Genomic DNA, 72089 nt, shown 5'->3' on the forward strand with positions numbered 1-72089 from the left:
AATACCATTTCCCCCCCTTTATACTTCTCTCAGGCATAAAGTCATACATATATATATTCTAATCGATGTATACTCCATTTCCCAGAAGTGCAATTAAAATGGGTTAGTGAATTCCCAATTTTGGAAGAATCCCCATGTAACCCACAGGATTAGATAGAATGTAAATCTTAGATAACATCACAACTGCCTTTAAGCTAATTTAGTTTATACACGTTCTTGAACTTTTCCTCAAATTGATGATAGCCTTCCTTTACTTTCATCGCAACACCTTCCCCAAATATACAGCTTAACTAAAGAAGCCTGTGGTGTGGCAACTATAAAAAAGGGATAAGATAGTGCCATTATAAACCATCAGAATTTAACATCAAATTTTGATCCTATCAATTTGTATTCTGACAGAAAAAAAAATTACAGGTTTATTTTTACACTAGATAAAATATACAAAAGTTGCAATTTAAAAGAGACAAAGCTAAACTTTCCCTTGGATTATCAATGAATATTTACTAGTTAAAGCTTTCAGGAATTTGTGTCACAGTATTGATCTTAAAATGTAGAGGCATGTAGCATCATCTGAAATGGAGGAACTAGGCTAAAAATAACCTAGAGAGAAATGTGGCCACTTCAAAATATATTAAATGTTTGGGATAATTTATAATTATAATAAGGATAGTAAAGCTAAACTAAAAACTCAGGGTGGGTGTCAGTTCTGATATTTGCTGTCCAATTTTTCCTGTGGCTAAAAATATTTTCATCTTGCAAAAGCTTACTGTGTTCATTTAATTTTGCAAAATGATGTGGGTATATTTGGGGCTTGATGCAGATAGGTCATCTTTCACAAAACAAATTGCCAAATACTTTTTATACAACACTGAGGACTGGCTAATTGAAAAGAACTTGCTACTCAAAGAACAAACTGGATTTAGGTTTGGTCACTCTACCTTTCATAATTGTTCTGTTTTGTCATCTAACAGAAAAATATATTGCTGAAGAGATGCAACATAGTGCAGCATTTAATTCAATAAATTGGGAGCTTTGTATCTATTGTACTTCTGTATTTGCTTTATCGATATGGTTAAAGTTCTATTCACAAAACAAATGGCCAAAATGAAATGGATATGGATATATGAAATTTACAACTGAATTGTAGAAAAGGAGTTTTGTATTTACAAAGACGCCTTTGTGCAGACCAATCATGACTTCCTCCTATAAAAAAATGGTACCTGCAAGTAAATTATCTGACTTAACTGTTGCTCCTATCACTGATTGATGGTAAATTAAAAAGTTTCTCAATAGAAAGTGAGCGAAACAGGGCCTCTAAAACAGCAGTATTTGAACTATTATATTACTTAAAGCTGGAAAATAAATTGTGGACCTGGCAGATTCCTCAAAGAACGGATCCCATGGAAGTAAAGCCTTTTCTAAATTGAGCAATTAAAGTTAATTCTTGCTTATTATTAGTAACTAGAACTTATCAGTAAGCCATACTGTAAAGCACAATGTCAGATGACTGCACTGCATAGTGATAATTCCTGGTTGTCATTAAGCGAATCCTCTGAAGTTTAGTATGACACGGTCATCATTTGTATGTAGCCTTCTACCGGATTCCCAACTGATCTTGTCAGAAGCCGGCAATGAAGGTAGCAAATGGTGATGTGACCATAGGAACCTTGCAATAGTTACACTTCTTCAATGCATTGTAAGTTTGAATCACTAGGACTTACAATCTTGTCTAAAAAATTTCCATGCCATTACATATATTACATTTTCAGTCTAATTATGAATCAAATATACTAGAATTCCAAAATATGGAACACACAAATCAGTGGAAGCCACATCTGCTGATACGTAAAAATGTAAAATGGCTAATGAAATTCCATTGGATATGTGGTTTATAGCACCCTTTTTACTCACCCCAGTATTCTACCACAAGCAATTGGGTAGCAGGAATAGAGTAGGAATTCACTAGGACTCTTGCTCCTCAAAACTATACACATTTTAACCACAACTGAGTCATTAACATTAAAAACAACTGCTGGAGATGGGCATTTATTTATGAACCTCTTTGCGGAGGTTTTGATAGTAATTTGTATGACCTTTTTTGTTAAACCATCCTGTACAGAAAACAGCTAAAGAACATAAAATTGGAAACATGCCAGCATTTGGTATGTTAATAAGTTATATTTGAACCAAAATCCACAGTGAAAAACACAAGAGTCTCTTTCTATGACATCAGATGTATTTGCTTTGAAATATTACACCCAAAAGATGGCCGTATCAGGCACAAAAATTGGTACTCTAACACTGCTTTTAGGCAGTAAATGTTATATAAAGAGTATCATTTTTTTACTCCTTAACCACTGGAATGAGCATTATATTTTAAAACCTGATTTTTTTTATGTAACAAAAGTTTTCACTGTTCTAAATCAATGAACTTTTCAATTAATCATCCAAGAAAAAGTAATTTCCACTTTTCTTCTGTTCCACGTCCTGGGGAAAGAAAAACACTATTAATGAATTTACTTAACAGTCGTAACTACAGAAAACCCCTCCACTACCACCACCCAACATTTTGTAGATGCGGTAAGTGTAGTATGAGAAGAATTTTTTTTTCTCATGGCTATTCCTACCTTGATTGAATTGACTTTATTTATTCTTGGTCTATAGTTATTTGGATCTCTTCTGAAAGTAATTTCCAGCTGAGACAAAAACTTATTCATACCAGCCAGAAGAGTTTGAGGGCTGTAAAGAAATTTGGCAACAATTATTACATTTTAGACAATGAACTTTTCTAATTAAATGAAAGCCATCTACAGTTTGCCACTTACATTAAATATCATTTATGTACAACAAAGCACACATAATTGGATTCATCAGACATTTTGGTACAATCTAGTAGAAATCTATTATGCTGGCAGCTATTTAGGAGCAATGTATAGCTGTGATATGAACTAAAGGGAAAAGGCACACAACAACCTGCAGCCAACTCAATTTTGCCTAGGCTTGTAAAAGTTATGTTTTGAAGTGAAAAGGACTTTGGAAATCTTTCCTGTCCCTAGACATAATATAGGAAGCAACCCTCCCCTTCCTTAATTGTGACTACTGGAGGCAAAAATAAAATAAAAATGATCCAAGTGCAAAGATGTGAAATCAATTGCAGGGCTGGCAGAGAGGCCTGTGAAATGTAATAGAATTCAGATATTTCTTACACAAAGATTAGAAAATAACTACCTCCCAAACCTTGAAAGGAAGGAGTGGGAAAGAATTTTCCATAGTTCCAATTAGTGTTAAGTACTGACATGAAAGCCCTTTCAACATCTAGCCAGCCTCTTCCACTTTGTGGAAATACTAAATCAGCCTCCTTCCAATTTGTGCCCAAACATACCCAAACAATGTAACAGTTTAATTTGCAAACTACAAAGGCTATATCTGTTTCCCAGCAACAAATTACTTAAGCGTACCAAACTTCCTTTGTGGTGCTCAGCTCTGTTCTTATAAAGATACATCTGCATTAGAATCCATTTAGTCTAAATTGCTAAGAAATATGCTCTGTGCTCTTCCATCAAAGGCAACTATATTTCTTTTCCTGCAGTTAGGGAATGAGAATCTGCTAACTGAACATAAATTAAAACAACTCCTATCCTAGTCAAATTTTCCTTCTTTTGAGAGAGGCAAATAGCTGCTGATTTGGCTTACTGTCAATTCTCCTCCTACACAGTTTATGATGGAACCACAAAAAAACATGGTTGAGATCAAACTGAGCACTTCACTCTAATCTACACAATGGCAGCCAAATATCCATCTAGTACAATAATTTTAGCATTCCTAACCTTTGCCTGATACAGAAGCGTTCACCTTATCTGATTTGACTATTAACTTCAAAGGTAATGGACAAAAGGTTTAACATCCCTTTTCAAGAATGTCTATGGAGATTCTCAGTCATCCAGGTCATGGTTGTCCCAGAAGTGCTTTTTCAAGAGGCAACTGGACTTTGGTTTTCCTTGAAGACATTTCACTTCTCACCCCAGAAACTTCTTGGATGAGAAGCAAAACTTGAAAAAGCACTTTGGGGCCTTTTCAATGTCTTTCTTCAAATGCAGACTCAAATCCAGAGATACATCCTCTTCAGTATCCCCATATCAGACCTGACAATCTTTCTTCTGAGCAGCAGATCCCTAGCTTGACCTCAATCTAAAATCGTGTCGTTTCAACGTAGAGTTCAGCCAGTGTAACACTACAGTGTAACTCTAGAGAATGTAACGCTACATTCTACCTTCTGCAACTATAATTAGAAGATGGGCATGGTTTTGACTTCAACACTACTGAGAGTCCTCGATTCAGACCTATAATGGAACTTGCCCATTTTGGTCGGAAGTTGTGAAAGCTGTTAACTGAATGGCCCACATGATTGCCTCACGACGATCCTGATCTCCTGGAAGCAACTGTTAAATGAACATGCATTATGCAGAGCATGGGATGCCTCAGGGAGTCCCAGGGTAGGCCCTGGGAGGCCAAATGTTGGCACTGCCCCAAGCTTTCCAAGGTGTTATGACTCCCCTTCGAAATTCAAACGAACAAAACAGAAAGCAGCCGTTTCACAATTAAATCAAACGGAAAGAAGTCTTACAAGATAACGGCTGGCAGAAACCACAGCATAAATCTTTACTCTGTCCGGCAAACCAGTCCTGGTAATAAATCTTCAGCCTCAGAGCTCTTTGCTGTAATGTCTTCACTCAAATAGTTATTTTGTTCCTGGCGAAATGTACCAGCCCAGCTGTGTCCTTTTGTACTCATTAAGGCAACCGTGCTAATTTACTGACTTGCCCTTCTCATTCGCTCCAGCTGATTTTGCCTTTTCAACCGTCTTCTATTTTTTACATTTAACCACAAATTTTCCAAGTTCTCATCTCCACTAGAAGACTCTCTCAAAACTTCCCTGTCAGCCATTCCCGGCTGTTGATCAGATAAGGAACCAGAGGAGGTCAAAGGTCCTGACAATTCTAATACATCAGGTCTGTCGTCCTTTGTCACGTCCATCTCCTCATCCTGGTTATCAGTCCAATCAGTAAGCCAGGCTGGTTCATATTGTTCTGACATAACCTCTTCACTTGAACTCATATCAATCACAGGAGCTGAATCGAAGCCCGGAGCCACAACACCAAGGTATATCTCACATTGAGGAATACATGCACCCTGTTCCCTTCACCTTGTATTTGCATATAAATATATTACACACAAACTGTTTATCCCCTTGTAACCAGTGGTGGGATTCAAATATTTTTACTACTGGTTTGGTGGGTGTGGCTTGGTGGGCACACGTGCACACGTTTTGCATGCGTGTGCACGCCACTTTGTGCAAGCGCAGAGGTGTTCTAACTCACCTCCTGCAAGCCTGCATGATCCCGATCGCTTCAGCAGCTGCCGCGTGGCACTCTTCTGTGCTGTGCAAAGCAGGTGCGCTTCAAATTCAGAGGATAAAGTTGAGTATGGGAGGCCGGCTGGGCAGTTGGGCCCAACAGCAGAGCGGTGGAGAGAACCAATTCGGCCTCCGCTGCTCATTGCTGCTACCAGCTTGGCAGAACCAGCAGAATACCACCACTGCTTGTAACTCATTATAAACAGCTTTTATGTAAACTATAGGAGAGTTAATCCATATATTCCTTAAAAATATCCAATCCACGCATAGAATCACTGATATCAGAATGTGTTAATTTCATAGCCAGAAAACCATAGAAATATGTTGTTCTTTACTTTCATTTTTCCTCATCAATGCAGCCTTTTGTTGACGTTACAATGAATATAGTTAATTATCATATCCCATTTTAGCACTCCATCTGTATAATTTCAATATTCCCTCCTCCGTTCCCTTTACTGTCCTTTATATCCTATGCTACATTTGCAAGACATTGTCACTAAGTAAGATTCTTGATTAAATTTGTAGCATTTGTAGTATATGCACAGTAGAGTCAGCACTGACTCCTGGTGACTGCATCTAAAACACCCTGCAGTTTTCTTGGCAAGATTTTAAACGTGATTTACCACTGCCTGCTTCCTGGGGCTAAGAGAGTGACTGCCTAAAAGTAAGGGGTTTTTGTGCCTAAAATGGGACTAGAACTCAGTTTCCTAGCTTCTCGCCTGATACCTTACCAAACTGGCTCAACTCTATAGTACCTTAATCTTCATTATTCTAAACTAGTGCTCAACTGCAAAGTCATCTCTGATATAATATACAGAAAATATATCACAAGTGTTTATTGTTTTTGGAGTTGTCAATATTAATTTTCATTTACTTCTACTTTTATTTATTAGAAGAGCTGCCTGTACTCTAAAGGGTTTTTTTTGTGTGTGTGTGTAAAATACAAAATGGCTTGGTTGAAAAATGTGAGTAAGACAAGAATGGAGAAATAATTCATTGTAGCATGTGGTTCTCATTTTTTCTACCCATCCTGCTTACCTGTTTGCCACTGTGCACTTGGATGGTATTCCATCAAAGACAATGACACGATCTGCTAGGTAGGTGGCCATTATAAAGTCATGCTCTACCACAAAAGCAGTTTTTTTAGCGTGAAGAATGAAACTGAAATAGAAGAGAGTTTATTCATTCTTTGCAATCAGATTTTTCATAAATTACAATTACCTTCGGATACTAGATATTTCTCCCTGCCTACGATAGTGCCAGCTTACCGTTTGATAACTCTAGCAGCCATCAGACGTTGCTCTGAGTCCAGGTAGGCGGAAGGTTCATCAATTAGGTAGACATCAGCGGGCTTTCCAAGACAAAGAGCAAGAGCAACTCTCTGCAACTCACCACCAGATAAAGTTTGCACCTAATGCAAAATCATGTTTTTAAAAGTTTAGCTGGTAAATCAGGGAAGTTTTACAGAAACTAACCATAGTAACACAAGAAGAATACCTCTTGATCAATGATATTTTCAATCTGCAAAGGCTTCATTACATCAGTCACAAACTGTGGATGTGTGTAAGCATCTCTGATCTTCTCATGAAGTAGCTGACGAACACTTCCCTATTCAAATTAAGTCATATTTAGAATTAGGCACACTGAATTGAGTTTACTGTATTACTCCTACTACTTTTGTTAGGGTACACAGTCCATAACCATCTAACGCCTAATTAGTGACTATTAGAATAGGAGGAGACAAACTACTATAGACAAGTCATCTCAAAAATGTGGAATGCCAGTCATTTTAGCTATGAAAAATTCTGAAATAAAGACAGGACTGGTTCATCTTCCAGAGGACTTCTGCCCCTATCCTTACATTCAACATTCTAAAAAAAATTAAAAACCCAAACATATATGCAGAAGTCATTTCCAGGACTTCCACCAAAGGTTGGCAGATTGGGTGGTAGAACCAAAGCTATGTAAGTGAAAATGGTCCTAAAGTTGTTCCATGTTACCTTCAGACCATGCTGACTGATTCATTTCTCCAGTGATGCAAACATTTTTTTAAGAGTCAGTGTTCCAAAATATTTAAATATTCATGGTCCTTGGAATGTGGTTTAGGTTTCCTGAAATGTTCCATTCATTGACATAAATTTGTGCATATATCTACTCCCATATCAAATATCTACTGTTTCCATGAAACTAAGACCCAACCAGAAAATAAGCCTTAGCATGATTTTTCAGGATGCTTGTAAGCCTTATCCCCAAAATAATCCCCAGTTAAGCTGGGTGCGACCAGCATGACATTGCTTGTGTCAGGGGCACCTGTGGGGGCCTGGGTGGGCAGACTCCCAGCTGCCTCTTGGGGAAGGGGTTCCCCACCCGTTCCGTTTGCCGGAGCTGTCGTGGGTGGGGCAGCAGGCGGGAAGCTTGTCCCGCATATGCAGCAGAGCTGGAGGACAAGATTAGATGGCGGGGGCCTCACTTCATGTCGGCACCAGCAGCAAGGGGAGGCAGAAATGGGGGAGGCACATGATCGTCTGTTGGATGTGCCACGTGGCCACCTGTCCTGTCACAGCCACAGGAAAGCAAATATAGACAGTAGGATGGAGCAGGTGGCCAGTCACGTGGTGCATCCAGTGGGCCAGATCACGTGCCTCCCTCTGCGCCTCTGCAAGCTGCTTGGAGGGCTGACCCCTTGGCCAGCACACTCTGAGGCTGCGCAGTCCTCACACCACAGGTGAACCAAAATGCACACCTGCTGGGCCAGTCCTCCAAACAGAGGTGCGGGGGGAGGTACAATCCAGCCCACCGCATGTACTGCATGGCTGGCTGACCATTTTGTTCCACTGTCTGTATTTGCCCATGGCCATGATGGGGCAGGTAGCCAACGTGGCGTGTCCAGATTGCATGTGTCTTTGTTGCTGGTGTTGCCGCAGCGAGGTGAGGCAGGTGGAAGGGCACAGATGGTGCCACACTGCGGTCCCTGCGAGCTCAGCCCCTACTGTCCAATCTCAAGGAAATAATCTAAAAATAAGCCCTAATGCATCTTTTGGAGACAACAATTGGCAACTAACCTCTGATTAATGGATAGCACAATTTTTAAAAAATGAAGCAGCACTTACGGTAGATTTTGGACTGATCTTCTGCGGCTTATAGCTTACATTTAAAACAGGTACTTCACCTGAAAGAGATATACTATATGTAATCTAAGTTATGGAAAATTATGTTTAAATTTTTTAAATGTAAGCCGAATCAATAAACATTACTTTTATCATCTGGAGTAAGTCGCCCTGCAAGCATCCGAATGAATGTTGTTTTTCCAGTTCCTAAAAAATAGAAAGCAGTAGTGTTGGTAATGTCCATCTTAAAAACAAAGCACACATAGTCTGTTATAGTCTGCTGTTCCCTTGCCAGAATTGCACTGTCTTCAGACAGAAGATACACAGTCCTGAACTGATAGAACCCTATCCACTTACTCATACATATACTAAAACATGAGGGACGAAAGCATCACACCTTGAAGCATCTTATATATCAGATGTCTCAAACTCAACTTCTGCCTCACTGTCCACACTGACTGGACTGACCATGGAGAAACAATTACCATGACACAGGCCCAACACTCCTAATTTCTAAAAGAAACATGAAGGAAACCATGGGCAATGGTATTGAAAACCACTGAATAATCAAGAACCACCTCTTGTACTACCTTTATCCCAGCTCCTCCAGAAATCATCAACAAACAGAACCAACAGTTCTGTCTCAGGACTGTGGGATCCAGTGACAGCTTCCTGAGGAGAGGGTATACCATTGCCTCCTTCAAGGTAGGTGGAACCTCAAGTCCTCCCAATAAAGCAGATACTACTGTACAGATTCCAGCCACATCACCTCAGGGGCAGCCCTCGCCAGCCAGAGGCATGAATCTAATAAGTAGGAACCTGGGTTAGCAATCACAAGGACTGTGTCAAATTCTTCAGGAGCTGCATGATCAAAGTCACCTCAGGTAATCTTAAGATTTTGCTTCAGTCACCTTGACATGATTTGTCCAGTCAGAGTCCAATTGAAGCAATCTAGATGTCTATTCTTCAAATGGGTTACTTTACATATGGTTCTATTACACACCTCCCAACAGTAAGGAAATAATCACTTTAAAGAGCTACTGGAAGTACTACACAACACTAAATATCATTTAAATAAGATCAGAAGCACGCAGGGGTGTTTCATGAAAGCTCAAGACATTTGTTATTTTTTAACTGAAACTCACCATTTTCTCCTAACATCACCATTATCTCAGAGTCAGTGAATTCTCCAGCTACAATAGACAGCTCAAACTCTCCCATCTTTTTTCTCATTCCAGGATATTTATACATACACATCTTTTTAACTTCTTCTTCATTAGCTGTCTCTGCCACTTTAAAAACTAACGATGCATCTCGAAACCTTAAGTTTTCCGTTGGAACATAACCATCTAAGAAAATATTTATGCCTGTAAGAAAAAAAGCTTTAGTTAATATTGTGAAATTGTCACAACGGGTTTAAAAAATGCCCCCCAAATTCTCAGTGTCTTAAATGAATCTGGCTTCCCCAATGACTTTTCTTGTCAGGAGGTCACAAAAGATGATCACATGACCATGGGACACTGCAACCACCATAACTATGAAATAGTCGCTAAGAACCTGAATTTTGATCACATGACCATAGGGATACTGCAACAGTCCCAAGTGTGGAAAAAATGGTCATAAGTCACTTTTTTCAGTGCCGTTGTAACTTTGAATGGTCACTAAATGAATTGTTGTAAGTTGAGGATTACCTGTATACATTAAAGTTCTGCTGTTTTGGAAATAAGATGATCTTGTAATACAAGGTTTTTATAGGTAAACAGCAAATATTTGGATACATGAAGATAGGGCAAAATCTATCCTAAGAGCATTTTTGGGATATTTTCAACATGGTGCAGCAAGCTCTTCATTTTGAAGTGCACAAATCATGTATCCTTTTACTGAAACAATGAAGAAAGGAAAAATTGAACTATACAATTATAGTACCATATCATAAGTATGGTAAGGGCAATAGACAATAAATTGATTTTCACAATTGCTCTAATTACTATATCAGGTTTTTTTCCCCTAATCTGTGTTCTCAATTCAGCCAGAAGTAATCCAAAGCAGCAGGCTGATAGTATGTGTGAGAAGTATTTTACAGTATGTGTGAGAAGTATTTTATCTTTCAATTATAAGAACACACTTCTTAGGATACAGGCATACACTGCTTACATGTTTTATGTATAGGTGTCAATGTATTTATTGCATCAGGATTTTTGTAAAAATATCCAGGACAGATGAAAAAAATAGTCTGAATAACGATTACCTTCTCTTACACTGAAAGGCATTGTGACGACACCATAAGCACTTGGCACACCATACAAGCAGCAGATAAAATCGGAGAGATAATCTAAGACACTCAGGTCATGCTCTACAACAATAATATATCTAGAACATAAAAAGATAAAGAATCAAAAGTTCAGAGATTTCAATTAAGCTTTTCTTCACGTTTCAGTAAAATAACAGCAAGGTACAATATTCGTGCAAAATAAATGTGTGAATATCATTTTCTATCCTACAGGGTTTTATCAACAGCATTTTACAAACAGTAATTCTCAGTTTGAGAATTCCTTACTTCCCTGTTTGTAAAAAGAAAGAAATAATGCTCACCAAGGTAAAGTTACAGATAATTTCAAAGAAACAAAAAGGAGCAAAAATAGTTCAAGCAGTTTTATTCTGAAAGGGTTTTTTTTTTTAAAAAAAAGTATGCAACTCACATCATTTTAGGAGTCCATTTATAAATGTCTTACCTGTCTGGATTGATTAGAGATCGAATAGTAACAGCAGCCTTCAGACGCTGCTTAACATCTAGGTAGCTGGAAGGTTCATCAAACATGAAGCTACTCACCACAAAAAAGAAGAGATGCTTTCATCAGTGTTAAAAAAAACATTTTTCCCCCCCAAAAAAGTACACCATTAATTCCAGTAAGCAATAAAAGGAAAAAAGTCAACCAAGACAGATCTGAGCATGGTAAGGTAAAATGTAAACAGAAGACAGGACAAAAATACTCCACACAATTCAGTCAAAGGTGTTCTGAGCATATGCATAGGCTTAACAAGTTACAAATTTTAAAACATAACTACTTTGATTGATTAGACCAATCTTAATGTAATATTTTGATTCTTAAAACGGTTGGTTCCTTTGAAAATTAAGGAGACGGATGTATATCCCTCTCTATTATTCTCTTGGAACTTTTTTTTTAAATATAATTTTTATTAATCTTTTTCACTTGCAATTTAAAATACCTACAGAAACATAAAAAGGAAAGGTAGGAAAAAAACAAGAAAGAAAAAGTGACAGACTGCAGAAGAAAAGAGAGAAGAAAGATATCTAAAGAAGTGAGTTCCAATATTCTTCGTAGCAGTTAAAACATATTAATATTTCCACACTCCCAATATAACTATTGGGTTCCCTTCTTTCCATAAACAAACCTTTTATAGCTATAAATCCCAAAATCACCAATTCATTTTCAGCAAAATGAGTGGGGTTGGATAGGAGAGGGAGTGCTGCAGCCCAAGTGTATGCTATGAAGTACAAGATCTTGGATTTTGTACTTCATAGTGGAGCTCCTCAGGATAAAAAAAGGCAAGGGCAGCCTGCAGTTTGCCTGCCAGCTTCCCAATTGACTTTGCTAATGGAAAGATGGCAGAGAAAAGCTGCAAATGATGATCACGTGACCATAAGACACTACAACCATAGCTAGTTGCCAAGTACTTAGATTATAATAACATGACTGCAAGGGTGCTGGAATTGTAAGTACCACTCATTTAATGCAGTTGTTTGTTTACGTCTCTTCTGTCATAATTCCCATCATATGCTAAATAAATAATAAAGTACAGCTGTAAATTCAAATGGTTCCTGAATGACTGGTCTTTAACTGAGACTACCTGTATACCAGCAATATTGAAGAAGCTGCCATAATTCTTATTCAATTGATATCATAATCACAGGACACAGCTATTCATTCTAACAATAATGAAAATATTCTGACAAAATACTTGATTGAAAATACGTACATATCAGCTTTCTGAATGCAAACAACAGCACAAGCAAATCTCTGAAGTTCTCCTCCGGATAGATCTTCAACATTTCGTTCTCTTAGATGAGATAAATCTATAAAAGTAGGGTTTTAAATAGCAAAATATATATATCACCATGTGCTAAATATGAAGACAATTTAAAAATATTAATTTATAAGAAATTCCCTAAAATAACTGTTGTTCATACCTACACATTTTCCCATCTATGTAAGTGCTTCACTATTAGGTCCGTTGCATTTTTTAACATATAGAAAACACTGAATCCTAAATAACAATTCTTGCTGGTAAACAAATATTTTTCTTGATTTATTTTTACTTTCTATTCTTTCTCCTTCAAGTTCCCACAATTTCAGAAAGTCTCATTCAAACCTCAATTTTGTGAAATATGAGATGTTTTAATTGGATATTTTAATGTAATTTTCAACTCTGATATGAAGTGGTTCCTGGAAATTTAAGAATGGCTAGACATGGGTTAGTAAATGAAAGGTAGGCAAAACAGAGTTAATTCCTCTGGGTAGAGTTATAAGGAGCAATTGTAGTTCAATCTGAAGATTGGTGCTAAATAAACAAATGGCAACTTTGACCAACAGTTGTTGTCCAACCTAAGTTGGCATTGACATATTTACACACAAACAATTCAGACTCAGACTGGTCTACAGGTGATCCTTGTTTAGTGACTGCCTCTTTTTAGCACTTTTTTTGAAGTTACATTGGTAATGAAAAAGTAATTTTGCAACTAATGTTCGTATTTACAACTTTTGCAGGTCTGTAAAACAAAGGAGAGCTATAATAAAATCATAAGCACACTTGCAGTTTCACTTAGCTACTAAATTTCCAGACTCAATTATAATCACTAAACGAGGACTACCGTTATGTCACTGAAATGTGTTGAAAATCATGCTGAAAATCTTCAATTGGTAAAGAGTGAAAAGCTAGTTTGCTGAAGGCAGCCAAGACTTCTGGGACATCTAATGCTGATTTTGTGTACAATTCAAAACTATGGCATTAATACTTTAAAGCAATAATACTTGGAAATGGGACTACCAACATGACTCTTTCATTCAAGTCAAAAAGCACTGATATTCTGTGTCTGAAAATTACATTATAAACTAGAACCTTTGAGGAGGCATATAAGTAGGTTAAATATAACGGTATGTTGGAAAGACTTGGGGGATGAAGTGAAGAAATGTTGCTGATATGTCAGATAAGACAACAATCTGCAGCTGCATAGCGGGCTGAGCAAGAGGCTCTGTAAATTCTCGGGCTGTAAAAGTGATGGCAGGAAAATTGCACTTTCACACTTGCAAGATTCTGTTAATGTCACTTTAAAATAAAGCAGAATAAGCTTACTTGGTCACGTTTCCTGTGTGGTCTACCTGGTAAAGCTAATAGTATAGGTGGTAAAAGATTGCTGGAGAAGTTTGTTTTGTAGTATGTCTCTATTTAGAATTCCTGCTTTCAATTTTTTTACTCCATTAAAAATATTTTATAAAATTTATTTTCATCGTTGTTCATTGTTTTAAATAATTTTAATTCAATAGGATTTAGTCATGTTTTAGTCCCACTGAAGTCAACCCAATTAGGTCTTCCTGTTTTCAGCCTATTTCATATTTAATTTTGTTTAGTACTCTCATTTCTGGACAGGATTTCACTGTGAATAAAGCAGCGAATGTACTTTATTTTAAACAGAAATATAATGTTTTTAAAATATTAAATGATTATGTAAACTTTCCCAAAATAATATGTGATGAAACTACCACCTACCAAGCTGTTGACATACAATGGTCTGGGTACCGGTTTCATCCTTCCTGTCCAATATTGAGCCCACTGTTCCCTGTCACAAGACAACAACCAAATTGTTGTTTTTTTTTAAACCATAGGAGAAACTATACAAAACTGAAGCCTGCTACAAATGTACGTGAGGTTAAATCTTTCATGAAGCTTTGAAAAACTCTCTCATTCCCATAACTGATGAATTAGCCCTTTCTTCCCCAAGCCAAGCACTGCATATCAGATATGCAATGCTCTTTTTACTCACTTTGGCAGCTTTGGGGATCTGGTCCACATATTGAGGTTTAATGATGGCCTTGAGATCATCTTCCAGAATTTTTGTGAAGTAGTTCTGCAACTCAGACCCTCGAAAATATGTCAGGATTTCTTGCCAATCAGGTGGGTCCTAAACAAAATATTTAAATAAATGCTTATCGGAACAAAGCCATGGTTCAGAAAATAAAACCTCAGATGATTATTTTGATTATATACTTCATGTTCTGAAAAAATGGTAATAGCTTCAATATTGCAGGTTCCAAAAAACAGGAGTTATAGCAATTGGCCACTCCCATAGTATATTTTAGATTGCAGAAGTGACTAGCTGTTTTTTCAACCTTTAGCAATTGTTCAGAAAGAATTAGTCTACAAGACATGTAAGTCAACCTATCTTTTGCATATGGACCTCAGGTAGAAAGATCATATATTCCTAACAGTTAACTTCTTAAAAATATGTATTATGATATCAAAGCAGATAAGAATATTAACCTCCTGAATACTTAAAAATTATATCACAGAAAATTGAGTTTCTAAATTCTGCAGACAGATGCAGATGCAAGAATTTATCTCATTTTGAAAGCATGGGGTAACATTAATTAAAATATTAGAAGTACAAGTCTGAATCCATTTTATCTTCATGAATGCAACACAAGCATGTTGTCAATGCAAGCAAACTACATGTAATCCTTGACTTACAATCATTCATTTAGCAACCATTTGAAATTTCAACAGTGCTGAACAAATGGCGGTTGTGATTAGTCCTCCAAGTTTTGGCCATCACAGCACTCCCATGGTCATGTTATAGTGATCTGGGCACTTGATGACTGATGTTTGATCTTTGCACTTATGACCAGTTACAATGCACCACAATCATGTGATTGCCATTTGTGACTTTCCTTATTGGCTTCCCCAGAAAGTCACTGGGAAAGCAGACAAGAAAGGTTGCCAGTTACTAGAGCAAGTCTCCTCCACCTGTGCACCCTCTTCCAGCCTCTGCAATTGTGCCGCATTGGCCACTTTCATGCCCCAGAGCATCAGTTTTGCCATTTCTGTACCCTTGCACACTATGTGAGTCTCCTGCACCACCTTACACAAAGCCTAGACTTATCACGCCTCCTTCACTCCCTCATGCACCTTCTGGGGCAGGAGTTACAAGCCACTTGGGACTTGCAACTTCCTGGCAGCTTATCCACTAACTTGGGGCTACAGGAATTGCCACCGCTAAGCGATGCGATCATACTTTACAACTGCATCATGCAGCAATGGAAATTTTGGTCCAATTGCTGTTGTAAATCAAGAACTACATGTACAAATTAAGTTGTCATAAAAGGCAGTCTTTGCTAAACGAGCCTAACTCGGACTGGAAAATCAGTTGCTAAATGACGCAGTCATGGGATGAAACATTTCATCATTGCACTGCTTCACAATGGCAGTTCCAGTAATCCCAGTTAAAATAGGCTGGTGAGGCCCTCACACTTTTTCTGCCCTGCCAATTGTTGTCTCCAACTTCTTTTATCTCCCCCACTCCCATGTCTGACCTTTTGGTTGCCCTTCCCCGCCCCATTATCTTCCTCCCCCTCCAGATGATGAGGCAGACCTGTTCAAGTCAGCTGCTAGCACCTGGGAAAAGTCATGGTGGGGGCAGTGGAGTTCAAAGCAGCCAAAGGATAGACATGGGACTGTCAAGGCTCAAATTTTGATAGTGTGACTGTGGGGATGTTGTAACAGACATAACCTTGAGGAACCAACTAACATTTGTTCAGCACCACTGTAACTTTGAAGGGTTGCTGAATGAACTGTTGTTAAGAGAGGATTACCTTTAAACTGCATAGGCAGGGTAACAAATGGGAGCTATAAAATGCTAGCAAAGAATTGCAAAACTGATTTGGAAATAACATGGAAGAGAAAAAAAGACAAAAATAAAGTGCAAAAGTTTGTCGCACAATGAAGCACATGTTTTTAAAAAATAGTTGCTTTCCAATTTTGTATTTGTTATATTTCATACATGGATGAAATTATGATATAAGCATTTAAAGTCATAATAAAACTAACATGATGAAAGCACAAAATCACCGTGAATATTTAAAAAATCAAATATAAAGTCAATTTGATAAAATAATGGACAAAATTGAAAAGCCAAGCCCAACTGCATTAATAAAGATCAAAGACTTGGGAGAACAATTATAACGACACAGATCTTAATTAAAGGGTACGCTAACCAGCAAACTTTCAAGCTCTACTAGTTTCCACACACACATTCAAAAGGGCATCATGGTCTGCCCTATAAGATAGACCAGATTAAGAAACCAATAGCATGTAGATCGATACTACTTTTATTGTAAAGCTATAACAACAGAATCTTTCAAGTCTGGATTTGCTTCTTTCCTTCTCTCCCTTTATCTTAATGTTAACTAGGAGGGGCATCCCTGAGATATTTCCTCAAATTAGATTCTTAAATGGGCAAACCCTGCTTATCTGACTGTTGTTTTGGTAATGGTTTTTCTCCTTCAAGGCCTTTCCAATTCTTTGAAGCAATTATTAGATCATTATATACTTGCTATACATACATCATATTTCCCAAGATTTGGTTTCTGCTTTCCTGCTAAGATTTTCAAGGCAGTTGACTTTCCAATACCATTTGTTCCAACCAAACCCAGCACTTCTCCAGGACGAGGAATAGGCAACCTTCATAAAGTAATTAAAATGCAGACAATATTATAAAAACAAGGTATTTTATATTTCTTTATTTTCCAGTTCCATTGCCTTTAGAAATAAGTATGAACTTATAATGAAAGTTACAACATTTAGGTTAAGCTCAAATAACAATACATGCTAGTCTAGAAGAAACGGAGAATTAGCAAAAGTTTTAACAAAACTTCATGCAACTTCACTGCAAACTAGTGTTCTTGAAAATATTGTTTAATAAGCATTACAATCTAAATCTGAATATATTGGGTTGTGACAAAGTGTAGTCTGACCCTGTTTGTCTATAACAAGATAATCCTACAAGAGAAAACAAACAACTTCCTTTGTAATGGGCTGAACTATTTGCCAGTGATAGCCTTTCAAAAAACCACAAAGTAGTTAAAATTCTGCTGATTATATGAAAATTGGTAACCTGAAGAACAATTAGGTTTAATTCTTCTCACAATATTTCTTTGACGGAATAATTCTTTCATATAAAGAACGTGTGCATACTGGCTCCAAAAATCATACTGATCTTACGAATATGACAATACTACATGGAATCATTAACATCCAATTAATTAATTCAATCCAAGTAGCTATCTTATAAGGCTACTGATATATTATCCTAAAGTTGTACTTATGCTATAAAGCAATTTTTATAGCAGAATGACACAAATGACATAAATAAAACACATCCATATCACTTCATATTCACAATTATTTTTTAAGAAATGTAGTGAGAGATACCTGTGAAGTTTGAAGGCATTGGCACAATATCTGTGAGTTGTTTCTTTCTCCAGGTTACTAGGTAAGTTAACAATTGACAAGGCTGCAAAAGGACATTTCTGTAAAATAACATGAGTTTATACATTTAAAAGATTATAATTAATACAGCAAATCATTTTACCTGCAGTTCTCTTTTTAAACAATAATTAATATAATTTTATACTTTATAATAGACTGAGATAGGTGACTATAGAAATTGAATAAATAAGTTTTATTTAAGACTATAATAGGCCACAAGGAGAAATTAAATGAAATTTATTTTGAAGTTGCTTGCAATGGAAAGCTTATTTTTCATTTTCGAAGCAGAATACCAAAAAAATACAGAATTTAATGTATAAAATAATTGTCATAATTTGGACATTACATCAACCATAATTGGGGAGAGCAAAGAAGCAAGAATTAAAAACTCAAATTTTACAACAAAGCAAAAAATTACAATACATCTTCTTCAAAAAGCAGGAATCTATATTAAATAGCAATTCCACTTTTCAGCCCAAACTGATCCACACATAGTGCCAAACTTTATTGGAGTTTGGCTTAGCGTGTTGTTTCTCACTGAGGTACTTTATTGTTTTGTAAATCATGTTTTATTGCAGGGCTGTCAAACTCCACAGAGAGGCTGCATCACACGCTGGCTACACACGTCTGGTTTAGCAAAGGGGAAAAAAGTCTGATACGTCACATGATGCCATCGTGACACCGTGAATTTGACACCCCTGTCTTATTGGCTCAATACAATATATAATGAATAGTGGCCAATTTAGTAAATCATTGTTGTTTGGCAAGTTGTGTGAACACATGCCAATTTACATGATACATTTACATGATACATAGCTTACTGTTAACATTAAAAATGCTTACAGATTATTCTTAATTTATAACCAATTGCTTAGCAATCATTCAAATTTACAATGTCCCCTCAAAAGCTACTTTTGATTCTATTTTGAAGTTACGACAACTTCACCAAGTTAGTTACATGATTCTATTTTGAAATTTGGCAACTGGTTCACCTTTACCACTATTTGCAGCACTGTGAGCATGATTTTTGACAAACTTTTTTGATTTCAGGTGTTGACTTCTGGTTTCCAGCCCCTCCCCCAAAAGCCCATTGGGTAAAAGCAGTTCACTTAACAACCATGGAATTTGCTTAACCACCACAAAAAGGTCATAAAATCAGGTCCAGTCATGTGGTGACCTGCTTAACAACTTGCAACTGTACATTTGGGCTCATTATGGTTCTAAGTCGAGGACTACCTATATTTAATAAATAAATAGGCTATGCCAATGCTGTGGTTTACTATGAAAATAACCCACAAAAAGAACCCACTTCTTTTTGAGTGAACTCCCAGTTAACAGTCAAGGTGGCTGGCTAGCTGATATTTCTGGTTATTTAATTTTGTATTATCATTATTATAACCTTTGACAACAATAAGTTTAAAGTGGACCACCAAGCATAGAGTGAGAAAAAGACAGCTGCTTTGGTTTCAGAATGAAGATATTCTGTACCCACATAAAAGGTAAAAAAACAAAAACGCAACTGTAGAAACTGCTCTTCATTTAACTTCATTTCCCTGGAAAGCTAATGACTGCTTATTTAAATTCTCTACTATTTAATCCTAACCCACAGCTACTTAATCAAGGACAAATCAATCAATTTTCCTAATTGTTAAATCACCTGTTACCTATTCACAAATGTAAAAGAGCACAATGTAACATCAAACTGTGGTTTACATTTATGCAGAATGCAAGCCTTTCACCAGTCTTTTGAACGTCTGGGAGGAGCAATGAAGCAGCACAAAAAATAAGACCTCTTATCCAATAATGGGGGAAAAATTAAAGAAAAGCATCCATACTTGGAACTGTCCTGTTTGAAAGATATAGAGGTATTTTTCAATTATTAATGATCCATACCTTAATACAAATACCGCAACCAATACATAATGTTTCAGAAATCCATGCTATTTTGCATTGTGATGTTACTTCTATGCACAATTTTCCTGAATAAAAAAAATTAAAAAGAACAAAAATTATTCAGAGCAGTATTATCTCTGGCCAGAATAATGTTTTGTAAATGGTCTCAAATAATCTTGAATGTAAGTACCTTAGGCACATATTTCTTAACTTTAAAATAAAAATTAGTAAACATACTAGGATACACATCAGATATTTACAAATATAACTTTATAGTTGAAAAATATGATTTTAAATGTTTTTTTCCTGTTCTGATTTTACATTTTAAAAAAATCAGTTATAAGTGACCTTGCATTTCTTACCCATTCGAACCACAGGGCAACTCTTCTTGCATTCCTGGCGACATTTCTTTGGCTTACATTTATCATGGTTCACAATAGCAATTCTTGTTAGTTTATCAGCCATAGTAAGGATTTACAGATTATTCACATATACTAAGTAAGGATTCCCAAATGATGATTCTAGAATAAAAGAACGAACAGAGATAAATATCCAGAAAACACTGAAGAACAGCAGATATCAATGATAGTGAAGTCGAAGAACAAGCATGCTTGGTAGAAGGGAGGTATTTCATCTCAGTCTTGCATTGATTTTTGTGGGTAAAGCCAAAATCAGTCTTAATCCTTCCATGCCAGTGCCTTTTGTGGTAAACTACTTAAAACCAAACTCTGCAGAATACAAATCTGATTCCTTATCAACAACACAAGCAATATATGGACTATGATATAAGAGGCTTAAAAAAAAGAAAACTTCAGTTCTTAAATTGTGACTTTCAATAGCTTATGTCCTGACTGCTTAAAGCTGAAAAGTACCTCTTATCCACATTTTTTTTCTCATATCACTAAATGTGACAGATTTGGAATGAGATCTGTAGTCGTATTAGCTTTTATAGAGAGAGTAAACATAATATACACAATAAAAAGGGAAAAAAAGGCAGTCATGATTTCATTGCTGTATTCCAAGTATAGGACTTAATTAAATAATTAAAGATTTTTGTAACACTTTCGTAAAACATAAAATTCTGGAGCCTTGATGTTCTCTGAACTTGGTTATATTTCATTATCCAATTAGATGACATCATCAGTGTACTCTAGGTTATTCTCTGGTAATCTAGTTGCACTAATGTTGTCTTTTTGGATGATGAAATGTCTTCAAGCAAACTGAGCTCAGAGAGCAACAGGGACTGTACAGTTCAAGCCTGAAATTACATAAAACTCAAAACTTTATTTACTCATTTGCTGAATTTATAGGCCACTTTTCTGCAAAAATATGGTGCTCAAACAGCACTTAAATGTATCCAATATCAAAGTCTAAATCAAAAACAAACTCGTACTATTTGATCAAGTATACTAAACTGCAGACTGTGTATATGCTTCTAATAGCCCAGTTGAACTTTACATTTTTCATCACAGTACATCAAACTTTAATAATACAATAATTTTACTGATACTTTTAAGTCAGTTTTTTACCTTTTGTAGATAATCAATGGACTGTAGCACTAAGTAACAATGGTATTAAGCGAAGTACTGAGCACTGCTTTGTATTTGAAAGGAAAACAGAGCTTCAGAGCACTTACAGGGTATCTGCATAAAGGAACATAAACTTTTTTGGGGTTCATGTGGCCACTATTTGCAGCTGTGGCACAATCTCAAAAAAAACAAAAACAAAATCTGAATGTGTTTAAAAGTAGCTCCTGTCAGGAGGTGCTATCTTACATTACATACACCCAAACTCCAAAGCAGTTTTTCTCTAAAAATTCAAATGTTGCTGAATCCCAATTGACATTATCTCCAGAGAGCCAAAATTTTATCTTTTATCTCATTCTTTCCATCCATATTAAACTACTGAAAATGTGGGAATCCTTCACATACAACAGTTTACATCCATGTTGTAGATGGTTAGCACAATACAAGACTCACACAGCAGTTTTGTAATGGTGACTCAGTTAATCTAAGAAAAATTATTTAAATATTCAGGGATTATATTACCAACAATCATCTCTGCTACCTAAATAACACTGACAACTATGCTGTGTTTTATCGCATTTCTAATACAAACGCTCCAAATTATCCAGTGAACAAACGTAAGTTTAATATTTGCCATGATCATCTTTTTTATAGCAACAAACCATCCTTATTTTTTACTTCACTGATATAACATGGGTTCCAGCACAGGAGACATTTAAAGCTTAAACAAATATCCAAAAGCAGAGGTAAAAATAGCCATCTTGATGGTCAAATCAAAAGGGTTTCATAGGGATCAGAAGAGTCAACAGATAAGTGGAAAAAAGGACATTTTCTAAGCACGGTGCCACCGCTGGAGGCGGGGGGGGGAAAACCTTCTGATTAAAAGTATCTTAAATCAAGCCGGTTCTTGAAAAAGAGCGTCGTCGAAAATAAATTCAACCGAGAGGCTTTTGCGGCCGTCCTTTTTTTCCTTGCCCAACTGGGGTGAAGATCAAGGGCTGTTAGGGACGACCAGGGCCCCGTTACATCGAGCCACTCGGAAAGCGGAATAGACATGTTAAGGGCTAAGAAAGAGACGAAGAAGGGCTGTCAATGGAACCGCGGCGGTACCAATTAGGGATTGTTCGGGCTTCTCACCGGCTAGGCTGCCTCTCTTTCACCGCGACGGGAAAGAAGCCTCGAGGCAGCTGGACAGCCGCGGCCCAAACCAACTCCACCTGATTGGAGAAGGAGCAGACCGGGCCCAACTACCACTAGTTCCACTTACCAGGAAAAAAAAATTAAGAGGCGGGAAGAACGAGAAGGGTGAGCTACGAATGAAAAAACTCCCCAGGCCTCCGTGGCTCGCAGGTGGACGCGGAGACAATGTGCCCCGACTGCCACCCGTTCAAAATGGCCGCCACCCTTAAAGGAGGAGCCGGCGGCTCACACCGTAGACATGGAAGTCTGTGATGAGGTAAGTACAGCGACATAGACAAGACGAAACGCCGGAAGTGCAAACGTGAGAGTCTCTCTCTCTCGCTCGCTCGCTCTCGCTCTCGCTTTCTCTCTGACATCATCACTTGGCGACGGGCTGTCTGGAAACTCAATGGTCTCGGAGAATTAAAGGAGTCGGGCGATCAGTAAACGGAGAGGGGAAGGGCGTGGCCAGAAAGCAGGTAGCGCTGTTACCTTAGCGGGGCGAGTAAGTAAGTGTTTTACCGCGTGTGCTAACTATTGGACGTTAGAGAGCAGCGGTCTCCAACCTTGAAGTCCTCCCGACTTAAAGTGGCCAAGGTTGGAGACCCCTGCGTTAGAGAGCGTTGATCTTCGTTTTGGCTTGCTGTTAACAGGCGTTCGTTTGTTTCACACCATATATAATTATTGATTATGATTTCAAGGGGTCTCTGAAATGGCCCTCGGTATTATTCTTATTTTTTTAAAGACAGCATTAAAAAGCCTAGAATGAAGAAAAAAAAGCCTACGCTTCCATGTTGGAGAAAGCTGCTGTATAGAACGTAGGGTATTCCGCATCTGAGCGGACTATCCTTGATGCTTTGACTGAAGTGACAAGCAACATTAGGAGAAGGAAGGTAAAATAGGTTAGGGTAGAAGGCTCAGTTGTAGTTTTGCTATATGTGTGCTTTTCTCTCTCTACTTGGCCTGTACTATCGTAGTATTCATATGGATGTCTATGGAGATTCTCAGTCATCCAGGTCATGGTTGTCCCAAATATGTTTTTTCAAGAGGCAACAACTCCTAAATGGCCAGCTATCTGCAGGGAGTGTAAATCCTTCCATTTCCCATCATCCAGTCAGAGCTGAAGAAACTTGCATGAGAAGCGAAACATCTTCAAAGAAAAACCAGAAAATCCAGTTGCCTCTTGAAAAAGCACCTTTGGGATATTCATATGGATTTGTGAACACGGGTGAAGAGCGAGCAACATAAATAAGGTGTCTTAAATATATAATGTATCTATATGAAGATTATCAGTCATGTAGAGTTGTCTGGACTTTTTTTCTTTTGGTCTTGAAATGTTTTGCTGCTTATTCAAGTAGCTTCTTTAGGTGTGTGGGTGTAGACACACATACACACACACACACAAACACACACACACACACGCATATATATATATATATATACACACACACACACACACACACACACACACACACACATGTATGTATAAATGTGGGTTTTTAGAAATTATACAGAGGGAACATAGAAATTGTGGCCATGCAAGTAAGGAAGCAGAGTAAGAAATAAGGTAAGAAAGCAGAATAAGAAATAAAAGAAGATTGTATCTGAACTTATTTGAAAACAGGCATTTTTAAAAATGTTTCTGTCCCATGATTTGCAATAGCTCCTGTCATAAACGGGTCATATTTTAATTTCAGGTATAAATGTAATCTGTTTAAGCCATGGGGCCAGTTCATTCTTAGCTATCAAATTCTACCATTATCTTAGCAGGAAAATTGTTTGAACAATGGTTATGCTTCAAGATAGTGATTTTATGGGGATTATTATGCCTCTTATCATATACAACATCTCAAATGTACTTGAAATAGGGAAGCCAAATTTTCTTTTAAGGTCAAATCTCACTTGACTAGGATAAATAATTTAGATATTAGATATCCCAAAGTATCTTCAGTCAAATTATGGAAACACATCCACATTAGATGTGATTTTAAATAACTGCATTAAAATACATTAATTAGAATTTGGATATTCTGTAGATTTTTGCCAACCTTGGGCATATTCAAATTCTGGACCTCAGAGAAAGCATGGTGCTCCAATTGCTCCTTGTACTTCGCTCTTTGAATCTGATACTTAAAAGTATGCAAAGAAGTGCTTTGCAGCACCTGGGAGGATGTAGAAGCTCTATTTTCTAACTTTTAAATCTGTTGTGTTAATTGTATAACTACTTGTTTTATTGGGTGAAAAAGTAAAATTTCAGTGTATATGTAGACAACTGGGAATAACTTCTGAAGTAGCTGCATAAGCCTTGCAAATGATGCATATAGTTATTGACTGGTCTAAGTTCGGATTTCTGGGTAATTTTTCCTCCCAAACACTGTCTAGATCTATTCTAGTCTATATACTACCCTAGGATTAAGACAGAAACACTTATGATCATTATGTTACTAGATGATGGAACTATTCAGTAACTGTTCCTTGAATTTGTCCTTATAGTGACTCTTGATAACATGGAACATGATATTCTCCCACTTTCCTTCTTTTCTCTTCTTTTTTGTAAATTTTATTTGAGTTTTCACAAAAAAAAAATACAAATAAAACATCTTTTTTGAAAGTAGCGTGATCCCGGGTTACATTTCTTCATACAGACACAAATTCAATTTCATGCTCATTTTTATGTTCTATTCCATATCTTATTACTGTTTTACATTTTCTGCATACTTCTCCCCTCTTTTAATTTTCTCAATTTTATTTTAATTATTTAATTATTTCAATTCAAATCATTATTATATTTTTTGTCTGTCCTGTTTCAATTATCTATTATCTTTTCTCATTAAACAAAGTTTCTCCTGTAGTTACTGATTGGAGTATGACGCCTTTATATCTTTTAAGTTTATCCATTTAACTCTTATTTAGGCTTCAATATATACCCTAAAGTTATAACATTCAATATAATACATAACTTCCATTCGGATTCTGCTTGGTACATTCTTAAAATACACACTATATTCTTAAAAAAAGAAAAAATTATAAATATATGTAATTAAAACAACACATTCCATTCCAATTCAATTCTATCATTAATGTTAATATTCATTAAAATCTTAACATCTTTAACATTACTTTTCAATTAAATATCATACTTCTATGGGAACAATTATATGCTTTCCATAATTAATTCCCCCCTTCAATTATATTTTATAAAACATTAACTAATTAAAATGTTCCCGTTCCTTCCAAATTCAATTTTCTCCTTTATTTTATTTCACTTATTTTATTCACAAACATTTCACTAAATTACACTAACTATTTTATCCCTCATTTTAATCATACATTGTTTCCAATTTTCTAAGGTTATTTCTATTACTAATATAACAATACAATCTTATGTACCTTTACAGAATCCTTTTTTCAGTTAAATTTTCACCCATTATCTCTAAATAGGTCCTGTTTCCCTATATCATGTTCTGGGCCTTTGTAACTTCTTTTCCTTTACTTCTTCCCTCTCTTATTCTCTCTCCCCTTTTTACCCCCTTGTCTTTCTACCTCTATTTCTCTCTTCTGTATTCCCCTCTTCTGTTGCTTTCCAGTATTATACTTATTTTTCAAATTATTTTTCTTTTCTTTGGTTGTTTTTTAAGTTTTAAATTCTCCATTCCCTTTCCCCCCTTTCCTTTTTCTTCCCCACATAGAATTACTTGTTCATTAAAGATGGCTTCTTCTTTGTCCCAGTCTTCTTGTTTTGCAGATGTTTCTTGTTGTTTCTCATAGCTCCAAATCTCCATTTCTAAGATTTCTAAAAATCTCCATTTCCTTCGCTGCTTTCGACTCTTCTTTGGAAGCGATGTTATTTTGTTGTAAATTTAAATTCCAGGGTACCTTAGTTGTTGCTTTTACAATTTAACCCGGTCAGCCAAAACTTTCACTTCTTATCTTCCTCCTGCACATTCTTTTCTGGTCGAGTTCTTCTTTGAGGTGGCCATTTCTGACCACCGCTGCAACTGCCTTTGGGAAAGGGAGTAATGGCCAGCTGAGGAGGAGAGATGCGGCTCTTCTCAACCCTGCTGGCAGTCTCCCCCCTCTTCACCACTTCTACGGAGTGGCTTAGCCCTGAAACCAGCCGGCTCGGGCGCTCCAGCGGCGAGCCCAGACCGAAACCGAGCACAATCGCATATTTCTGTCTTTCGCAGAAGGAACTCAAACCAGAAGGGCCCGTTTTCCTTCTTTAGCCTCAGTATTACATCTAAACTTTTGAGAAAGTTTCCAAAAGCAATATTCTTATGTTATTTCTATTCTGCCACATAATTTTGGCTTACCCTTATTTTTTATACTGTAAAAAATATATCTGCCACATTCTGTCTTCAGGAGACACTATCCAGAGTTTGGACATTATTGTCTTCAAATTCTCAGGTCTCCCTGCAGTTCTACAAAAAGACTGTGGACCTCTTGAACAAATCTAGATAATGATCTAAATAATATTGTACAATTGTCAGATGAGATGGTATTCTCCCTGTAGAACTAAATACAAAACTTGATGATGCTGTTTCTTTATTTTCAGGGAAAAATAGGTAGTAATAGAAAAATAGAGTAGAATATTCTTTATTGGCCAAGTGTGATTGGACACACAAGGAATTTGTGTCTGGTGCATAAGCTGCCAGTGTACATACAAGTAACAAAAGTAATAAGTCATAGACCATAAATTATAGTTACAATCATAAATCATAAGATACAAACAATGTTGCCTTCGTTGCTTTTTCTAGGGTAATTGGATCTGAGCTATGCTTTGTACTATTCCAAAACAGATTTCTCTAATGTTTACATCAGGGGGTCTCCAACCTTGGCAACTTTAAGCCTGGTGGACTTCAACTCCCAGAATTCCCCAGCCAGCTTGGCTTCTGGGAGTTAAAGTTGCCAAGGTTGGAGACCCCTAGTTTACATAATGACTGTCCCTGATTGTGGCCTGATAGCTTCAGTTGATGTAAATGCAGCTATCCAGATGCTAATTTAGCTAACATCTGAAGTTATTGCAGTTTTGTGTCAGTTGCATATGGTTACAAGCATACAGGTAGTCCTCCACTTACAGCAGATTACTTAGTGGGCGTTCAAGGTTACAACAGCACTGAAAAAAGTGACTTTCAACCTTTTTTTCACAGTTATGACCATTGTAGCATTCCCATGGTCATGTGATTTACATCCGGATGCTTGACAACTGACTCACATTTATGACTGTTGCAGTGTCCCGTGGTCATATGACCACTTTTTGCAAACTTCTGACAAACAGTCAATGGGGAAGCCAGATTCACTGATTTGCTTAACAAATATGGAAAAGAAAAGTTGTAAAAATGGGGCAAAACTCGCTTAACAAATTTTTCACTTAGCAACATAAATGTTGAGCTCAACTAAGGTCATAAGTTGAGAACTACCTGTGTTTTGGGGATCCAATTCCATGCTACTCTGAACCTTTAAATTGAACCCTTAATGGCATTTCTTAAAGGACTTCATGCGTAACATGTTGATCCTGCACTAAGAACTCCCTTGGGGCTCTTCGTTAAGATCAAAAGTCCCCAAACTTGGCAACTTTAACACGTGTGGACTTCAACTCCCAGAATAGCTGGCTGGAGAATTCTGGGAGTTGAAGTCCACAGGTCTTAAAGTTGCCAAGTTTGGAGACCTCTGGTTAAGATCAATAATGTTGGATTATAGTAGGAATAAGGTACATTATTCTAGTAGAGACTCCAGTTTTTTGGAATACCAAATCAAGCTTTGTCCTGCCATTTTATGTATGGCATTTAGTTAGACCTTGGACAATTTTCTATTTAAGGCTGTATTTGATAGATTTCATCTGCTATCATAGTGGCTTTAACCATTTGGTAACTGATTTTTCACTTATAAAAAGATTATTTTCAGCAAGTATAAATAAATCAGAATGTAACAAACTTGTAAACAATGATCTATATACACAGAAATCTAATTCCAAATTCCTGCATTATTTCTATAATACATTTAAGTGATGAACTGATTGTGACTTTCTAAATATTTGTTTTCTAATCCTGTGTCTAGGGAAATTTTCTTTTTAATGTCATAGGAAGATTCTTAATAATAAAGGACCATATTATTAAAATGGAAAATGGCTTTCCAAAAGAAAATTAACACGTGGCCACAAACCACAAATTCTTGACATTTTAAATAATATAAAAACAGTTTGGAAACAAGATCTAACGCACTGGAAACTGTTCTTGCTATTAATACATTTGAAATCACTCCAGTAGCTGTAATTAATACACTTTAAAGGTCTTTCTGAATTTTCCCATTGTGTAATTATCTTATAAATCATTCCTGTTAATTTTTATTACTATTACAGCTAACACTCTGAAGAATAATTTTATTCTTTTATTTTTAAGTTAAAGATGAATATCAGCAAAAATATGATATGATTTCAGCAAAAATTGTCTTGTGATGTTTAAAGAATGGATGACTCCTTTATTCTATAACTTTTAGTTAAATTCATCATTGATTATTTTCAAGTATAAAATAAATCGGTTGACTCATCAATTATATAAGAAAAATAGGCATTTTTTATATTTTGGTTTTTTCAAGGACTTCTGGATGGACTATGCTGATTATTCATTTTAGCCTTGCAATGGCTTTGATCTAAGACAGGGGTCTCCAACCTTGGGAACTTTAACACTTGTGGACTTCAACTCCCAGAATTCCTAGGAGTTGAAGTCCACAAGTCTTAAAGTTGCCAAGGTTGGAGACCCCTGATCTAAGAGACTGTCCCATTGTTGAGTTTTACCTAAGGGAAAATAAAGAGTCACATCTCCTGTTCTAGGTCCTACTTTATGTTCCTTTTACATCGATGTTTCTCAACTAATGGGAAAAATAAAATCGGAGAGTTTGGATAAAGGATAGAATTTGGGTGGTTATTTCCCTCATTTGTTATTCTGTGAGTTATTTAATCTCCAGTAAAATCCCCAAAGTAATAATTTGGGATTACAGAGGACTATAGATAAGCCAATAAATAGTACAGCCACATCCCATCCAGCTCTGTTTAATGGATTTAGACCTTTTCTTGGTTAGCTTATGCAAGAATTATAAGCATGATTAACCTCAATCCTTTTTTCCACTCTTATATTTTGTTTTAAATTTAAAATTCCTAAGCATACTCTCGTTCTTGTTTTTATTAACCAAAAAATATGTTTCTATTCTTAGTCTAAAGCAATTATAAGCCATTAGGTCCATAAAATGTGAAACACTGGAAAAAATGAGGGAGGAGGAAGGTCACCTAAAATATTTCAACCAAAGATTGCTACATTTGTGGCAGACCTTTTAAACATTTTCCTTTCTGTTCCTATTGTCATGAATGTGGAATATTTTAAATTATACTTTTTTTTTTTTTTCCTAGTGAAAAATGACCACTGCTAACAAGACTCCCCCTGGTGCAGATCCAAAACAGTTGGAAAGGACAGGAACTGTTCGAGAAATAGGTTCACAGGCTGTTTGGTCTCTTTCATCTTGTAAACCGGGTAAATTGCAGAAGCATCTTGTTTATAAACAGGCCAGGAACTCCCTTTAAAAGTAGAAAGTAACTTTTGAATTTAATTTAAATTAGATATTACAATCAAACTTAAGTGTTTTAGGCATTTGGGTGTCCAAGAAAATAGTTCAGGAATATAGAATATGCACTACTACTTTTCACTAGCAAGAGCTTTTTAGATTACCATTGGGCAACCCTTGGGTCATCATTTCAGAGACATTTCCTTACCAGATTCCTCAATGCCTTAAACCAGGGGTGTCAAACTCATGTCACAGCGGCATCATGTGATGTATCGAGACTTCCCCCCCTTTCGCTAAACCGGGCATGGGTGTGGCCAGCGCATGACGCATCCAGCCCAGGGGCCAGGAGTTTGACAGTCCTGTCTTAAACAATGGTAGAGCTAACATAGTGGAAAAATTCTTACAAATTCAATGTGATGTTAAAAGATGTATCTGCCTTGAAAGTAGCCCATGTTGAACTGTATAAGACATTCAAACCTTAGGAGTTGACAATAGGAAATGTTTTATAAATGTTTACATCATATAATGTTTTAATAAATTTGCCAAATTTCAGTTCCACGTGGGTCATGGGCCCCGGATTTTGAACCAATTCTTTAGTTAGTCCATTTAAAGTGCATTGGTTATGCATTTGGCCATATGATGCACCATTCCACCCAGCTAAAGATCACAGACATAGGAGTTTTAGTAGCATATAAGTAGATAGATGCTCTCAGTGTTTTAGTATTTCCTATGCTTCCAAATATAACAGGTTGTAAGCATCCTAGGATGAACTATAAGACTGTTAGTTTTGTTACATTGATTGCCTAAGGATGCTATGCTGAAGACTCTGTTTGCTTCTGTATATTCAAAATAGGCTTTGGGGTGGATCAGTTACGAGATGATAATCTAGAAACATACTGGCAATCTGATGGATCACAGCCTCATTTGGTCAACATTCAATTCAGGTAGTGAATATTTATGCACCAATATTTTTCATTGTTATGCATTTAGCATTTTTAAAAATCTCTTATACAATTTACACACACACACACACACACACACACACACACACACACACACTGATCCATGACTCAGTCATCATTTCAGAGATTTCTTCTACCAGATTCCTCAATGCTTTCAATGACAGAACTACTAATGTTCCTCCATTCACTGGAAATGTTGGGATGTATTCAGAGAAGTATTGCCCTATGACCATAGGTAGTCCTTGATGTACAGCCACAATTGAGCCCAACATGTCTGTTGCTAAGCAAGGTAGTTGTTAACTGAGTTAAGCCCCATTTAAGTTCTTCTTTTGCCACAGTTTTTATGTGACACACTTCAGTTGTTAAGTGAATTGTGTGGTTGTTGGGTTCTCCCGTTGACTTTGCTTAGCAGCAGCTGGCTGGGTAGGTCTCAAATGGTGATCACATGACCCCAAGACAGTGCAACCATCATAAACTAATGGCAGTTGCCAAGTGCCTGAATTTTGATTACATGACCCTGGAAATGCTGCAACGGTTGTAAAGGTGACAACTGGTCATAAGTCATTTTTTTCAGTGCAGTTGTAACTTTGAATGGTCACTAAACAAATGGTTGTAAGTCGAGGACTATCTGTATCACAGAAATGATATAATTTCCTTCAGTTACATCACCAGGATAATATTATCTTCAGTTTATTGGACTTTTATGAATATGGCACACCTGTTCACTAAGTCATTCAGTTAAGTGAGGTTACTGCAGTTAAATGTACAGTACTGTTTATCCAAAAAGTATTGTGAGGTAAATCTAACTTTTTTAAAAAATTCTGTGAACGTGTACAAGAAGCCTTCTGAAAACTGAATTGATTCAAAATAATATTATGAGAAACATAGTTTAATTGCCTGCAAAATAGATTTAAACATTTTAAAATTAAGATTATTGCATAACCCTAGCTTTTCAAGGGTAAAAGGGTTAGAGTTATAGTGGGGAAATACTGTACATATTAATCCATCTTCCTTGATAAATAAAAACAGAAATATGCCTTGATTTGTGTAATCATGGCATGTAAAAATACTAACTTTTGAAAATAAGAATAATTATACATTTGCTTTTATACTACTCTAACTTTAAAAATTATAATTTAGATATGTATTTTAATAATTTAACTTTAATTCATGGCCACAAAATCTCAGGTATTTCAGCACAGATTATTCTTTCACTGTTGTAACTTAATATTGTATTTTTATCCATTCACTTTTGATATTCAAAAAAGTCCTAACTTATTGTTTATACATTACTTTAGAATGAACTAAAAGTTGAAAGATATGAATTACCTAAATTATATTTTTAAAAACTTAAAATTACAAATATTTGGTTAATGTTACTAATCTTGAATACTAAGATAAATAAATCAAATTGCTTGGAATTTGAACCTTGGGATAATTAATGAATCCAAGGAACGTTAGATACAGTAATGTATATAAAGCTACATTTCAAATAGGAAAAAATAGAATTCTTTCCAGTATTTATTTGTTTTGGAGTTAACCTACCATTCAAACAAGTTGCAATATTTCCAAAGAATGGTATTGTTTTACTAAACCTTACTTAACCTTCATACATTTTTATCATCTAATCTTGATTTTGCGATTGTTTGATTCCAGAAGAAAAACTACTGTGAAGACATTATGCATTTATGCAGATTATAAATCTGATGAAAGTTACACTCCAAGCAAAATCTCTGTGAGAGTAGGGAACAATTTTCACAATCTTCAGGAAATTCGGGTTGGTATGCTTTACTCCTTAAAAACATTTTAAAGATAAGTCCTTCCAAAAGATCTGTATTCACAGACCAATATTTGGAAAGTAATAAATAAATAAATACATTGGATACAGTCCAGTTAATTGAACTCCTTGGCTGGCTTCAGAGAGCTGCTTGATTGTCATAGCTGTTTTAGGAGATCCATGGAATGCTTTATTAGCAGCAAGAAAGGAAGGAAGATATACTCATGTTGCATCCATAGGTGCCATGTTGCATTTTTTTGTACCGTTTTAGAAAGCAAATGGCTGAGAAGCTAACTAGATAGATAGGCAGGCAGGCAAAAAAAAAGGATTTTGTGTGTAAACCAACAAATTTTCTGTCTATCTTTAAGCAACTGACAGCCATATTATGTCACAAATTGTTTTGTAAAATCTCCCAGTATCGGAATAGGCTGGAATTTCAAATGGCTTAGGATGCCATTTATAGATGCCTAATATTTTCATTTGTGCACTTAAGGACTGAACTTTGATGATGTCTTCGTAATTGGCATAAACTAGCGGTATACCAATAACTATCTTGAATCCATGAGATGATTGATTGCTTAATCCAATTGAACATCTGTGTCATCCATTGATTATACAATTTTTGATTGGCTAGGATTGCTCCAGTAACTAAACTAGAAAAAAATTAAAATATAAACAAAATAAAAATTGCAATATATTCAAAACCCATGCCAAAAAAATAGAAGAAGGGTAAAATCCAGTTTTCAATTAAAAGAGAGGGGACAGGGAAAACAATGTGTGTGTTCTCTGGAAGTATTGCTTTAAACCTAAAAATAAAATCAGAAAAATATTTATTACAATTGTCTGTTCTTTGATTTTTCCCCCTTATCATTCAGTTCCACTAGATGTCACTCTTGTCTTTAAATTCTTACTTTGGCTTCATGTCCCAACATCATTCTGTGTATACTTTTATATATATATGTGTGTGTGTGTGTGTGTGTGTGTGTGTATGTGTATGTATAAGTATATGTATATGTATATGTATATCTTCCTAGAAGCTGAGCAATTTGGTTGATGGGGAGAAATCTGAAAAATTATATTCTACAGGCTATCTTTGCTGTTCATGCATGCATGTAAAATGTTTATATTTTAGTGGCCAATTTTAATCTTGATGTGTAGACTTTCATAGATATGTCAAATCCTGTTTAATTTTTTCAGCTGCTGCCAGATTTTTATTGCTTCTATATTTGTTTCCAATTGATTTTATACAAATAAAGGATGATGATGGGAAAGTCTTAGCATCTTACTAAATAGAGAAAACATCTTACAAGTGCTATTACATTTACTGCTCTCTACAACTTGCATTTTAACAACAAATTATTAGGACTAGAACCATAGAATTCTAGGGCTTAGAGGACTTCTAATCCAACTTCCTGCCCAAGGCAGGAGACTAGACTATTAGATTACTACACTTATGAAACAGTAATTTGTAAACTGTAACTGTTTATTAAATGTCATATGTGGAAGCACTACCTGGCTAATCTTGATTGAACCCCCCGCCCCCAATAATCAATGTTGAAGCTGGTAAAATCACTAGCTGTCAAGAAAATTATATGGATGTATCTATGTAATCATAAGAGCTGTGCTTAAGAGTTTCTGATGATCATTTTGTTGTATAGGTTTTCATTGTCCTTATATCTATCCAATATATGAAGAAAGAACAAGATAAATGAAAACACATATTTTTATGAATAATATTGCCCAATCCAAGCTATCAAGAAAATGTGCATAGGATTTCGGCTCTGTTCTAGTTCTCATTCTTTCACTCTACATAATTAATTAAAAGTGAAACTTCTTGTATTTTAGATTCCCCCTTTTCACAAAAGAAGAGACAATCCAATTCAGTAAAGGTTAACATTCTAAACTATTTAGCATTATGAAAATAAGCCTGAATGATTTAGATTTTATCATCATTCTATATTCTCTCTTTTCTCATCTTCTGATACAGCACAAGAAGATTCAGAATTTCTGCTTCTATTTCAGATTAATTACCTTTTAGTCTGTTACGTTAATCTTAACCATGGCAATTAGAAACAAACCAGCCCTATAAATTATTATTTAAATTTAGTTTATTTTTTCTAAGCATAATTCAGATTACTAATTATTGTTTGTGCTCTAGTGACTTTCAAACTGGTTTATCTGTAATATCACCAGAAGTTTCCTAGATCTTCCTTGGTAGTACTTGAGATGAGGCATAAGCCCTACATCTGTGAAAGTTTATTTTCCTGTGTTATGTCTGATCAAGACCAGTATGATTATATGAGATAATTTAAACAATGTTACTCATTTTTTCTTATCTTCTGTTTGCTGATTAACTGGGTTAACTTCTGTTGTTAAGTGCAACAAAAAAAATTGGGGGGTTAAGTACAAACATGGAGATACCTTGTCTTTCTTTTTACAACACATGCCTTCTTAATATTAATTGAGTTATTTCATTTTTCTTTTCAAACATTCAAGATTTAGTTTGGAAGAAATATTTGAACCACATCACTAATTTTTGGCAATTGCAGTTAAAGAGGAATATGAGGGTTGGAAAAATGATTGTATCCTAATCACATTGCTCAGAAAGAACCAGTGGGCAGAAACATAGTCCTTGATTTATTACTGTAATTGAAGCCAGAATTATGGTCATAAGTTGTGCCAGTCATTAATAGGATCACCACAATTACCACACCCATTTGTATGACTTTTTTGCAGCAGTCATTAAATGAATACCATAGTGCATGAATGAACACTGCAGTTGTTGTTGTTTTTGTTTTTTTGTGTAAATTTTATTTGAGTTTTCACAAAGAGAAAAAAAATACAAATAAAACATCTTTTTTGAAAGCAGCATAATCCCGGGTTACATTTCTTCGTACAGACACAAATTAAGGTTCATGCTCATTTTTATATTCTTTTCCATATCTTATTATTATTTTATATTTTCTGCATAGCTTTTCCCGTCTTTTAATTTTCTCAATTTCATTTTAATTATCATCTCAATTCAAATCATTGTATTTATATTTTTTGTTTGTCCTGTTTCAATTATCTATTATCCTTTCTCATTAAACAAAATTTCTCCTGTAGTTACTGATTGGAGTATGATACCTTTATATCTTTTCCCTAAAGTTGTAACATTCAATATAATACATAACTTCCATTCGGATTCTGCTTGATACATTCTTAAAATACACACTGTATTCTTAAAAAAAGAAAAAATTATAAATGTATATAATTAAAACAACATTCCATTCCAATTCAATTCTATCATTAATATTAATATTCATTAAAGTCTTAACATACTTCTATGGGAACAATTATAAGCTTTCCATAATTAATTCCCTGCCCCCTTCACTTATATTTTATAAAATATTAACTAATTAAATTCTTCCCGTTCCTTCCTAATTCAATTTTCTCATTTATTTTATTGCACTTATTTTATTCACAAACATTTCACTAAATTACACTAACTGTTTTATCCCTCATTTTAATCATACATTGTTTCCAATTTTCTAAAGTTATTTCTATTACTAATATAACAATACAATCATATGTACCTTTACAGAATCCCTTTTTCAGTTAGATTTTCACCCATTATCTCTAAATAGGTCCTGTTTCTCTATATCTTACTCCGGTCCTTTGTAACTTCTTTTCCTTTCCTTTTTCCCTCTCTTCTTCTCTCTCCCCCTTTTTACCCCCTTGTCTCTCTACCTATATTTCTCTCTTCTGTATTCCCCTTTTCTGTTGCTTTCCAGTATTATACTTATTTTTCGAATTATTTTTCTTTTCTTTGGTTGTTTTTTAAGTCTTAAATTCTCCATTCTCTTTCCCCCCTTTCCTTTTTCTTCCCCACGTAGAATTACTTGTTCATTAAAGATGGCTTCTTCTTTGTCCCAGTCTTCTTGTTTTGCAGACGTTTCTTGTTGTTTCTCATAGCTCCAAATCTCCATTTCTAAGAATTGAAAGACGAAGCTAAAATAACCCTTCCCTTCTTGTGCATCTTCTTTGTACTTTTTAAGTTCCATTTTCAATTCATCCAGAAGTGGTGCCATTGTATAAATTTTTAAACAACCACCCAGTTGATTCAAATATAATAACCCAAAATCCAAAAATCACCAAATAATCCAAATACACGCAAACTGTTTCTTTTTTACTCTTTTTTTCACTTTCTCTTTCTGGGGTTACTATTTAGTTGCAAAATTTCAGTTAAAATCTATCTTTTAGAAGTCTTGCTGAAGTTTTACTTTTAGATTCTTTTTAATTCCAGGCAGTCTCCTCACTCTTCCAGATCCTGCTCTTATTCTTTTTTCTCTCCCTTCCTGCTTATGAAAAAGAAACTTTTTAATGTCCAGAAATCTTTATTATCCCTTTGGTATTTTGTTTTATTTTCAGCTTAATTGCCTATTGATGTCAAAGCGGATTTTTCCGATTTCTTATTTAAGTCTCTTAGTTGTCAGTATAGGGAAGGAGAGAGAAGGAAAAAAAAAGCCAAACCTTTCCCTTTTCACTTTCCTTCACTGCTTCCGACTCTTCTTTGGGAGCGATGTTATTTTTTTGTAAGTTTAAATTCCAGGGTACCTTGGTTGTTGCTTTTACAATTGAACCTGGTCAGCCAAAACTTTCACTTCTTATCTTCCTCCTGCACATTCTTTTCCGGTTGAGTTCTTCTTTGTGGTGGCCATTTCTGACCACCGCTGCAACCGCCTTCGGGAAAGGGAGTAATGGCCAGCTGAGGAGGAGAGATGCAGCTCTCTTTGACCCTGCTGGCGGTCTCCCCCCTCTTCACCACCTCTACGGAGTGGCTTAGCCCTGAAACCAGCCGGCTCGGGGCCCTCCAGTGGCGAGCCCAGACAGAAACCATGCATGATCGCGGATTTCTGTCTGTCGCCGAAGCCCTTCAAACTGGAAGTCAACACTGCAGTTGTTAAAAAGAGTCCAATGGGCAGTTTTTGTTGGAAACCAGAAATAAATACCTGGCCAAAAATGTTGTAAATCCTGATCACATGGATACAGGACGCAGAAAAAAGCTGGAAATTCTGGCCTAAAATGTGATCCTGTGACCACAGGAGGACAGCTGTCAACTTCAAAACCAGATTGTAAGTAGCTCTGGGGAGGTCCATCATAACTTCAAACAGTCCCTAATTCTGCTTATGTTCAAAAGATTTTAATCTCAATTTAGTTCTCACTTGCAAACAAAAACTTAGTAATTTGCTGCTTCTTCTAAGAAAGTATCTTTAGTATTCAATTTTTATGTAGCATGTAGTTTCTTGCTTACAACATAATTTCAATACTGTGATATGTGAACTAACTTGGAAATAAATCTGTATGAATCCTTGTTAATTAATTTTTTATGCCAATAGAAATTCTCGTTCTATTGCCATTAGTAATCTCTACATTTTGGCACCAAAAATGTAGAGCTAAAGTAATTGGCTTTTCTGCATTTTGGCACCAAAAATATAGCTCTAAAGTAACTAATTATAATGAATTGTTGTCATCCTTTTATTCTTTGTTTGCATCAACAATGGGAATATTTTATCTGTTTGCTAGGTTTTCATTTAATTCAGCAATCAACAAAGATAATCTTGCAACAATTAACATTCACTAGCATGAGATTCTCCTCTTTGACAGTACAATATACATATCAAATGGATATAAATACATTTATTGGAATTGTTCGTACTGGTTAAATCAGAGAGCTAGAATATTTAGAATTACTAAAATGCTTATGAGGGAAATCTCACATTATATTAATTCCATAAAGTTTTTAAAAATCCATAAAGTTCAAATAAAGTTTGTTACCTGAAAAAAGGTGGTTGAAACCCATATACAAAGCTCTTTAACACATGAAACTGGTAATATAGTGAAATTGTGCACCTGCTTTTAGGATTAAACTGAGAGAAAAACTCTCACTCTTTTTAATTTACAATCAGGGAAGAGATGTAGGAAGAAAGGAATATAGCAGGGGTCTTCAAACTTGACTGCTTTAAGGCTTGTGGACTTCAACTCCCAGAATTCCTCTTCCAGTCATGCTAGCTCAGGAATTCTGGAAGTTGAAGTCCATCAGTCTTAAACTTGCCAAGTTTGAAGACCCTTGGAATATAGAATAGCAGGCCAGTATTATATAGCCACTTCTTGTTTAGCAATTACTTTGACTAGTAACCATTTGTAAATATAACAATAAGATAAAACTCCTGCATTTAGAACAACCTTCTTACACCTTACAACAAGTCTTCATTGTGGAACTGATTTATTCTGGTCAGTTTCAGGCAGGGGGCAAGCTGGTCTGAGGGTTATAATCAACTAATTAAGGTAATAATATTGAACTTCTTAACTTGTATTAGCACTTTTCAGGGAAGTGCTGCATTAAGGAGAAAAGCAGCTCAAAAAGAGATAAGCAATCTTTCCACCTTCTGGGAGGGGCTGTAGGAAAAAAATGAGCCAAGCACAAAACACTGTATGAGGTAACTTATCTGAATGATCTTTGCAGCTTTCCGCCATTCACTCACTCTCTATTTCACGATCATACGTGAGCAACCATTTTGTTTAGCAACCATTTCACTTCTGATTTAAGGAACAGGAATGTGTCTGCTTAGTGCTATGTCGCTAAATGAGGAGTGGGTATATTCATTTTACACACCTCAACTCTACATTTGGTGGGTCTTCTTATAGATTTTATTTGCATTGTGTTTGTAATGGTTAAGGCTCTGAGAATGGGGAGAGCCAGCTTCTAATCTTGTCTTAGGTATGAAAGCCAGATGGATGACTTCAGGCCAATCACCTTCACCCCTAGACTGAGGAGTTAAAAACATCTCAGAAAAAGGTAATGACAGTTCATTTAAACAGTTTTGTCAAGAAAACTAGAGGGACCTATCCATGAGTTTGCCAAAAATCTAGATTGACTTGAGGTCTCTGAGAAAAAAACAACAACCTTACATTAAGGACTTGCAGAGATCATTTAAAAAAAAACCCGTTTCCCTATTGTAAGCTAATTACATCAATGTGTGCATAGATTCAATAGGATTTGAATCTGAGTTTATTTTAAGGAAACGTTTAGTTTTTTTTTTTTTCATCCAGTATTCTAGATGAGTCCTAGAAAAAATGTTCAACTTTATCAGAGCCAGTTCAAGCTGAATAGAAAAAATTATTGTGGGTTTTTGTCCAATATGTGTACATGTACACATATATACATAAAATTCTATATACATCATAAAAAAGGTAAAAGTTAAAAGTTACGACAAAAGGAAAGGGAGAGGAGAAAATTTTAAAGATATCAAAAGAACATAAGTTTTTTTATTGGACACTATTGGTTGCTTCTTGTAGAAGAAGCAAGGCACAATTTGATTGTGTTATTGGCCGTAGTGATATTGGTATGATCTGCTAGAAGATAGAGACATACAAGTGGTCATCTCTTACTTGGAATTGCTGAATTAATAACTTGTACAGGTTCTAATAGATATTACAGTGCAACAGGACGTGTGAACATCCTGCATGGTTGTGGGAATCACAGAGGCAAGGTTGTACATGGAAGAGATTTTTTTTTGATTTATTTATCATCAATAACTGTTGAAGGGAGGTGTTGAATTTATCCAGAGCAAATGCTCTACTATATATTGTTTGTTAAGGATTGGTGATAATTGTCTGCCTTGGTGTTAAAAAATGGTCTCCAAATCTAATCTAGCCTAGGTGACTAAAATTGAAATCACATTGTGATCCTGCATCAAGGATACTTTCCAGTGAACTTTTGTTTTGCCAATTGTCATATCCCATCTTCTGCATTGCCTAATTAGGGAAGCCATAGGCTGTCAGTTTTTTTGTAATGGATATCTGCCAGATAGTTTGGCTGTTATCCCTGTTAATCAGAAATGTCAGATCTATTAGATTACATAGTAGTTTTAGCCAGAAATTAAAAGATACAATCCAGATCCTGACTTCTGTCCTTGGTAATTCTTAGTTCTAAGTCTTAAATGTGCATTAGATGCATATCTGGGCTCATACATATTTTTTCTTCCTAATATTTTCCTTCAAGTGCAGGGTCCACTTTTTTCCGGATCCATTTGAATGTTGACCTATTAATTGCGACAAGAATTGTCAACTTGTTGCCTGAGCTTGACATAATGGGCAGAGAGAGAATGACTAATCCAAAATCATCCTGCTGGGCTTTCATGCCGAAGGTGGGAGTAGAGAATTCAGACTCCTGATTTTTTGCCTGGTGCCTTAATCACTAGACCAAACTGGTTCTATCTTGGTTCTTCCATAATGGATCTCAAATACCTGGATTCTGGCCTTAGTTGAATGCCCCAATTGAATCCCCTATGATAATTATGCAATATTGTTTTCCTCAAATAATTTTAGGGCAGCCACAATGTAGACTAAAAGGATAATATGGCTGAAGCACTCACCTGCCCATCTGTGATGTATGGGCCAAGCCTGTGGTCTCTGCATCCAGGAAATGAAAGATAATACTCCAAATACCTAAAGCATTTTAGTTGCGTAATATTATTGCCATTAATATACCATTAATATAATTATGAACAATCTTTTGTTCAAGGTATTGGGTTTGGGGGGGGGTTATTTATCCATTTCCCACAGTATTAAGCAAAGAATTTAAAGGCCCTTCATATCCCTAACACAGTGACAGAATAACCTTGTCAACCACCATTCATTAGTAAAAATTAAAAAAGTGGAACAAGGATACAACCTTGCTTTATTTTTCATGTTGCTATAATTGAATTAATTAGTTATTGATATATTAATATATTTTTCAGATTTATGGCTAATTCAGATTTTTAATTATGGCATTCTCGATACAACCATGTAGTCTATCTGAATGGCCCATAATAATAGAAATAATTTTATTTTTCCTGTTTTCAACATTGGGAATAAAAGCTTTCTTTCTCATCCTGATCCTTTATGTACAATATGCATTCACGTTAAATGAATTTATGATACATTCTGAAGAATTTCAATTCTTTGCAAAATATATATAATCTTAGATTATCAATTGTTTTTTCTCCATGAGAGGTGGGAGGAATATTCAGATATATTTATTAGGAGTTATTTTTGTACCTATAACAAAAGTTGCCTATTTTCATATCAGAACACAAAAGTAAGAAAATTTTGTTTAGTTTGTAATATGATGTAAGTATTTTAGTATCTAAGAGAAGCTCTTCTTAGTATGGCAGATTTTGAATGGCACCATATCCCAGTACTATAAGTCTTCAATTAAGCATGGCATTCTCTGCCAGAAAGAATATAACATTTTTTCAAAAGGATTTTGGATTTGCACAAAAGGTTCCAGAAATATTGTATTGATGAACTATAAGCAATGCCCATAAAGAGTGACACAAATTCAGAATAGTGTATTGCTGGAATTTGCATTTAAATTTATTAATTGTGCCTTAGTGGATAGCTTGTATGTTCTTTCATAGCAGGCTGTAAATAGGTTCAATCAAAGAAGCTGCTGAGCTATTGGGCAGACTGACCAATAGGTCACTAGACTCATTGACCCTGTCGCTAAATAACAAACATACCAAACAAGTTTCCTCTGCCAACAAAATTACAAGTTAAAAAGTTCCATAAGAAACTGGAACATCATCTTAAGAACGTGGAATGTATGAGTCAGTCACATAGAGGTTAGGAGATCATGTACCAAATGTGCACATACTAAATGTTTGAATGGGGTTTTGCTCTTTTCATAAACACAAATGCTTTAGTAAAACATTTAGTGAAAACATTTACTAAAAAGTTTTCTTTTGTCTTGGAACATATTTTTAAGAATTTGACTAATACTCTCCTATTTCAGTTTGCCTCCCCCTCCTTTTAACTTTTTTTTTGATGAAATCACAAATTTTGGCTGGTGATTGCACTCTGTTGTAATGAGAGTTTGGCTGGTGATTATACTCTGTTGTAATGAGGGTGGAGTATGTTTGACATTCTGTAACCATGCCTGATTTTTACGTTAACAAGCCAACATCTAGAGCAGTACATCTGAGTATCCTAAAATTTGTTTTTGTGAAGCTGTCAGTATGCAGTGGAAGAAAGCATCTATTGTGTAAAAATTCAGCTTTTCTATATAGTATTAGAAAACTATTGGCATATCACTATGATTTTCCTTTAAATTTTTTTTAAATTTTTACAGATCCTTCACAGCTATGAAAAAAATTAGCATAACACACTCATTTTTCCAACAAAGCAGAATTCAATACAGCTGCTCCAATTCATGGTCTATTTAAATATCAAGAAATATCAAATAGAAAGAGACTGGGTTCGGTTGGAAAAGAATTAGGGGGGGGGCTTCTATTTTTTAAATAAATTAAAAGTAACAAATATGACATGCTAAGATTCATTATAAGCCAGAGAAAGGTGATTGTTTTTGTCTTTTGAAAAGCACTGATTTGCATTGCACCTGATATTTAAAATGATTATTTAGTTGATTGGAAAGCTAGCCCCTCCTCCCCCTCCCCCCCAAAAAAGTCCATTAGATTTGTAATGAGGGGGAAATGATGGTATGTTTCACCTAAAGTGAGAGAGACAATATGTAATAAGGGATTTTGTGGTTTTACAGCTCACTGCATGTGTTTGAAAGCTGTGCTCTCAGCTTCGTGGGTGGCAGGTTATGCTACCATATAATGTATTGTAGTTGGCTCTCCACACTTGTCAGGGTTAGCATTCAACCATTCGGAAAATTTTCCCATTGTTCTAGCATGTGAACCAAGACTAGTGTTGAATTCCCAATAACTTGACAGATGGGGGAGGGGAAATAGCTTAATCACATTCAAACTTTCTGATTACTTCTCTTATTATCATAATGCATTTTGTATAACTCAGATCGTTGATGTGTGAGCACAACTTACTTACAGTTATTTAAGAGCAACCTATTCTACAGGGTTAAGATAAATTTTTTTTACACTATCGTCTGGCTTCCTTCAGCACTGGCTCTCCATTTCCATCTTAAACATGTTTGCTTTAGATGGGCCATAGCTTTTGGCAGCTTTTGCATTTTTAGCAAATAATGCTGTTTCTAGCAGACTAGTGAGCAAAAAAAAAAAACTTTGTGTGAGGTCCTTGTAAACTGAACCTCGGGAACGTTATGTTTCTGTATTTTCTGCTTTGTGCTTCTTCCTTATTTGTGTCATGGTTATAAATTATATAGTTTGAAATGAAGAATTAAGAACATTCTAGGTTGTGACTCTCTGAAAAGAAAAAAATAGGTAGGGTGCAGCTTTCTCTTTTTATGTCCTTGGCTTTATTTTCTTTTTACCTGTTGTTTTCAAGGCTGGCATGTAGTGAAATAAGCAGTTATGACATTGAAGCTCCATTGTGCCAGGGCTTAATCCAATAAAAACAGAAATACCGCCTGCTGAGCTGCACGCAGCATGCTTGTGTGAACATCAGTGTCTGTTGTTCACACACCATTTTCCCCCCTTAAAAGTTCTCTTTAGAATATTGGAAAAAATATTTGAGTCTCTTTGGCTTTTACATTTTAAAGTTTGTAGTGAATATTATTAAATTTGTTGGTCATTACTACATAAAAAAGGTTTAAAAAACAGTGGAGGTGAGAGAATTGGATAAATACATTTTTTTTTCTGATTTCTCAGAAAAAAAGCAATGCTCTTCTAACCTGTTTTCTTATTTTTGCCTTGAAAGGAAAAAAATAAGAAATGTTTGTGTTTATATATGTGTGGTAGTTGGGGAAAATATAATTTAATACTGGTATATAACTATTGAAGATATTAAACTTGATTTTCATTTTAGATGAACTATCCCTTAGCTTCTGATTTTTTAAAAAAGATTGTGTCAAGCACTTTTGATACTAATCTTAAAAAGAGCTGTCTGACAATATGATCTAAATATAATTGACTAGAGTAGTTACATTTGTATTTAGTTAAAAGTGTTCTTCAATTCCCATACAAGATGTAGGAAAAAGTAATTTTAAAGAGCTACTGTTGATTCCTTTTTTATTTACAAAATGTGTCATTTCTCTTAGCTTTCCTTTAGTTAAACGATGTTTTCCAATCTTCAACATCTCTTTATTGTTGGTGACCTGCCTAAAGCAAAAATATGTTGCTGGTTATAATATACAGGTCAGGGTAATCATAGTGGAATAACTTGTAGGTGGTCAGGAATAGAAAACATGCAAGCAATTACAATTTATTGTTATACTTGGAATGTAGGATATCCTCTTCAGTTTTTAAAAACATGGTTTTCTCTGATACAGTTGCTGTATTTATTGCTGAGATAATGATCTGGCATTGAAATAACACTATTGCCTTAGATCGCTCAAAATCCTGGTTCTAAAACAAAACCAACAAAGAATTGATAGAGATAATCTTTTCATGTGAATCCACAGTGTTCTTTATAAAATGCTTGTTTTACCCTACCCTGTATAGTACCATGTATAAAGTTTAGCAGATAAAAAGGTAAGAAGTAATGTTCTCTTTGACTTCTACATGTATGAAATAAGAATTTCAAGTTAATTTGGAATGAAATGGAATGTTTTTTATCAGCCAAATGTGATTAGACATACAAGGAATTTGTCTCCAGTGCATAAGCTCATAGTGTACATAAAACAGCAAGTAATAATCATAGATCATAAATTATAGTTACAATCATTAATTATAACTGATAAATTATAAATAAATTATAATTGATAAATCAACTAGAGAACATTTCACTGGGGCTGCGATCAGCAGCACCATCTTTAACAGAACCTTTAAAAATTTATAAACTTTTTTCTTTTTCTTAAAAGAAGACAGAATGTGTAAACTTTAAATGCAATTGGAAAAGCAGTCTCTAAACAACAAAACTGACTTTATTAGCCCCCCTCCTCAATTTAAAGTACCAGCTTTGCCACACAAAAACTCTGTTACTATTTTGTAGATCTTCAACTGAGGTATTCATATCATTGCATATTGCTGCAAAACCCCTACAGCTGGTTTTTTACACACCGAAAGATGAAAATATTAATTGAACATAATATTTCCATATGTATTTCTGGTTAGAGCTTTCCTTATCAATAGAAGTGATATGCTTAGTCTTTATAAACAGACATTTTTAAATGTGTATTCATTTGTACAGAAAATGGCAAGATTCAGGGAAATAAGATGGAAGAATATGTAGTGGATAGAACCATCCTTTCTGATTTCCCCCTAATACACCATTTAGGTTAGTAAAAATAGCATTCTATCTCCAAAGATTTATTTGATTATAGCATTTCAGCTTTTACTTCAGAGTTGTTGTTGTTTTGCTCATGATTTTTTATATGTAATTAGAAGCTTGTATTTTGCAAAAACTATAAATGAAGTAGGATGCTGTTATATTAGTACAAGTAGTCCTTAACTTTATGTTGCTAAGTGAGACATTTGTTAAGTGAGTTTTGCTCCATTTAATGACTTTTCTTGGCACAGTTGTTAAGTGAATAATTGTGGTTGTTAAATTAATAACCCGGTTAAGTGAATCTGGCTTCCTCATTAACAGAAAGTCACAAAAGGTGTTCACGTGATCTAGGGACACTGCAACCATCATAAATATGAACCAGTTGCCCAGCATACAAATCTTGGTCACACAACCATGAGGATGCTGCAATAGTCACAACTGTGAAAAATGGTCATAAGTCACTTTTTTCAGTTATGATGTAACTTTGAAAGGTGACTAAATGAATTGTTCTAAGTTGAGGACTACCTGTATAAGGAAGTTTTCTCACCTGCTGAAATTGTACAGATCCAAAAATACTTTAACACCATTGCTTAGCTTATAATGTTTTATTTGTTCCTTTATTCATATTCAGTAGTTCTGTCTAGACATAACAAACAATTCTGGAAGTAAATTATGAGCTTTCATTGACACATTCATAGTATTTTTCCATTATACATGATAAAAAATAGGACCAACTGAATATGCAAAGACTGGAAGTAGAAGAAAAATATTTTCCATGAGTCTTTCAAGCCATAGTACTAAAAAACAGTATGCAATATAATAGTAGAAATAATAACTAATTATTTATTCTCTGTAGCTTAGAATAATCTAAGTCTAATAGAACATTAGAATAGAATGTGCCAGAGTCTGATGCAGGGGACATCTCCTGGTGCATACCCCCAAATTTCTTCTGACGTTTGGGGAACCTCAAAAAAAACCTGGGAAACAGGGGTTGAAGCCTTAGTGAAGAATTGAGGGGAAGGGATTCCTGGCAGTTTACTGTAAAATACATTATTTCAAAAGGCATTGCAGTTTTATGCTGAGTTCTTACACTAATATAATCCCAGTAACAAATGGAGACATTTTATATTCATGGGTGATCTTTGCAAAACAAATAACACACATCTAGTGCAGAGTAGGACTGGTCAGTTAACCAAATGCAAGAGAGGCGGGTAGGAAGGGAGAGAAATAAAACAGCCAGTGTTGGAATGTTTTCTGATGTTGGTAGGAAAAATTAACATTAAAAAATTATTTTTTTGTGCTGAAGAGAAACATTTGTAGATTTATGTTTTGTTACTCCAGAACAGGGGTGTCAAACTGGCGGGCTGCAGGCCAGACACATCACGTGAAGGCCATGCCTAGCCCAGCTCCACGAAGGTAAAAAAACATTGTGAAACATCATGTGATGGTTGATCCCCGTGCTCTAGAACAGTATTGCTGGAGAATTTTGGGAGTTTGAAGTCCACTTTATTTAAAGTCGATAAGGTTGAAAAAACATGTTCCAGGATAATCCCTATCTATCAAGCTCTTTTTAATATTTGTTATTTTATTGCAATATAAAAGAAAAAGGAAAATATTAGGAAAGTAGACAAGGATAAAGTGTAGGGTCAAAGGGAAAATAAAAAGAAAAGCATTGAGTTTCAACTCTTTTTAACACTAGAATAAGGTAATAAATACAACCTCAGCTTTTTACTTTTACATAGTAAAATTACTAGCCATTTCTATAATAGAAAATTAATTAGCAAAACTAAAATCAAAGTTTTATTTTTTTCCACCTCAAGCCCAAAATCCCCAAGCGGTTTCCAAGCAGATACAAAATTAGTTGTATTCTTTTTTTAAAGCAATCAATTTGGCCATTTCTGCTAACTCCACCAGCTTTTGCAGCCAGTTATCCATTGTAGGAATTAAAGTATCTTTCCATTTTTATGCATATCCATATTGCGGCTATCAGCATATATAACATCAAAGCTCCATTTTTTTTTCAAAGTTTTTGTCCCTTAGGTCTTAAATATAAATGTCTGATTTTACCTTTATATACATTTTAAGAATCTTCTCTATGAAGATATGAATCCTACTCCAGTATTTCTTTGCTTTGTTTATCAACTCTTTTTCATATTCACGTAAGCCACAGGGACTATGGCATACTTTAATCTGGCATCTCTCTTTAATGTCGGGGTGGGGGAGGAATTGTATGAAAAAAAATAGTCCTAAACTCATATTATAGTGACCCATCTTGTCTTCCACTTTAGGTCAGTGTGCAGTCCATTAGTTTCATTCCAATAATTAAAGACTAATGTTTTGGAGAAGCTGCAAGTTATCAAATATGATTGTTTAGAAAATTCTTTTGTTTGTACAGAACACTTTGTCTGCAGATCTTGGCTGAAATAGCATAAAACCAATAGACCGGACATGTTGTCATTCTTAAAACAATCCAATGTGACAATCATTTAGAGAGATGTATCATTTGCAAAATAAATATATTAAATCATTGTATGAGGTATTATCTAAATTTTGGCCAGTCGTTGTTTGTGTATATTTTCACTTTTTGTATGAATGTTAATCTTGTTCTAAATGTTTGTGTTCAATAATACTTGGTTATATTTTATTTTCCAAAGTCCATCTAATATGGACTACTTAGTAATATACTACCACTCAAAGAAAAGACTAGTAATAACTGTGAAATCCCTAAATGTACCTTGATAAGATATGAGATACGTGCTTATTTTATGTAGCATATATCTGAATTACAGTACAGAAATAGTCCCAGATTACGTTGACTGATATTGTTACATGTATCTATTTATTTCCATGTATATTTGAACAAAAATGTGATTTTAAAGCATCTATTTCAGGAATTTCTAACTTTATTAAATTTACTATTGATTATGATTATAATTTATTGTGATTTATTATTTACAATTTATTATTTATTAATTAACTAATTATTGATTTGTTATCTTATAAAGTCTATTAGTGATATCGTATATGGAAGGTAGACCAAACAAGAATTATATGTATCTCTCAGTGTTGTTATCAATAAAGTATAATGGCTAAAATCCAAAAGAGTGGTACCACATATAAAGTCTGTCAATTGTCCAACTAGCGGACCCAAAAGAAGTGAACAATCTTGGGAGCTTTAAATTACCAAAAGTAAAACTTTATTGGATATACCATTTTGGCACTAAAGAATCAAAACCAGCTCTGGTTTTCCCGCACAAAGTCTTGCTTAGTTAAACAATAGCTTCCCTTTCTCCACACACACACACCATGGGTGTTCACATTGTCCAATTATGAGATGTCCTTTTGTTATGGGAACAATCCACCTCCTTCTCAAGTACCTGAAGTGATGGCCTTGATGGTTTCCGGCTCTCACACTCTATGCACAACATCTCAACATTCCATTCCATCTTTTCCTCCCCCAAGCTAATTGGCAAATTGAATAGTGATAAGGTTCCGAAAGAAGCAAAGCACTTTAATCTTGACACAGTCTCTCTAAGATATCAACTTCTCAAGAGCTTAGCTGATAGTCAATTGATTTAATTCTTCTTTGGTTCAATTAACAGTGCCAGAATTTGTTATTGTAGCTGTATATATTAGTTACCGTTTTGGGGAAAATGTGATTTTCTTACGTTTAGAAATTATTCTGAGGAAATTGGATTTTTAATACCCTTTTCACATTTTAATTTATACCACAGTATGAAATATGGCATTCTTTTCCTACATGGGAAAAGTATTATACAACCATTGTCTGCTATGTCTGTCCATAGCAAAATGCATAATCATAGGTGTCTATACTCAATTCCATTTATTTATTTACAAATATATTCAGCTGCCTAACTTTTAAACACAACTCTAGCCAACTCACAACATTTTATCCTACTTCCATGTTTGAAAGAAGCCCTATATATAAAGCAGATTTCCCCATTCTCTAAAACAGTTATTAAGCTGCCATCCTGGCCCTATATCATGCTGAGGAGCGGTAGAAGTTATAGTTTACCAGTTTATGGGGAAGCAGAGGTTCCCCCATTTCCTTTAAAACTTTATTGGAATGTGTTGACCAATGTCGTTCCATAACACTGTTAATTTTAATGGTTTTTCTTGTTTTAAATGTTTTCTTTTAAATTGTTGTTAAAGTTATAATCACATTAGGCATTTATTTGTGTCTGGGTATATTTTGTGGGGCTAGTCAGGAATGTCTGCTTTAGCTTCTTGGCGAGTAGAAAGCTTTTCTGATCTAATGCTCTGAACTAGCCATATCTAGACCATTTACAGGAAGTGACTGAGGGCCACACAGTCACCTACTTAGGTGGTCGTTACTTGTCTAGACCAATGAGCTTGCCTCTTTACAGTGAGTCCTTTGACTGAGCTACCTTCTGTGTTTCTCATAAAGTTTCTCCTGTGGTGTTCTTCCTTTTGACTCATTTGGAATTTCTGAAGTTTCTCTTGGATATGCTTCACTTTCTTGCTGGAATTGGTACATCATTTGCTATTAACTGTTCTCTTCCTTCCTAGCAAAGAAATGGCAGGCACTCAAAATTTGCACCTTTATGTGTTGACAGTTCCAGTTTTGAAATTACACAGCAGCATGTTTAAACTGGTTTTTTGTAGTTAATATTATGATACGTGGGAGATCTTGATCAAAAGTTGCAAAATTCAGGATAAGGATTCATTTCTCACAAACTATGCATATGTACCAACAAGGATACAGCCAATACACAGGATAAAAAGTTTGATTTTTGCCATTATAGATGATACCAGTCAGACAATGATAATATGACTAGTAGACAAAACTTCACTGTATTGTACAGTAACATACACCTTAATGTCATAATTTTAAGAAATCTGGTAAGAATCTGAATAGCATTCTGCAGCCTAAATTCTGCTATAAAGAACAGAGTTGCAGAGAAGAGGTGAAAGAAGGATTGGTTTTTTAACAACACAACAACATAACACAACATAACATAACACAACATAACTTAACATTTAAATAGCCAGCTATCTCTCAGCTAACTCTGGATCCTTCCAATCAAAAAGCAGATGGAAGAGGATGTAGCAACAGCTAAGAAAAGGAGACTTGGAAGCAGGGAGCACAAAGATGACTTGAATGTTTAGTGAACTAAAGAGAAAATGTGATTTAGGGAGCAATGGCTGAAAAATATTTTACTATTGAAAAATTGAGTCTGAAATCTGTAATAAATTGCCAGAAATGTTTGAAATAAATGGATTTCAAACATTTCAAAATACAAAAGCTAGCCTGAATGTAAAACTTTTATATTAAGGAATAATTGTTCCTGCATTTTCTGGTTGGGTACCACTGATCGTAATGAGGAACTCCGGTTACATTAACAGTGATTCTAATGATCCATCAAAAATATCTCTGGGTGGTCAGGAGACTCTGCTGAGAGAGATATAATAGTACAGTAGTACAATACTACTGGATGAGAAGTACGTCACTCAAAATTGGCTGGACTTCTGCCCAAAAGTCCACTAAAAATCCATCCATTAACCAATTACAGATATCATTCCAGAAGTGCAGGTAGCTGTGGAGATTGCGAGAAAATGAGAAACTTACCTTCCATTCATTTAATTATATATGTAAACAAGATACAATTTTATGACTATTCTATTGATTTTAATAAAGTATCGTCATGGTATGATACACAATTTTTAAAAGTTGATTTAAAGTAAAAAAAAAAAGTGCTTCATATATTCTGTATTTAGCTTTTAGATACACATTGTAGTGAATTACATGGCACCTCCTTTTAAGTAAACTTGAATATAATTACCTTTATGATTTATGGAATATGATTTATGGAACATATTACTGGACCTATTTGCTTACAGCAATAAGCTACAATTTTCAATATTTTGGTTAAATTATGAAAAAAACAACATAACAGGCATTAATAACAAACCAACATAAATGTCTGTGATTTATTTGTTGCAGTGTGTAGATCAGAATAAACAATAGTCAGAAGGTGCATTTCTTGATTTCTGATGCTTAGAAAAATTAGAGATCCTACATGTATTTCTAAATTATGGATGGAGTTATATGGGTTTCTTGCAAAATCTATTTACAAGCCATCAAATAGTACTGTATGTAGTGTACTAAGAGCATTTTCATGGGAAGAATTTACCACTACATGTGAATGCTCCTGGTGTCACAAAAATAACGTCATTAAAATGCAACAACTTGAGTTATGCAGCATATAGGATTGGAGAGATTCACCTTTGCGACTTGTATATTAATTAGCCATGTGGAGGAGAGCACAGGAGTATATTTATCAAGAGAAGTGATTGTAGCATATTAAAAAGCAACTTATTTATATCTGCCAAAATTCTGAAAGATTAGATATTAATTTTATTGCTCCTGCAAATAAATCATTTGAACCTAATTCTAACCAATTCTTTCTCTCTGTGTTTCTCCTAACACGCGTTTCTTTTACTTTCTAGCAACTTGAATTAGTGGAGCCAAGTGGTTGGATTCATGTTCCCTTAACTGACACTCATAAGAAACCTATTCGCACATTTATGATTCAGATTGCAGTTTTAGCCAATCATCAGAATGGAAGAGATACACATATGCGACAAATTAAGGTTTATACACCAGTTGAAGAAAGTTCTATTGGTAAATTTCCTAGATGTACAACAATTGATTTCATGATGTATCGGTCAATTAGGTAAAAAAGATTTTTGTACTGTAATTACTCCACTTTTTAATTTAATTTAAAAATAAAGATTTAAAATCCACTTGTTTATACTGTCTTGTGTTGTTACAGATTTCTGAGTTCTAGTCCTGCTGTCCAGAGATATTTCCTTACCTAAACAGAAACAGAATGACCATAGATGGGCAAAAAAGGAGAGAAAGCAACTTCTGACTTCCTGCTGGCTTCTCCATTGAGTTTTCTTGTAGGAAGCTTGCAGGAAACATTGTTCCCTCCCTTGTTCCCTGCTGTCATCCTTTCCAAGACATTTTCTTACTAGTTGCTCAATGCCTTCAACAATGACAAAGCTTCTAAAGGTATTGCCTTCATTGGAAAAGTAGGGATACATTCAGATATGTATCTGCTTTGGAAATAGCCAGTGTTGAAATATATAGCACATTCAAACATCAGCACAAGTAATATTTTATGGTATTTTGTATTGTATCATAAACTGCTTTGTGATCCTTTTTATGTCATGTTGTATAAAAAATTTCAATTACATGAGAATTATGGATCCCAGATTTTGGATGCATTCTAGAAGTTAACCCATTGGGGTACCTTGCTTCAAAACATTTGGCCATATGGCCTTTGGTGTGCTGTTGAAGGTTAAGGAATCAGCTTTAATGGTATATAAGTAGATAAACATCCCTTAAACCAGAAGTGATACAGAAGGTTTCCTGGTGCAGAAATCATTGGAGGGAAATATAAAGATTGCTATGTAAATCTGCTCCTCCTGTTTGTCATGTCATCATATAAAGCCTTTGAAACTGTGTAGGTAACTATAGCACAGAATATTTTCAATTGAAGTAACATAGATGCTTTATAGATGGTCATTTGACACAGACATTTCTGTCTTCCATTGCTGAGCATAAATCATGTTAATAGTCTTTGACTATTAGCAAGTCATAACATGATTTTGTTATTATTACATTGTTTGCCTCCTTTGCAGGTGGTGGTTTTCCTATATTGATATATGTACGCTTATTTGATTTTAATTTATGTAGATTTCTGCTTGACTATTATTTTTGGATTGCAATTTATTTCAAGTCTTTGTAGTGGAAAATTTATATGGAAAAATATCTATACTAGTATGGTATCTAGAATACCATAGATTCTTTGAATGGAACTGAGTTCTGTTCCTATGCCTAATTACACATTGTAATTGGAGATAACTTGACTTTTGTGGAAAATTCACATATTTTTATATGTTATAAACGAAGTAAAGAGAACTATGCAATAAAGAAATAACCTCAAAATAGAATGGCATTCTATTGAACCGAATCTCACAGTTTCAATGAAATTAATTCTAAGAACTTAGAATTTAAGATTCCAGAAAATAATCAGTTATATTCTTAATTGTTAATTGTCCAATTATATATTTCTAGAAATGTGTTGCCTTTGGGTTTTTTTAAAAAAAGATGATCTAATTATGTCCACAAGACATAAACCTTGTCCACTGCCCTAAAAGGAACCCCTCTGTCCTTATTTTCACTTCCCTGGTCACAGCAGAATAAACACTTGGAATTGATTTCACTCCCTGCTTGGTAGGGTATGAGAAAAGCAGAGAGCAGGTTCCCTGCAACTGATATTTCTTTGGCTAGTCTTTCCACTTTGGGGGATTGATGGAGCAAAGCAACTAGTGTTGCCAGGATTTTGTAAACACAATTAAGCAAATTTGTTTTGTTTTTTCTTTTGGTGAAGTCTCAGAACTAAGTTCTATATTTTTTATGTATCTCCCCCCACCGCCCGGCAATTGCCTCCATTGCCAAAATGTAATCTCACAATCTTCTTACTGTAGTGGTTCATGAAAGCAAATATATTTCTATATCATGACAAATTTATATCCACTATAAACTTTCATTGGTTGGTATAGTTGGCATGTGCCTACTGATAACGTGCCAAAAGATTTGCACTTAAAGGAAAACTTATACATCTCTCAGAATTGGCATTAAGCACTGTCTATATATCTCTGGACTTCAATACTGCCACATTAAGAGCACTGGATATAACACACATTGGTACTAGTATCAAATATGACTACGTATCCCCTTATGTCTATGGTGAATTCAGATATAAGGACAGATATGTGACTAAAGAGCAGCTCTAAAGAAAACACCTAAGAGATGAAATAAGTTTCTGATAGCTGGGAAGCTATGGATCCAGATTGATGAAATAATCAAAATTATGTTACCTCTTAATAATAAGATATTTATGTCAGAATCTTATTGTTGGACATCTGTTATTTCTAGTGCTTTTATCAATGGGGCTCTTCTGTTTGGATTAGAGAATGATTTTATGAAGTTATGCTAGGATTTCATAACTATCTTCCTGAAACAGTTATGATGCTGTAAAGAAATATAATACTTTTGTTGTGCTAAGTGGAAAATTACATGTGTAGAGTTATTTTCTTTTATCCACCATCTAGTATTTGAAGAGCACTAATAACAATAATAAAATTCCACATTTGGGAAAAGTTGGATTTTTCTAAAAAATAGATGCATCCAAACTATAATGGACGCCTACATGGTCATTAAGATGTTTATCTGTTTCTGATAGCAGAAATTTACTATTAATCTTTGAATTGGCCTTGAGTGATACCCATGTGGATCTCAGCAAAACACTACTACACATTTTAAAATAAAATATTTGCAAGTTAAACTGGACATAGTTTATACAAAGTTAAGTATACTTAAAATCTTTCAATGTTGCCAGGAAATATTTAAAAACCATGAATAAGTCCTTTAAATAAGTGGGGGCTAAATGTGTCAGCCTTCAATTAAATCAACTTAGTTCATGCTTCACAGAAAATGTGGCAAAAGCAATTGCTTCGCATTACTTTTGGATGCTGAGGTAGATGCTCTCTTGGTGGTTTTGCACCTCATCCTGAATTCCTCCTCCAGCCAGATAGCACAGCCCAGTTGCACTTTATCCCTATTTCCTATCCTATCCTATCCTATCCAAGTAGTAACAATGAAGATGGTGGGTTGTAGGCTATCTGCTTGTTTTAGTGGCCCAGTTCTTGTTGGGCCAAGAAGATAGGATACAAATACTGCCTATGCTGGGAGACAAAAACCCTGCCCCATCTTTTAAATAATTTTTAGCATCTCTTGCCTTTTTTAATTTTAAATTTTATACACTGCTTTTATGCTTTGAATGCCTCCCATAATCCCTCTGCAAGAAAGATGGAAAGTTCCTAAATATGATAAATGAATCAAATAAATAAAATAAACTCTTCTGAAATTATGAATTTGTCAGAAGAAAGCTAAGAAATTTGGGAAAGACCCAGATAAAAGAATTAATCTACAGACTACTTAGAATGACCTGAATGAGCAAACTAGGATGACATAACAATCTGGTCATATGACTGAATTTAACTGAAATCCATAGTCCTAAAGTGTCACTGATAAACACCACTGATTGATGAGCAATGGACTAAATCTTGATTAACAGTATTACAGTGGTATTACAGTAAAACTTCAATTTAATGGATTATTTGGAGGTAAGCAATCCCCAGTGAATCTGAATTTATGTCAATCTGTATAATTTGTACCAATTTAGGTCATTTCTATAATTATATAATTTATGGAAATGGCATCCTTTATTGTAAACAGTTAACAGACTAACCTTTAATTTTATGAAGATGTCTGTTAAAGAGATGTTAAGGTTGAATGGAGCATTTGACTGTTATATCCAAAGTCAGTTAAACTGAGGTCTCTTCAACAGTGTATTGTACCTTAGAATATCCATACATCATATTATTTATTTATTTGATTTGTCAATTGCTTACAAGATAATAGGTATAAGTATAAACATGAGTAAGAATACAGGAAATAGGTACAAATAAATGGGGACAATGGGACAGGGACGGTAGGCATGATTGTGCACTTATGCACGCCCCTTACAGACCTCTTAGGAGCAGGGTAAGGTCAACAGTGGATAGTTTTAAGGTTAAAGGAATGGGAGTTAGAGGATGTAACAGAGTCCAGGTAGTGCATTCCAGACATTGACCACTCTGTTGCTGAAGTTGTACTTCCTGCAATCAAGTTTGGAGCAGTTTACATTGAGTTTGTATCTGTTGTGTACTCTTGTATTGTTGCGGTTGAAGCTGAAGTAGTCATTGACTGGTAGGATATTGTAGCAGATAATTTTGTGTACTATGCTTAAGTCCAACAATAGGCAGCATAGTTCAAGGTTGTCCAAGCCCAAAATTTCAAGCTTGGTGGTACAGGGTACTCTCTATAGGTTAATTATGCCCTAAACTGCATCATTATGTTGCTATCAGGATGTCAGTCTCAGTCCCAATATTAGTGTCAGTAGGGAGGACAAGCACATGAATATTTAAAGGTGTTTTTTTTCTGATTGCTGGAAAGCTTTTTTTAAAAAGTACTTTGGATAGCAATTGGAAGCACACAATTGTTACTCTTCTTGCAGATGTTCATTAGTATTGTGATTTTCTGATGAGGTGAAGCACACTATATATTACTAGGATGTTAATGTGCTAGGCATGTTTGCCAGTATCAAATATTTTACCATTTAAGAAAACTACAAAGTGAAAAAACCAAACATTTGCTTTGAATCAATAAATGGAGTGATTGAATTGGGTTGATCATTCTTTCCTTTGAGATTCCTTTCCAGATAAGAATCAATTCAAATGCAGAGAGATTTCACTGAACAATTCTTTGATATTTGACACATTAATAGTTTCCAGGAGCACTGGACTTCTTTTCAGCTAAGGTCAAGCAAATTAAAGTCATTTATATTAAACCAATTGCAGGTTTTTCAATGTAATTTACATTTTCGTTTCTTTCTAAGATACTGGTTCACTGTAGGATAGGAATCTCCATTTTTTATATATATTGACCATATTTATTTTACTAAGGGAACCTCTTTCTAGAATGGGTAAAATGTGGCCATTCAGATGTAGAATTACATTTCTAACTAGACTAACCAACGTGAATAATAGGAATTATGGGATTTGTAGTCCAAAAATATCTGAAAGATTACCTATTTGATTCCTTCTATCCTAGAGAATAAAATAACTGCTAGAAAAAATGCTTATCTTGTTTAAAATATATTTGCCATAAAGGAAAATATGCTGTAATGTAAATATTATGAAAGTACATATATTTCATAAAGGCTTAAACTTATCCATAAAGAATACCTTACACTAACTAACTTTGACTTTAAAGATCAATATCTCACACCAGTTGTGGGCCACCCAAGAGGAATACCCGCTTGAAGTTTCTAACAGTCCATCTTTGAAAATGAAATATCTGTCTTGAGTTTCAGAATAAATACATATAATAATTACATCATTCTTAAGCTCACACCCATCATAAGGATAGAAGATTGATGTTGCCAGAAATATAGGGTAAATGCCTGTTGGTAAACATTCAACACTTTCATTAGCTTTCCTTGAGTTGTGTCTAATATTTTCTATTTAATAGAACTAAAATGTTCCTAATTAAAGTTGTAGTCCTAAATATACTTCTTTTTATACAGTGCTTAAAAATTTTTGGGTGAGGAAAATAAAAATAAAATCTGGTGTTCACACCTTAAGAAGGTATCAAAGGCTTCAAATCCAAACGTTACCTGAAGATTAATCAGATGGTATCATGAAACTGCAGGAATTGAACTCAGCAAGACCTGAAAACCACATGAAGTTCCTTATTTTCTTCGCACTTGAATAGCATCATATAACGACCACATAAATGAGGTTTTTGCCATGTGTGCTCTCTGAAAGCACTTCAAATCATGGGTTTTATTGACACAGACATGTTTTCTTTTCCTAAATCTAATTGTCTTTCCCACAAGTTTATGCCATGCTGCTTCTTACTTTCAATTATGCTACTTTTTTGTTAAAACAGTATATACATTCTTTGCGCTCATATATAGTCACATGCTATTAAGAAATGTCAGTGGAAATTAGCTCTTTTTAACTGTATTTTACATGTATTAGCCAAGTCAACCGGAAGGTAATGATGGTTTCAAATTGTACTATATTGTATTATTTTATATTTTATTATTAAAATATTTATATAAATAATATTCAAGGTATAAAGGGTTTTTTTTAAAAGATAAGAATGCCCAAAGAAATTGTTTTTCAATCTCTGTATTTTTGGTTTCACATATCAAACTTAGAGAGTACTAACACTTAAAATTTAGAGTTCAATGAGGACCTTAATGAACAATCATATTTAAATGAAATCAGTCCATCCTCTCAGGTCTTGGTAAACTGACAGGATAACTGTGTGTTCTGGCTCACCACACAACCCCACTGCCCCCAGCTACTAAATTTAAATAATTTAGTTACTAAATTTAAATTTAAATACCCCCCCCCCACCAGGTAAGATTCCATCCACCTGTGGCCATTCCAATGGGTTTCCAGGAGGAGTTCCTGGAGCACAGAGTGGTGGGTGGCTAAAGACACCCGGTACCAAAGTGCTGAGGTGGCTGGTCTCTGCTGTCATTTTAGCCCCCTGATCGCCATGGGAGATTTGCAGATCCAGGGCTTATTGGAAGCTGTTCACCTTGGATACAATTTTTCCACGTCATTATAGTTGTGCTTTTAAAGTTGTAGCAACATTTCGGCAGAATCTCATCTGCCATCATCAGGCTTCTGTACTGTGTTCGTCTGTGGACACAATACAGAAGCCTGATGATGGCAGATGAGATTCTGCCGAAACGTTGCTACAACTTTAAAAGCACAACTATAATGATGTGGGAAAATACATATATATGTTTTCTTAAGTTTTTGCGGGTACTTACATGTATGGTATTCAGCTTTGTTCGGGTATTTTCCCACGTCATTGTAGTTGCGCTTTTAAAGTTGTAGCAATGTTTTGGCAGAATCTCATCTGCCATCAGGCTTCTGTATTGTGTTCATCTGTGAGTCAGGCTTTTACAGTGGTTTCAGATTTTGCCGAAGACACAAGCCTGAAGATGATGAATGAGACTTCATCGAAACGTTGCCTAGATGTACTGTCTCTCACACGGTGTCGCAAGTCTTCTATTCCTCTCCTTGGGAGTTTCTGGTCTATGCTGGTGTTTCATTTTTTGGATTGCACTTGGCCAATCACCTGACATTTCCTTGGAGGGCTGAGGGGGAGCCCCCTTGTGGAGTACTGTGACGCTGTTACCATGGCAAGTCCATTGTGCTGCACAGTAGAAGCCATTTTAAGGCACACACACACACACACACACACACACACACACACACACACACACCAAGGGATGTTGGGGTGTCTTACCCCCATAGTATTTGTTTCCAGAGGATAAGTCATCTGTGTACCAAGTTTGGTTGAAATTGATCAAGGTATTCCAGAGTAATGCTGGAACGCACACACACACACACACACACACACCTGTTTGTGTGTTGTGTGTGTATGTGTGTATGTATATGTGTATGCATGTATGCATGTATGTATGTATGTATATATTTGCAATATAAAAATCAATGTTTCTGCAGAGAGGACAATCCTGGAAAGGTTTAGTGGTACAGTTATGGGAGTTTTCTCCAGAAGATCATCTCTGCTCCCGGAAATGATTTGGGCAGAGTCTTTGAAGGGCTGAGGAGATGATCTATGTTATGGCTGTTCTGCATTATAATCTTTGGAGGGGAAAGTGGTCCTAGGCTAGGGCAGTAGATCCATTACTCGCATTTTTAGTTGCCTCTGAGGGGGAGAGATAAGAGTAAATCCAAATTTCTTTTTCTGCTTTGTAAGGTTTATTGGTCCTAATATTGTTGCTGGGCCTACCCAGGGTTTTTCTTTTACCCTTGGGTGGCGTTTTGAAGGTATTAGCTTAAGCCAGAATTGGTAAGGACTGTCATAAACAAAGAGCTTGTTTCAGAAGTTGTTGATATGTTGCCCTCTTGACTCTTTTCCCTGAGGTAAGCTTGGATATCATGATTTTTTAAAACAAAACAGCAACAGCTTGGTGTCAATTTAGACAGGAATTAATGTAGATTTTTAATCTTCTGATCTGTTACTTCATTACTTAACATGGCCCTCATTTCATATGTGACATATCCAAAGTATTATGTCGGTGGAGACTTAGGTACATCTTGAAAGTTTTGAAGTTTTCAAAAAGGTTCAAAACCATCTCTAAAATGAAAAAAATTCATCTTAAAAAGTAGTAGATGGTATATTCCTTTCATGAAAATTTAATGGGGAGAAAGGGAGATAGACAAAGCATCAGATATTTATTTAAAGATCAGTCTTTCCTGTTGGCACTTGTATGAAGAACCAAAATCTGGACTCTCTTCTTATCTTTCATTATGTCGTACATTAGGCTTTGGCAAATAACTTGCACACGTGGCCTTCCTGATTTGCAGTTTCTACTTGGCTTCACTACTTACTTTACATTTATTTTGCTTTGCTAATGGTCTATGACAAAGCAAACTTCCAAAGCAGAATTATGTTGGCCAAAGTTTAAGGTAAAAGCATGTTGCATTATTGATTCCAATAAATGCAGTTAACCAAATGTATTTCAAGTATAATTTGGGTCTGGACAGAGATCTTGGGATTGGAGAATTTGCTAGATATAGAGAGCAAGAAGTGAAACAGAATCAAGTATTGCGTAGGATGTCTTCCAGTTAAGATGCACAAGCTGAGGGGGCCAGATAGGAATCCAAGTTAACGTTTTAAATATGTTTCATTAAAATTTTTAGGTACAATAGTAAAAACTAATACAAATTAAACTTAAAGAGAAGACAATGGGAAAAATATAAATAGTGGGAGGAAAAGAAAAGTGAAGAAAAAGATGAGAAAAAAATATAGCAAAAAGAAAACAATTATATAAAGGAGTTACTTCTGTCCTTAATCACAACTGGTTTAAACAAATTGTGCTTCTTAACATTTCACATGTTTTCTCCTCTGTGGATTACAGGGGACATTATTGCCAAATGAGCAGCTGGATGAAAGATTCAGACTGCTGAAATTTTCTTTGGAACAAAAATAGAACTGGATTTACCAAATATGTAGATATATTCAGCGTTTTTTTTCATGAACCAATGTTTCTATAGCTACTTGTGATCAACTGGGAGTTGCAGGTTCCATCATACTCTGAGTCATAAATGTACACATTCACTGACTCAAGTCTTGACCAAATCATCTTGGAGTGCACTTTGGAGCTTTATTTTCTTTATTGTTTTCTTTAACAATACAACAGAACCACAAGTTTACCAGTCATTGTCTTGGTCTCACACTGCACAATCCAGAACTTCCAAGTTGTCAATGAAGGCCAAGGATAGAGTGGAGTGTGTACATGTGGAAATTTCTCCAGTTGTTTGATGTGCATTGTGAACAGCATGATGAAGGAGCAGGATTGAAGCTTGAGACAGATTGAAATAATAGTTAGGGAATACCAGTTTGCTTAGAATGAGTTTAATGTACAGGTCCAGAAGTGTTATGTTCTAGGGAACTGAAAAAAGTTGATACTCTGGCTAAGACTTTATGTTTTGGAGAAATCTGGGAGACAGAAGTAAACATGTTTCTTATTTTCAGAAAGGAAATGAAGGATCCTTGGAATTAAAAATTAATCAGACACTAATCTGCAAATTTCTGCAACAGAGCATAAAGAAATCAGTACATTACCAGAATTACCAAAAATATCATTGATTTGACAAGAACAAATCTTGCCAAATTAATCTAACTTTTTAATTGGGAAACTTCCTTGATAGACCGTAGGACATAAAAGCAAAATATTTGACAGAATGTCCCGTGTCATATTGATTAGCAAGCTAGTTAAGCAAAGTTTGGGCTGGTATGACAAGTTGATACATAACTGGCATGAAAGTTGTTTCCTCGTTAAACTGGAGAGAAGTATGAAATGTGGTATGAAATTAAGCTTTGTGAAGAGAAAGTGAAGAAACTAGTTTGTTTACTCTGTAAAATATTGACTTTTTGATAATAGTGGTTTTCAAATACTTTAGGATTTGACATACTGTCTAATTTTTTTCAAGTTCAAGTGCAGGCTAGAGGGTTGTCTGAAATGCTTTAATTTGGATTCCTGATTGAGCATAGATTTGGACTTGATGGCCTAAAATAGCTCTTTCCAACACTACAAACCTGTGGGATATTGTTTTGTACTGCACATGACTCCTCCATATTCTCAGGTGAACGTAAGATGGCTAGATGTTGTTTTATCATAGAAAATTAGGGAGCCTTACATATTGTCAGCCTTTCAAGATAGATCAGACTAAGAAATGTACACCATATAGGTTTAATACTGCTTTTATTGTAAAGCTATTATAACAGAATCTTGCAAGCCTGAATTTGCTTCCACCTCTCCCTCCCTTTATATTTGTGTGAACTAAAAAAGAGTTTGTCTGAAACATTTATTCACATTACATTGATATTTTGTATTTTAAAAATCCTGGGTAGGTGGATAAGGAATAGTGTAGATATTCAAGTAGGTTGCACAGAATGTGTCTGGGAAAAGGTAAAAATGGTGTAATAAACACTTGATAGCTCAACTGATAGAATCAAAATTGCTATCACAAACGGTGAAAGGTAATTGGGAGGAAATTTTGTCAATTAAGTAATGTATAAGTTTTCAGGAACTTGAGTTAGTCTATAATTAAAAAGTGGGAATGCAAAGAAGGAAATCATGGAGTTGAGGAAAGGATAAAGTAGAGGGAGGGAGAGTAACTAACAACATCTGGAAAGAACAAAAAACCAAAAGTGAAACTGGTAAGAGAAAATATAGATTGCAACCAATTATCAAAGATCAAAAGTATCCTTGAAAAAAATGTGTGGCTGAAAGAGCATGCTGTATAAAACAACTATAATTATTCCCTTTTCTTTGAAAAGCCGTATTGTATTGAACCCTGAGATCTTTTCAGTTTTTTCCTCAGCTTGATATTGAGGCTCTAACAGATCTATCTAAGTGGGCAGTATATGTTTTTGAAATAGTAGGTTTCCCTGCTATATTCCCCTGCCCTCAAAGATTCAAAGATCATATTAAGATCCATAGGTTCCCCTCCCCCGCACAACTAAAAAATAAAACAGGCTCATGGGTTACAATCATCTAAGTAGAGAGCATACTGCTACCTTCTCTGATGTGCCCTAATTGGGTATGTATGCTACAGGGTTTGGCTGCTCATAAATCATGTTATCAACACCTTTTCCAGTCACATGGAGCCAATCATAACTGCCACTATCCATTTCATGGAAAGGCAATGTACATAATACAAAGCAATCCTTGAATCCCTAAGATTAAAAGCAGAATCAGACTTTGTTGTTTCAACAAATAGCTTCCTTTCTGTTCTAGAGATATCTAGCCTGGGTGAGGATCCAATGATTTTCAAAGAGCCTTCACATTTAAAGTACAATAAATAACAAAGAATATAATATAATACAATGCAGCACTATGCAATACAGATTCAACAAATCTTTGATATCTACTGTAGTATTTAGTAATTTCACAGTAAATTTCTATCTACCTCCTTTTTCATTTCCCCCTCTTTATAGTACACTGATAAGGACTGCCCTCTCTGCTGTGTAAGCCAACATTTTATGACAGAATTGTTGTGCGTAGTGGTTAAGCTGATGGACTGAGACAAATATAAACAAATAAAAATAAGACCAAATTCAAGTTACTTTCAGCCATGGAAATACACTGGATGATTTTGAGACGGACATTCTTTTTCAGTCCAACCTAGCTCACAAATTGTTATTGTGAAGATAAAACAAAGGAAAATCTATGTTGTCTTGAACTCCTGGAGAAAAAAATAGGCATGTACGATAAATGTTTTTTTAAAAAAATGTTAACAATAGAACTTGCAAATTTTATTCATTTCAAAGAGGACCTCTCATTATTTTCTAAGTATTGGTATGATCAGGATGAGCCTTTCCTTTCAAAAGGCAACTTCTCAAAAGCACTCAAAAAGCTTCTATTACAAAGCGAGAACCATATTAAAATTAATGTGCCCGATAATAAAGTACAATGGCATTTAACCAATGAGACCACTAGTCTAGATAGCATGTTTTTAATGAATGTGATTACAAATGAAAACTTTATGGTGATTTTTGTTAATAAAAATAATACAGAAATGTTTTTGCTTTATTTCACACTGGTTGATATTACTTTAGAGGTATACAAAAAGGGCTAGCATATAAAAACAAAGGGAATTCAAATATACTACAAATTTAAATATTTTGAGCTAGAATATCTGTTTCTTCAAAACTCTTCACTATCATAGGGTTTAAAAGGTTGTGATTATAAAAGTGGCTCCTTGTTGTTCTGTCACACAATAAAATGTGTATGGATGTGTACATGCATACCATTAATTTAAAACATTGGTGAGGTAGAAAGCTTGATAGGTATGGGGCGTAGAAGATTTGGCTACCTAGTTGGAACATAGAAAGGAATGCTTATGCTTCAGTTGAGTAGGGTGAAAAAGTACAACATTTTCCTTCAAGTCTCTGAAGGGCTCTGCTGTCTACATTTTGTTGTAGGAAAAGTAATAAGTGAAAATGTGGTGATTCCTGCATGACATCCTTTGAGTCGTCTGATTTTATTACAATACTTTAGAACTTAAATTACATTTTTGGCTGCCTAGATGAATGTCAAGCATGATAACCAAAGTATTTCAAGAATAGACCTTTAAGATACAACATTAAAGTCATGCATTATTTCAAAAGGATGAATCCTAAAATATGCAGATTTAACCACAGCTGTTATCTTAGGTCCTTCCCCCTTTTATGCTACCTAACATGTGAAGTCATTGTCCAAGAAGCTGGAATTTCACGTAGATAAAGTCCTTTTGTATTAAATTCAGGATTCAGGATTGTTTGTTTGTTCTGCTCCATTAGAAAGGTTGGTTTTGATTATATGTCATCAAATCAGTGTAGATAAACCTTCTCCATGATGAGTTGTGTCTAACTTGGGTTTTCAGATCTTCAAATGGAGCACTTATCACCACTGTAACTGAATTCACCCAACTTGTTGTTAGTTATCAAGAGCTCTTTATAGAGTGGAAGTGATATTCAATTATTAATGAATTACAGAATAGTGAAATTTTGGCAAGTAAAGCTAATGACTAGCATTTCAGAATTATCTCTTTTTTTCGTCAGAAAACCAGATTAAGTCCCACAAAATGGAGCTGGTGAACTGTTTTAATATATGTGGAGTGAGACTTCAGCATCAACCCCCAATTCATATTTAAAATTTAATGTTAGGCCATGCCATGCCAATTTCTGATACCACAAAGAAGAAAAGATGGGTAAAAAGAATATCTTAATTATTTTCAGCAGTGACTATGGATTCATTATGAATGTGCAGCAACAACTTACACAGAGTGTATTTTTTTATGTGCACACCATGAACTACAAATAATGGCTTTGAACTAGAGAATATTTAGTAGTCAGATGAAAAGATTCAACAGATGGAAAAAACACAAATCAATGAAATGTGCTATCAATCTACTTGGGAAGCTGAACTTGTCTGTAGATTACAGATGTTGATGAGAGATCTCAGGATTATATTACGTTCAAGGAATGTATTAGGTGAATGGGTGGTCTTCAGAAAAATTAATATTTGAGATAAAAATCAAAGCAAAGAGCTACAGAGAGAAGAAAATATGGTTAACCTCTTTATTTAGACAGGGATTCAGTTTCAGCAGAGACCAATTTTTAACAAAACATGACAGCATTTGGCTTTCTAAGCAGAAATTGTGGGCAGTGATATGACAACCTTTCACAGCTGCTCAAGAAAGTATTTGGTTCACCTGGTGTTTTGCCTTTGATTTGATGCGACATAATAAAGGACTGAAGCACAATGCATCAAGAAATAATCTCTTATGAAAAATGAAGAGTAGAAAAATATTAAAGATTATTCAGTGTAATCCACCAGAAGATACTGTGTTTATGTCTGTTTGATTTTAGAACTTCAGGATGCATCACCTCTTTTTTCATTCCTCATAAGTATTCGGGGAAATGTGGTGCTCAGAAAGCTGGTACTGGCATCTTTTGTCACATTGCTATTTCTTCGGCTACTTTGGTCCATGGGAAGGTATGAAGATGAAGCAATAAATGGATAAAAGATGCTCTCCGTAAGAATCCTTTTTGAGAGAGCTGGTTTCTTTTTCACTACTAGCCTTCTTTCTTTTGGTCGAGCCTGCCTGGGTTTTCCAAGGGAAAGGCAAACCAATTTTCTGTGCCTTCCGTCACTGCACATTGAATTCACAGGAGAAGAAATGGTAACCCATTAAACCTCCAAAACTGTATAGCATCCCATCCCACTGATGCTTAATTCTGGGGTAGGCAATCTTCTGAGTCTGGTAGGCACATTTGGAAGTGTGAGGTTTTGTGGGTGCCACATGGTGTGAGGAAGGGGGAGCCATTAAATAATACATTGTGGTGAGTGTGGTCAGTCATAAAATACCAATCTTCCAAGTAAGTCTTTAGCTATTTTTGTATTTGGTTGGTGTAACAGCAGGATACCACTCTAGAAACTCACCATGATGGGTTAACTTTGGTACACGGGGAGAAATGGCCAAATAAAGACTGTGTTCAATGTTGTCCATTCCAGGCTATGGAGGGGGGGAAAAATCCAGAAAAATTCTCTCACTAATTCCATATGAGAGTTGGGACAGAAACTTGGAGTGTCTATGCAAAATGATCAATTTTTAAATAGTTGCATTTTCTTCTCATTTGTGTTTGTAGCAATGGTCCTAAACATTTAAATCATATGATGTGTGTTTTTTCATTTTTAAAAAAACTATCATATGACCAAATGTTTTCAAAGTTGATTATTTTTTAAATAAATGTTCAGTCAAATATTCTTTTTTTACTCAGTAGTGATAAACAATATCAGATTTGTAAATATGTGTATTGGAAAAAGGATACTAATTCTTAGAATCTGAACTGGAACCAGACTTAAAACAGATCCATTAAAATAAATGAGATTAACCTTTTTATGGATGTTGGCAGGTTAGAGTGAATCTGGAATTGTTAGAAATGTAGTTATTTAAACTATTAGTATGGCTGCCAGAAGAAAAAAAATATTTTCCTGAATGGTATGTCTAAACTGGAGACCAGGACACAATTGTATAGTCAAACAGAAATGGATTTATTAACAAACGTCTTACCAGTAGCCAGGAGGTAAGCATCCCCAAAGGGAATTACAGTACAAATTCTCTTCATAGATTTGTGCACCTTCATTTCATTGGCTTCATTGAAACCATATTAACAGTGTAATTTGTCATATGTATTAAGTTTAATTTTACTGATAAATCCATATGCCTATTACATCAGTGACAAAGAGGGAGATTCATGCAATCAACTTTCTCTACACAATATAGCCTTTAATCAAAACAGTAGGTTTTAGAATTCTAACTAAATTGTTATTTTAGCCTAATAGTTATCATCCTTGCTTCCCAGCACTTAACAGTTTCCAATTCCTATTATAAATTTGCTTTACATTCCTGGAGTTAACACTTCTACTGATCTTGTTAGTGCTTTTTTATTTTGGCCATGCAAGGATTCTAGGTAGGATTACTTTTTTTCTGAATTTGCAATATGCTTATTAGGAATAATCTATCAATTAAGGTCCCAAATTGATCAATTCCTGCTAGATACCCAACTAGCTCTGAGCATCTCTGCTCTCAAATGCCCTCCAAAATTCCAGAACATTTAACTGATGGTTCTCATAAGCTGGGGCAAGCATATCACTGTCTAAAACCCACAGCAATTCAGTGTTGCTAAGATGAAACTGAAGCTTGTTCTTCCCTATCCAGACACATATACAAAAAGTTTGATAGAATCACTTGGCTGCTCTGGGAATGGGAATGTAGAGTTGTTTAACGTCATAAGCTTAAACACAAGTTGATGGATTCATGTAAATGTTACACAGAAGTGGAGGTAAAACAGATCTCTGAAGAGCCCTGCAAAGTAGAGGTCTAGGGATAGACCTCTTCGCCTACTAACACTAGTTGGAATTATCTAGAGACTCAGGATGAGAACCCTTTAATACTATATTCTCTTCCCCCACCCTTAAAATGGATCAGAAAGACATTATGATTGATGGCATAAATATTTGATTGAGGCTACAGTTACCATACCCTTTCAGTTTTTATGAACAATGCTTTTACATTATGGTTCTTTGACAACTTTTTCTTTTCCCAAATTGTAATGTATCATTTTGTTATCAATTAATTTTAACATCCATCGTAAAGCAAAAACAGAGATAGTTTGTGAATGTATTTCATAGGCCAATGAAATTTCATAGCTTTTTCTGAGATGGATTCAAAGGCAGAGTTATAACGAAATACCTGAGTCACCTTGAGCAAAATAAACTGGCTATCAGAAACAGCAAATTGAGGAGGGAGCTATAAGCCATCAGCCCTTCTCATGAACTGCGGTTGGCTCTAACTCTTGAAAGGCAGAAAGGGATCCCAAGAGCTCTAGTTAACTAGTCTCCCCTCACATGTGGACATAAAACGTCACTAAAGATCCTAGTAGTGCTGTTATACTGACTGATGAGGGATTTTCACTTCACACAGCAAAATATCTTCAGACTGCCTAGAGTTCAGGTATTCTTGGGGTTATAATGTTATAACATATTGCATGTTATATCCGTTTGCATGAATGGATATGTATGTATGCAGGGGTGGGATTCAGCTGGTTTGGGCCGGTTCAGGTGAACCGGATGTTAAATTTACATCTGGTTCACCGAACTGGTAGTTGAACCAACCAGCTAGCCCTACGCACCCTACCCCACCCCTCCCATTTTGGATGCTGGTAAGTGCAGGGTCTGCACGGAGGCTCTGGGAGGGCAAAAACAGCCCCCTGGAAGTTCTAGAAGTCTGGAAATGGGCTTGTTTCCGGCTTCCAGAGGGCCTCCGGAACCCGGGGGAAGCTGTTTTTGCCCTTCCAGAGGCCCAAGGGAAGCCTCTGGACTCCGGGGAAGGCGAAAAATAGTTCTCCCCGAAGTTTCAGTAGGCTATACCCACCATGGCCACGGCTGCTCTGCAACCAAGCAGAGAACCAGTTGTTGGGATTTTTGAATCCCACCCCTGTATGCATGATTTATTTCATTTGGGTCATTCTCAGAGACTGCCAGGATAGGTCCCTGCAGTTCTCTTGGCCAGGGCCCCCCTCCCCCCAAATGTGGTTTGTCATTACCTCCTTCCAAGGAGTGAGAGAAAGTGACCATCCCAAGGATACCCAGCTGACTTTGTGCCAAAAGCCGGACTAGAATTCAGTCTTCTAGTCTGATGCATTAATCACTACAACAAACTGATTCTCATATTTAGAGCTTGGTAAAATCTGTGCTCAGGGAGAAGACTTTCACAACTGAAGAAGAATAGATGTGTTGCAGGATCCAATCTGGGTCAGTCACCACCAGGACCAGAGGTTTTTGTCTTCTGAGCTTTCATACTCGTGCTTGGAGCCCACCCTCAGGGAATGTCTCTCTAGCAGAATGTGTCATGTTCTGTGTGTGGTCTTGCATTGGCTGGAGAGACGTTCCCTGAAGATGAGCTCCAGTACAAGTCTGAAAACTCAGAAGACAAAACCTCTGGTTCCAGGGACTGACCCAGATTGGATCCTGAAGAAGGCTTTCAAATTGTTTCAGAGTAGATTTTATGCAACTCATCATCCCACTGGCAGACTGGAATGGCATGACCTCACAGTAAGAACCAAGAGCTCTATAACTTCTTAAAGGCTAATGCTTGAAATATTTATTAGATGGATTATCCCACAACAGGATAGTTAAGATCAACATATAAACTGATGTTTTCAGTATGTTTTCAGGGACTACAATCAGTTTACCAAGTTCATAATGCCTATCTTCCAGAGGGCCTAAATCTTTTATAAAAAAATATTTAATGTATTATGCATCAATGATAGTCTCCTTTGTATGGATAAGGACCTGAGATGGAGAAATTTGCTAACCCAAGTCAAAGCAGGTATTAGGTACAGTTGTCTGTCAACTAGAGTGAGTGGTTTAATGGGAATGAAAGGGAATGAACTGAAAGACATATAAGACCATTAGTTGCCCTTCAACCAAATGTTTCTGTAGTGATGTTAATTTTCCACCCAGACAGCACTGAATGAGGTAAGAGAAGGGAACCTTCCATACAGCTTCACCAATGGGTATGTGTTAAACTTTTTCTGCTTGCAAGTCTCTCACAACTGCTTCATACCTCTGGTGCTCTTTCAAAGATTAGTGAACAGCATTTTGTCAAGTTTAACAGATTAACATGCTTTAGTTTATGTTGACCATGTAATAGAAAATTCCCTGAATTGTGTGCTATACCTTAAGGATTTGCATGAAAGTTCTAAGAAAGAAACAGCTGAGAAATAATCATTAAAGGGAATGTGCCAGTTTGGAGGAAAGCAGTTGCTACTTTTACTTAAAAACATTGGGTGTCCTTTTCCTTCTTGGATTACATATAGACTAAGCAGAGTTGAAATAATTAACCCAAACAATATGTCACAAATAAGATGACTTAAAAATATGACCCAGTAGTAGACACAATTTATACCAAATTATGCCACCTAAGCAGAAGTTAATTAACCTAATAAGACAACATGCTTCAGCATGTAGAATTTCTAAAATAACACCACTCCCCATTGTTTATTTTGCAAACTTATTCTAGCACTGATATTAAGAAGTAGGTTGTCAGTCTTAATAAAAAAGGAGAAACAGTATAGTCTGAAAATAGGTTATGAAAATATCAATAGCTTTAGTCCCCTTGCACAGCAGCCTCCAACCTGTTGGGCACCAGGGACAGGTTCCATGGAGTTTTTTCCACAGACTAGAGGGGGCGTGTCTGCACCTGCAGATGGGGCTTCACTTGTTTGCATGGACTGGTTTATGGCATGTTGCAGGCCGGTGCTGGTCCTGGATTGGAAGTTGGGGCCTCTGTCCTAACAGGTATATCTGCTTGCTCAACTCATAATTTATGTTTGAAAAACCTTTTAAAATATATTTACCTTTGAAAAGGTGCAAACCTATGTTTACCATAGCTTATCTGCAGGGTATCATGTAGCGTACATGTTAACAGATTCTAAAGTAAACAATTGTATTGATCTTTGTTACATTCCAGATTATTATTGCTAGAATTTGGTGCCAATTGAACTGAATTTTTAGATCTTTCTGAAGATCTAAAGATTATAATGTGAAACTTGAAAACATTTCTTGATTTCATGAGATTTTGGATTTTTTTAGATAAAAACTTTTATTTTGGACT

The 72089-nt window shown here is 35.4% G+C and overlaps 2 protein-coding genes across 7 annotated transcripts; one reads left to right on the forward strand and one right to left on the reverse strand.

Moving 5' to 3' along the window:
• Window positions 1–2158: 2158 nt before the first annotated feature.
• Window positions 2159–22911, reverse strand: ABCE1 (ATP binding cassette subfamily E member 1). The gene is made up of 18 exons (XM_026698106.2): window positions 22768–22911; window positions 20337–20495; window positions 19975–20060; window positions 18025–18122; window positions 17157–17274; window positions 14582–14719; window positions 14308–14377; window positions 12520–12616; window positions 11253–11342; window positions 10769–10890; window positions 9666–9887; window positions 8668–8727; window positions 8524–8582; window positions 6911–7021; window positions 6682–6824; window positions 6452–6574; window positions 2628–2739; window positions 2159–2487 (listed from the first exon to the last, which is right to left on the reverse strand). Exons 2-18 carry the CDS (start codon window positions 20437–20439, stop codon window positions 2440–2442), a joined length of 1800 nt encoding a protein of 599 aa, XP_026553891.1. The 5' UTR covers window positions 20440–20495; window positions 22768–22911; the 3' UTR covers window positions 2159–2439.
• A 145-nt stretch (window positions 22912–23056) lies between these two features.
• Window positions 23057–54270, forward strand: ANAPC10 (anaphase promoting complex subunit 10). Of its 6 annotated transcripts, XM_087936086.1 has the most exons (7): window positions 23130–23222; window positions 23277–23572; window positions 30082–30202; window positions 31087–31177; window positions 32852–32972; window positions 52638–52864; window positions 52964–54166. In XM_087936086.1, the coding sequence occupies exons 3-7, from the start codon at window positions 30088–30090 to the stop codon at window positions 53007–53009; spliced, it is 600 nt and encodes a 199-aa protein (XP_087792212.1). In that variant the 5' UTR covers window positions 23130–23222; window positions 23277–23572; window positions 30082–30087; the 3' UTR covers window positions 53010–54166. The 6 variants fall into 6 exon arrangements, with proteins under 6 accessions (XP_087792213.1, XP_087792212.1, XP_087792209.1 ...); XM_087936087.1 differs by lacking the exon at window positions 23277–23572 and having other exon boundaries at window positions 23057–23158; XM_087936083.1 differs by lacking the exon at window positions 23277–23572 and having other exon boundaries at window positions 23130–23184; window positions 52964–54270.
• The last annotated feature ends 17819 nt before the right edge of the window (window positions 54271–72089 follow it).

The sequence above is a fragment of the Pseudonaja textilis genome, chromosome 6 (assembly GCF_049901715.1).
Source record: "Pseudonaja textilis isolate UNSWEBS1 chromosome 6, rPseTex1.2, whole genome shotgun sequence".
Taxonomy (NCBI): Eukaryota; Metazoa; Chordata; class Lepidosauria; order Squamata; family Elapidae; genus Pseudonaja; species Pseudonaja textilis.

Coding starts and splice junctions, on each gene's coding strand:
- ABCE1 (XM_026698106.2), bottom strand. CDS start 20,439: ATGGCTGATAAACTAACAAGAATTGCTATTGTGAACCATGATAAATGT. Junction 20,061..20,336: donor TTGCCCTGTGGTTCGAATGG/GTAAGAAATGCA, acceptor TTTTTTATTCAG/GAAAATTGTGCATAGAAGTA. Junction 10,891..11,252: donor TCTCTAATCAATCCAGACAG/GTAAGACATTTA, acceptor TTTATGTTCTAG/ATATATTATTGTTGTAGAGC.
- ANAPC10 (XM_087936087.1), top strand. CDS start 30,088: ATGACCACTGCTAACAAGACTCCCCCTGGTGCAGATCCAAAACAGTTG. Junction 30,203..31,086: donor TCTTTCATCTTGTAAACCGG/GTAAATTGCAGA, acceptor TATTCAAAATAG/GCTTTGGGGTGGATCAGTTA. Junction 31,178..32,851: donor TTGGTCAACATTCAATTCAG/GTAGTGAATATT, acceptor GTTTGATTCCAG/AAGAAAAACTACTGTGAAGA.